This window comes from Solanum stenotomum, chromosome 4, assembly GCF_019186545.1.
Source record: "Solanum stenotomum isolate F172 chromosome 4, ASM1918654v1, whole genome shotgun sequence".
NCBI lineage: Eukaryota > Viridiplantae > Streptophyta > Magnoliopsida > Solanales > Solanaceae > Solanum > Solanum stenotomum.
In genome coordinates, this window is record NC_064285.1 from 37,373,083 (window position 1) to 37,445,171 (window position 72,089).

Below are 72,089 nucleotides of genomic sequence, written 5' to 3' on the forward strand. Positions count from 1 at the left end.
TCTCGATTTTAAGATTAGACAATAAATTTATCTTATGGTGCGCAAACATAAAATACTAAAACAATAATATAGAAGCAACTTAGACTAACAACCAATAATTAATTCATAAACCTCAAATATTCAACATTCGATTTGTAGCTACAGCCCCAGAACAAGGGCGCTTAGCCACTAATCTCTAAGAAAAGAAAAGAACCCTAAAAAGTATTGACGACTTTCTACTTGATGCCCTCTGATTCCTCCTCTAGATTGATGCCCCTAATAATTGTTTTTATGGACTATTTATAGATGTAGAAAATCATAAATAAAATAATTGAATCCAAAACAAATTGGGAAATCAAAACCAAGCGGAATAAGAATTCCTTTTCTTTTCTGCGTGAAACGGTGCGCTGCGCCGCCTCAATTGTTTGGGAATGCTTCACGTGAAGCCACGTGTCAGTTGATGCGCTCAATTCTAATTCTTCTTTCAATTGTGTTTCATATGTTTATGTATTATTATATTTCATTTAATCCATTAAATTGTTTGCTTAATCTCCTTCTTCAACCTTTCATCTTTAATTTGTTTTAGCTTCAAATATTTTTATTTTTTCACCAATTTAATTCTGTAAATAAAATACACTATTTAGCACAATCCAAAAATTATGCTCAAAAAGGGTAAATATAAATAATAAATGTAAGGCAAATAATAATTAAAATATATTTTTTTGGCCTCACATCAACACCCCACACTTAAACTTTTGCTCGTCCTCGAGCACACATTAAAGCTCATCTCAAATAAATCAAAATAGGTTTGTCATCACTTTGTTAATACAAACAATTAGGTCATATATCAATTTCAAAACATCAAGTACAATTCTCAATCAGTATGCAAGACATCCAAATAAACAACAAACCTCTAACCTCCTAACCTCAAAGAAAGACTTTGAACTCATCAAATTTAAGCTTGCTCACCTACTCTCATCAAAGAAAGCTAATAAAATCACTTATCTATCATGAAACAAGTGCTCTCACAAAAAGAAATAGTCCACACACTCAATTCACAAGATTGAATATAAATTAATGACTTAGTATCACAAAACAACTCTCACACTCAGAAATAAAATTCACATGTATGAACGAAGAACCATAGGCTTGCCCATTATGTACATCTCCACTAATTAAGCATGCTTGAATAGAATCAAATAGGACTTTAACGGGTTGTAATGTAGGCTAGAGGACGGGTAGGAAAACTATATAATAGTGACTTACACTTCCTTAAGCACTCTGCACTTTAAGACTTCATCACTCATTATTTTCTTCTCTTTATTTTCAGCCTTCTATTCAACAATTATTTCACAAGTAATTCTCATCATCTGAAGAATGTTTCAATCATTCTTTTTTCTCTTTTTTTAAAAAAAGTTTTCCTTCAAAATAGTCACCCTCAACTTAAGTATTTTACATGCGTTAAGGTGCACGATGTCCTTGGAAGGACCAGTGCCATCATCAAGGTAACTTCTTTTGTTCATCTTTTTTTTTCACATCACATTCTTTCAAAGACGGATTTTAAGCACTTTGTAGCTATCGTTGATTATTTTTTCACTCAACCATCCATTTTTCTCAGCATTGATAATTAGAATAAGTCTATGCTATAATGCTCAAGAAAGCAAGATCCAAAAATTAGGGATTCAACAAAATAGTCAAGGCAAAATATGGCTACCAACAAAAGGCTACATGCTCAAGAAAGCTAACTAGTGATATAATATCTGTAATAGCTAAAATTATCAGACAAATCAAAGAAAACCTATTATAATCTCCTAAACAAAACAACACTTTTTTTTCGCTTCAATAACATGTAGGGCAAGTTCTAGACTAAGATGCAAAACATGGAGTAAACAAATTCTCACCACACATGGCACAAGTATCAATCAAGATGGATCAATTCCACTTCTAAGAGAGATATGATCATAACAAACTACAAAATAAAATAAGTTATATACAAAGTCACAACCATAAGCTTAGATGTCAAAGTGTCTGCATTTTTTTTTATCAAGCATTCACAAGAAAGTACTACTCAAAAATTAGACCTAAATAGCAAGTATCACACTACTCAAAAGGGTATTTTCTTTTCTCTAAAAAAAACAAAAAAAACTTATTCCTAAAAAAATAAAAGACACTCGGTTCAAAAGGACTATCCTCGGGAAAAGAATCAAAAACAAAATGCGGGGAACCCATCTTAAAAAAAATAAAAGACTCAATAAAACAGTAACAATTAGGAATTCATTCCTCCACCCCACACTTAAAAAGATGTTATGTCCCCAAAGCATCAAATAATATTTAAAACAAGGGTTAGGAAAACTCTCTGAGACCTTTAGGCTTAGCTAGTAGCATGTTCTCTCAATTTTCATCAAGGGTCGTCACCCCACACTTAAATTCAAATGTTCTCCTTAGCTTCAAATTTCGGATACTCAGACTTCTCCAAAACCTGTTAAAACCACACAAAAAATGACACTAAAAATAAAATAAAATAAAAAATAAAAAGTTACACTATAAATTGGGTTGCCTCCCAATAAGCGTTTAATTTAACGCCGCGGCACGACACAAGTAAATTCACTACTTTTCTTTCCACTTTGAACTTATAAATTGTACCCCTAACTTTACATCTATTTTTCTACTCCTCTCAAGGGGTGGTGGTATAAGGATAAAAGAACCAAGTAATATATGTCGCATCTTGCACTTCTTGGCCCTTATTTGAGGAATATTCGTTTGTCTACATGGACTAGAAAACCTTAGGATGTAGGGGCCTTGTTCCTCATGTATATAGTTCTCCATTAGTTCAGATAACTCGAATGATATATCAGCATCTAAACATAATGTTGAAAAGTGATTTGAATGGGGTCCAATACATCCCTCTTCCAAACTTACACCAATTGCAACATGCTCAGTTTTAAACTCTTTCCCAAATGTGGCATCTGCAAGAGAAGTCTGATTGCATTGCATCACCTCCAATTTTAGATCCTCAATTTAACTTCTGAGTGCCTTTTCAATATCACAAAACTCACAATTGAATTGTTGAGCGTCAAACGCAACAACCTTTGCATTCAATTCATTGCTTAAGTTTTGAATATGCAAGAAAAACATATTAACATCTTGAAAGTGCTTCATTTTTCTATCTATAAGGCGTGACATCACATATATGATTCTCCTACGACGCTCTTCATATTCCTCTATTAATTTCCTGCAAGATTCCATACTATCAAAGGAACAAAGATTATTAGCATCATCATGAGAGGGTTTTGGAGTAGGGTAGCAACACACGGTGCAACCGACCCACAACCCCCTACAAAATTCACATGATAGAGATGGTGCACACAATTGTCCCTCGAGAATATAATTACATTGTTGCCAAAAGTGATCTCCCTTGCAATATGGACAAGGTCTTACCACTTGTGAATAATCCTCATTCCCATTCATCCCAGGAAAAGTATTAATTAGTAGAAAAAAATATGTATCAAAATAAATAAATAAAAAGAAAAAGTATAACCAAGAAGGATAGTTAATTTCTAAGTCTCCAGCAGCGGCGCCAAAAACTTGTTGCTCCCAATTGCACACACAAATGTACGTGGTCGCGCAAGTAATATAGTGGCTCTTAAAAGAACCAGATTATCGAACCCAAAGGACTTGTCAATTAACTATTTTTACTAAATTATACTGGTCTAATTATTTATTTAAGAGTGTCGAAAAAAAGAATGCAGGAATAAAATAATAAAATTACTTACAGTACTTTGGAAAATCCCAGGGTTGCATCATGCATTGAATCTCATGTATCATATTCTTGGCTTAGAACTAACTTTAGTTGTCAAGTTACTAATTTATAGGGTTAATTATATGAGTCGGGCTATACACCACTTGTCACCTACTCCAGTTAGCTATCTAACTACATCGTTGAGCGGGGATAAATAGACTAACTGACGAGCATTTATATTTCATCCTATTTCATAACCAAGCAAGTTGTTCGTCCGGACGTCACTCCTGAACACTAATCACCTCAATCAAATGGGTCGATCGAGCTCTCTATATTCTCTTGTCTATCTAACAACTCCTCTCTCGATTTTAAGATTAGACAATAAATTTATCTTATGGTGCGCAAGCATAAAATACTAAAACATGAATATAGAAGTAACTTATATTGACAACTAATAATTAATTCATAAACCTTAAATATTCAACATTCGATTCATAGCTACAACCCCATAACAAGGGCGTTTAGCCACTAATCTCTAAGAAAAGAAAAGAAGAAAAGAACCCTAAAAAATATTAACGACTTTCTACTTGATGCCCTCTGATTCCTCCTCTAGATTGATGCCCTTAATAATTATTTCTATAGACTATTTATAGATATAAAAAAACCCTAAATAAAATAATTGAATCCAAAACAAATTGGTAAATCAAAACCAAGAATAAGAATTACTTTTCTTTTCTATGTGAAACGCTGCAATGCGCCGCCTCAATTGTTTGGGAATGCTTCACGTGAAGCCACGTGGTAGTTGATGCGCTCAATTCTAATTCTTCATTCAAATGTCTTTCTTATGTTTATATATTATTATATTCCATTTAATCCATTAAGTTGTCTGCTTGATTTTCTTCTTCAATCTTTCATCTTTAATTTGTTTTAGCTTCAAACTTCTTCATTTTTCCACCAATTTAATCCTGCAAATAAAATATACTATTTAGCACAATTTATAAAATTCATGCTAAAAAAGGGCAAATATAAATAATAAATGTGAGGTAAATAATGATTAAAATATATATTTTTAGCCTCAAATCAGTGGTGTCGTTTTAACTTCATTTAGACCACCTATATAAAGACTTTAGACCCCTAAATTTATTGATCCTATTCATTATTTCAACTCACCAAAAAGAAACCCAATTCCCTCTCAAATATTCTCTCTAGAAAGTGAAGAAAAAGAAGAAGAAGGGTCAAGCTAGGTCAAATTTCTCCAATCTTCCTGTAACACCCCGTAAAATATAGTAAGACCTAGCTAAGGCTTGACTAAATCTAATAGGTTGAACTAGAGCCTCACATGTTAGTTTATAAATGAAAACTTGTCTAAATGATGAATAATGGCTTTTGAAGTTAGTTTGGTGATTTTAGAGGTCAAACGTCAAGAAACGATCATAACGCCTGGAAACTAGTAAGTTGAACTAGTGAGATGAACTAGTGTGTTGTAGGGTCTTGTAGTGGACTTTTGGAGTGTTGTATGAGGTTTAAAATGAAGATAAATGTCCCATATACTTAGATGGACATAAATAGGGGTTAAACGTGCTGGTACGACCCCCCAAGGACCACCCTAGGGGTCCTTGAGGAGGACCCCAACATTGGCCAAAAGTTGTCAAAAACGGCTTGACTTACGAAGGCAAGTGACGCCCTTTAAGTCAAACGACGCCTCGTAAGTCTACTCCGTCGGTCAGGAATGAGTCTATGGAGCCTTAGCTCCCATGACGAAGTCCCAGACCCAAACAACGAAAGCACATAGCGGCCCGTCACTCCACCTACGGTCCGTAGGTGAGGTCTCGTAGGTCTGCCCAGTTTTCAGCTTTTTGTTTTTAAGTTAGTGTTTAGGGGTTAGTTTAGTAATTAGTTTAAGGGTTAGGAGGGGAGATTAGTTATTTAATTTACCTCCTATAAATAGTTAATAGACCCTAAACTAATCACTTTTACTCATTCATTTAAAGACCCCAAAACTCTCTCCAATAAACCTAAGAAGAAGATGAAGAGGAAGAAGGAGAAGAAGAGAAGGAGGCTAGGTCTAATCTCACCATTGAAGCAAGCTTAGTAGGGCTTTGAATTAAGGTATGTTTAGCTTTTCATCTATGGGTTCTTCCACCCATAGAGTCCCCTAAGATTCCCACTAATTTGTGAAGAAGAACCTCAATCTAAGCTAAGGTTATTTACAATGTGTGGATGTAATGGGTATGATTCCAAAGTGTTGGATAATACTTGTTTATGGCTAATTTTGCATTTAATTGTGATATTATGATGAAATTATGTGGTTTCAATGGTTAACCCTAGTTTTCTTAATGAGTTGCATGATTTGTGGGTTGATGCCTTTAAAGGGCAATTTGAAGGTTCATGAGTGACCTTCCTGTATCAATGTCACGAGTAGAAATTGTTCAAAGTTAGGATCATATAATCATGAATTGAACTAGACTCTAGTGTATATGATTGATCTTGACTTGTAAAGCTAGAATTGAACTTTTATGATCAATTATGACAAGAATCACCTAGTAATGAGGGTTATGAATAGAAAACCTTGAAGTTTAGCTATAAAGAATAGATTAAGAGAGAGACCTTGAGAGTAAGGTTATGATCATGATAGTTAGGATGAAGCTAATATGATTAACTATTGATGTAAAGGCTTTAAGAGTAAAGTCTAAAAGAGAATAGAAGTCTAAAAGGTTGGATTATGGTGAAAGGCCTATACTCACCTAACCTACCTTATGAAAGCTTGAATGTGTGAAGTGATAGAATCACTTGAGCATGGTTTGATTGTCAAGGACATTCTTTCATGAGATATGAGTGTTAAGCAAGGCTTAACAAGTAAACCTTGGGGTGTATGCTTGGCTCCAAGTGGATATTGACAATGAGATGGAGTGTCACACAAGAAAGGGTCCGGGCTCCAAGTATAAAGAAGAACCACACATAGTTGATGTGAGGACTATCCAAGTTCAAGGAGGAACTCTTACGTAGTAGAGTGTGGGTTTTCCCATAGTTAGATCTCATGAGATGGGATCCTTCACGTAGTTGGTTCCTAGTAGCAATATCCATATCCATGAACTAAGACATGCTTGAGAAGCATCTCGTAGTGTTCAAAGCATTATGAACTAAGACATGCTTAAGAAGCATCTCGTAGTGTTCAAAGCATTATGAACTAAGACTTAATTAATGAAGTAACTCATAGTGTTCTAAAGTATAGATGGACTTAGACAGCTTAAGATAACATCTCATAGGGTCCATGTGAAGAAGGAACTTAGACATTCTTTAGAGACTATCTCATAGAGTTCAAAGTGTTATGGGCATAGACATACTTAATAAGTAGCTCATAGTATCCATGCTAGTAATGAACTTAGACATACTAAAAGGGGTATCTAATAAGGGTCAAGTTATAAATGAACTAAGATGTGTTTAAGAGAGTACCTGATAGTGTTCTAAAGATGAAGAGTTGAACTAGGTTCCAAATCAAGAAAGGTTAGTAAGAGGACCTAAAAGTAATACTTGGCAAGATTAGTATTATGGGATGTTATGATTGCATTGCACAAGTATGACTTAGGGTTACTAAATAGAGTAAGTTAAGATATGATTGTGCCATAGTTGCCTTCCCTGCTATAGCTGACTAAATGTGAGAGATTTCATTAGTTATGAGAAGATAAGTGAATAATGGAACCAAAGTAGGGTAAATATAACTAGGATGACTTCAAAGTTATGCTTAGGGTGAAGGGTATTATGGGATGCCTTTCATGCATTGCACAAGTGTGCTCTGAGGTTGCCTAGAAGTATGATGCCCTTATGTTAGTGAAACCTAAATACTTAGACTATGCATGTAGACTATGATTAAGATGACCTATAAGGGATACATGACTTGGGTAGTATTATGGGATGCTATTCTTGTCTTGCACTTGTACGCTTTTGAGGTTACTTGAGAATGGTGCTATCATGATATAGAAGACTGAGAGTTAATTATGTTTGTATGATACTTATGATAAGGAATTGGCTTATTATGATTATGAGGTATCTCATATGCTCATTTACCATGTTTATGTTGACTTATGTTTATATGAGGCTTCTTTGGAGATTATGCTATGACTATGATGACCATGTTTATGTCTATGATTATGGTTCTTATCTCTTATGATTATGTCTTATGTTGACTAACCATTTTGAGATGCTCTTATGATGTTGTGTTAGCTTTCATACTTAGTACGTTTTGTACTAACACATATTGCCTACATTATAATCAAATGTAGGGATTGGAGGCTAGAGTTGCTTAGAGATAGGTTTCTAGGAGGCTAAGGAAGATTGAAGACTTGGTGAGTCCTCATAGTTTCGAGGACGAACCTATTTCCTTTGTCATGTCATTTTATTTTAAGTTTTAAGACTTTGTATGGGCTGCGACCCAAAGATTTTATTTCAAAGTTGTAATAGATGGTTTGAGACATAGTCTAGAAAGCTTTCGTACTCTTTTATAAAGATTTTGAATTGTTGTTTTAAAATTTTTAAATTCCTCTGTATTTCGATCAACTTATGTTATGATTATGCTAAGGGCTTGTATGAGACCCCTTTGAGGTCAAGTACGCCGTGTCACGTTTAGGGGGTGCTCTCGGGGCGTGACACTTCTAAGCTTTGTGAGGGTTTTGTATCCAAGGTATGATAGATTATTCATCCATGGATTCTTCCATACATAGAGCCCCCTAGAATTCCCCCAATTTGATGAAGTTTTCCCCATTTCAAGTTAGGGTTTCTTCAATGTTGTGGGTTATGATGTATGTTGATCCAATTGAGTGGCTATTGATTGTTTATGATATAATTAGTAGTAAATCATGTTATTATGGTGAAATTAAATGTTTTCTATGCTTAAACCTAGTCTAATTGATGAAATTGAAGTAATGTGGGTTTATGCCTTAAGAAGGAAAATTGAGGATTTAGAGATAATCTTCTAGGGTTGATGATATGTGTAGTAATTGCTTGAGAGTAAAAGCATGTAGACATGAATTGAATTGGATTAAAGTATATATGATGGATCATGATTAGTATTGCTTGATATTTAGCATTTATGATGATATATGACTAGAATTGCTTAAGAATGAAGCATATAATTAAAATGTCTTGTGATCTAGGCCTATGTGAGGATTGTAAGAAGTAAAGCTTTGAGAGTAAGGTTTGTAGTGATGTATGTTGATTCCTAGGGATTTGAGAGTAAATCTAATGTGTTGAATAATGAATGTTAAAGCTTTGAGAGTGAAACTTGCATGAGGGTGGAAGACTATAGATAGAGTTGTTGAATTATGAATGTTTGGTTGTATGAAGTGATAGAATCACTTGAGTTATGATGATATCCATGTCTAATGTTAGAATTATAGATGTGATGATTGAAAGAGAGACTTGAACCTCAAGGAGGTAAAAGTATGATAATTATGTATGTTTTGTGAATTCTATGACAATGCCTTAAGAACACTTTGAGAGTAAAGTGTTTATGATTATGATGTATGAAACTTGGATTGGTTGTCAAGAACATCCTTACATGAGTCATTAGTTAATTAAGGCTTAATGACTAGCCTATGGGGTGTATGTTTGGCCCCGAATGGATATTGACAATGAGATGGAGGTTCACACTTAGTTGAATCCGGGCTTCCAAATAGAAAGGGGAACTCTCACATAGTAGAGTCTGGGTTTTCCCAAAGTAAGTCTCATGAGATGAAAGCCTTCACGTAGAGAAGTCGGGGTTTCTAGTAGCAATCTCTGTATCCAATGAACTAAGACAATACTTGAAGAAGTATCTCGTAATGTTCAAGATAATAATGAATAATAATGAACTAATACATACTTGAAGAAGTATCTCGTAGTGTTCACAAGTAATAATGAACTAAAACATGCTTAAAGAAGTATCTCGTAGTGTTCAAAGTAAAGAGGAACTAAGATGTGCTTAAAGAGGTATCTCATAGTGTTCCAAGGTTTTAAAAGAGGGACTAGTCCCTAACCAAGAAGTATAATTATAATGAAACAAGGATACTTCAAGAAAGCATTGTATGCATGAGAATTGCTTATATGATATATGTTTAGATTGGATTATTGTTATAGTTACCTTCCATGATATGTTTGACTAAAGGTAAATATTCCATTGTCTATGAGAATTAAGCTAAGGGTGAGATCAAAAGATGATAAGCATGTATGATGACCTAAAGTGGTACTTAGTATGGATGAGATGGTCTTATCCATGCATTGAACAAGTATGACTTGAAGCTACTTATGAAGTGTTTCTTTTATATGTTGATGATTTAGATGCATTGATTATGCCTATGACCATGTTATTACTCTTATGCTTATGGATCATGCCTTATGTTGACTAATGTTTATATTATGTCTATATTTGAGATTATGCTTATGATAATGTTGTTATGCTCTTATGGTGTTATGTTAGCTAGCATATTTAGTACACTTTGTACTAACGCATACTCTTGCCTACATTCTTATGAAATGTAGGGTCCGGCGATCTTGAGCTCCATCCTCGTGGCTAGGTTCTTTATAGAAGCAAGGAGTTGAAGATTTGATGAGTCCTCATAGCATCGAGGATTTGCCCACCTTTCCTTTATGCCTTTCTTTTATGTTTAGAACTATTGTATGGGCTGTGTCCCAAGAGTTATTCAAGTTGTTGTAGATGGTTTGAGACAAGTGCAATAGATTTTCGCTTTGCTTTTGTAAAAGACTTCGATTGTATGGAAAATGTTTTAAATTTCCGCACTTTTCTATTATCTTATGCTATGATATGCTAAGTGGCTTATATGAGGCCTCTCGGAGTCTTGTATTCCATGTTACATCTAGGGTGTACACCTGGGTCGTGACAGAGAGACAAGTCCTTACTCAAAGTAGCATGATTACGATGAATCAAGGTTACTTCAAGGAAGTATCGTAAGTATGTTTTTATATGGGATTTGCTTATATGAAGTATGCTTAGCTTGGATTGTTGCTAGAGTTGCCTTTCTTGATATGTTTGACTAAAGGTGAATGTTCTCATGTCTATGAGAAATAAGCTAAGGAGGAGATCAAAAGATGATGAACATGAATGGAGGCCTAAAGTGATTTACTTAGCATGGGTGAGATTTATGGGGTCTTATCCATGCCTTGCACAAGTATGCTTTGAGGTTATTTCTGAAGTGTTTCTCTTATATTATGATGATCTAGATGCATTAATTATGCCTATGACTATGTTGTTATCTCTTATGCTTGTAGCTTATGTCTTATGTTGGCTAATGCTTATGTTATGCTCTTGATGATGTTATGTTAGCTATCATATTTAGCACTTGATTGTACTAATGCATACTCTTGCCTACATTCTTATCAAATGTAGGGTCCGGCGATATTGAGTTCCATCCCTGTGGCTAGGTTCATAGTAGAGCAAGGAGTGAAGACTTGGTGAGTCCTCGTAGCATCGAGGATTTGATCACATTTCCTTTATGTCTTTCATTTTTATGTTAGAACTTTTGTATGGGTTGCGTCCCAAAGACATTTATGGTTTTAGATGGTTTAAGACAAGCGTTATAGACTTCCACCCATTTTATAAAAAGACTTTGATTGTATGGAAAATGTTTAAAGTTTCGGCACCATTTTCTATTATCTTATGTTATGAAAGCTAAGTGAGGTCCTTCGGGGTCTTGTACGCCAGGTTACGTCTAGGGGGGTACCCCTGGGTCGTGACAGTGGGGGTTAGCATTGATTTCCTAAAGAGGTTAAGGTGGATGCTAAAAAACTACTAAATGATCACGAATAAGGCAGATCATCATTATAGATACTAATCTTCTTCGCTCTCAAAGTATCATAACACAAAATCTCCCTTCGGACTCATTCATGCAACTTATACATCAATTCATTACTTTACAGTAATCTCTATTTCAATTAGATTTAGTAACGATGATAAGTCTACAAATCCTTTCTCAAGTGAAAATATAAAACCAAATCCACATTGCAAGCATCAAACTATTCAACCACTTCTATTAATCCCTTTCAGACATCAATCAAAGATCTGACCTACGGTTAAGTTGGTCACCTTAACCCATTAATTAGTTTCATGTTAAATAGTTTGAATACATGACTAAATAACAATAAAACAGAGCAAGACACCAAGCCTACTAAAACATATAATGACCCAACCCCAAAATCAAACCCCTAGCCTTTGGGGTTTTAGCCACACATAATAAAATGAAAAAAAGATTATACCCGAAGTAAATTCAGCCATTAATTTGCACATAATGAACAGGAATCTTCAAGACTCACTTTTAATTTAATCATCCAAGTGTTGATTATAAAGATATTCAAAACCCTAAAGACTAATAAGAATGGAGAAAAGGCTTCAACTTAATGTCTAAAAGTTTGAATGTGTGAAAGTTACATTTTCTCTCTCTAATTAACTATTTATAGCTTTCCCAAAAATAAATTTGGAACTATTTCATGACTTGTTCGGTTACATTAGTCGAACTTTTTTAACACATTGGGCGGATCATCACCAGGTCCTTCAACTCGCTTTTTTCTGGTCTCAAGCTTCAAGTATTTTAATCCTCAGTCGACAAACTCGATCAAGTCTACCTTTTCCATTCGGCGTATCACCGATGACCGTCTTTATCGCCTTTTCAATCTTCATTTTAACTCTGAAGTTATTCACATTGGGCGGTGAAACTCAACTCACTTTTTCTCATTTGGTGGAACGCCAAATTCTTCCTTCTCCGCCAACTTGACTTGACCCCACTTTATTGAGCACTGTAAACTTTGGTAGGGTGAGTTATTTCGGGGATTCACCTTTCCTTTTTGGCGAGCTTCAACTTGGGGTTTTTTTTAACTCAATTTCAATAATTTTTTGCCTCTTTTCGTGTGTTTAGTCCATGCCTTATCCATTGGCTTCCATTACTGCATAACATCAAAATTGGAGCAGATAAGGACAAAATTAGGCATTGAAGACACTAATTATTGAACTAAATAGGCCAACAATGAGTGTAAATCTATAATTCATCACCCTTTTCCTTTATTCTATTTCTATTTTTCGCTTATTCTTGTTACTATTACTTAAATTGCTACCTTCCACATCAGTTGATTTGGGTTAAGGCTTTCCTACTCAAGGGTTGTAGTAGGTGCTATCATGACCCGATTATTGAACTAAATAGGCCAGATAAGGATAAAGTTAGGCATTGAAGACACTAATTATTGAACTAAATAGGCCAACCATGAGTGTAAATCTATAATTCATCACCCTTTTCCTTTATTCTATTTCTATTTTTCGCCTATTCTTGTTACTATTACTTAAATTGTTACCTTCCACATTAGTTGATTTGTGTTAAGGCTTGCCTATTCAGGGGTTGTAGTAGGTGTCATCATGACCTGATTTTGGATTGTGACATTTATTTATTGTAAATTAGGATATTTAAGGATACAAATAATACCTATATAACAATAGTTTATCTTTCTTTTTTTCTATATAGAATTTTTACAAAACATAATAAAATAGATAAAAATATAAAGACACAATAAATTTTTTAAAACCAACAAGTACGTATGATCAGAATTCTAGATACTCCTACCTTGATAGTCTACCAATCCATTTTCCAACTTTCATTATTCTCTCATCTTCAAATACATAATTTGTTTCTCTCTCATCCACACAAATCATTGGATACAATTTTCATTCTAGAACTTCAAACAGTTCGAAGAAATTTCCTTGTATGAATGAGCACAGTAACGACAAAAAGTTCAGTACTCCTCTTGTATCATTATGTGATAAATTTTTTATTTCAAGAGCTAAAATTGATTGAAGGATTATTATTATTATTATTATTATTATTATTATTATTATTATTTTATACAACTTATCGATAGTTTTGAAACTTCTTGCAACAAAAAAATGAAATATCAGAGTTTATAATGGCGCTAATAGTCTTTAAATATGAGAATTGTTTCTTTAAAACTATGAAAAATATTCTATAATATTTTCTGTTATTCATTATGTTGATGCTGCAATGAAAAGTACTAGATTAGTATTGACACAAATTGGGTTGAACAAATGTTTATGTACATCAACTATAAACCACAAATTACACCATTTTATTATGTAAATATAAATTAGTGAGTATATAAAATTTGGTATTTCAAATAATTGTAGACAAAATAATTTTTTGTACTTATTGATATATTTGTGAATAACATTTGTGCTAAGAATAATAACTGTAGTGAATAATTGATCAAATGTTGATGTAATTCATCCTTTTGGGGTTGAACAATAGTTGCCACGCAACCTACAAACCACAATGTACACCATTTTATATAATTTATAAGTCGGTGAATGCATAGAGTTTCATATTTCTTATATTTGTAGAATAATTAAAATTTTGTAATTGGGGAGTGATAAATTAGTCAATAAATTTTGTGCTAAGAAATATTGCAGTACATAGTTGATCAAATATTGATGTACATAATTTTTATGTTATACTAAACACTAACTTTATACCACAACGTATATCATTTTACATACATATGTATTGAGAATTCTATAAATATTGATATTTCATATAGTGACTTAAAATTAATATTTTTTTATACAGGAAATGATATATCCATTACAGGATAGAGGACTATATTATGATTGCTCAGTATTAGTCCCTAATAGTCCATATGTGATAAAATGTAATAATTATGTGATAAGCTCTAGAGATTAGATAATAAAATCGTCATCTATAGTAAGAAATAAGCGTCATCATCCTAATGATCCATGAGAATCCAAGATCCGTCTTTATGTTGAACTATTCCCTTATTTTTTTCGATCCACCACACTAATGACACACTATATTCATTCTTCAACACATCGTCTACTTTATTCACAAGAGCAATATCTTGATTTATCTCCTTCTTGAACTCTCCGTTTGCCTCTTGACTTCTAGCAATTCCATCCAAATAAACCTCAAGAATATGGTCATTTTACTATATTACTATATTATAGAAGAGTCTAGGAATGACTACCAATGGTCCAATAAGATCACTACTAATGTCCAATATATTTATAAAATATATAAGTGGCCCCCACCACCTTCCATTTAAATACTACATATTATATATTATTAATTACTATACTATAAATCACAACTAATATCTAATATATTTATCAAACTATATAAGTGGGCCCCACCACCTTCCACTTAAATACTACATATTATATATTAATTACTATACTATAAATGACTTAAATACTCCATATTATCTATTACAATAATTAACAATTATTTGACACTTTAAATTCTATCAATGCCATATAAATTAGGATAAAAAACCTAACATATAATATTTAAATATATTTAAAAATAATATAAGTAATACTATACATTACAATAATTAACAGCTTAATTATTTAAAACTTATATAAAAAATTTAATTGACTCTCTAAATTCTATTGGTACCACATAAAATGGATTATATAATAAACATATATTGTTTGAAATTGACGAAAAAGAAACAATAAATTACAATAATTAATAAAAAAAAAAGTCCACTCCAAAAAATCTATCAATTAACAACATATATTGTTTGAAATTGACGAAAAAGAAACTATAAATTACAATAATTAACAAAATAAATCTCTCGACTCCAACAAATCTATCAATTAATGCCACATAAATTGGGACATGGCAAATAACATATATTATTAAAAAATTAGGTTCAAAATGTACTAAAAAATACAATAATTAACAACTTAATATATTAAAGAGACATATAAAAAAGGGTTAATATTTGAAATTCTGCATCTGCCACATAAATTAGAACAAAGAGAGTAATAAATATTATTTTCAAAATTATGTTAAAAAAAAGTACTACAAATCACAATAGCTAACAATTTAAAATATTTTTAAAATCATATAAAAATTTCAATAACTTCTCAAATTCCATAATATGACATAAATTAAAAAAAAAGTGTTATAAATCATAATAAATAGTACAATATTTAAACTACTTTAAAAGCATTATAAATTGTAATAAATAATACAACAATTTAAATTACTTAAAATTTAACGACTTAAATTTTTTTTTAAAATGTATTAAAATTTTGGTTAATTGTCAAAACTTTACATGTGCCACATAAATTGGGACATGGACAGTCACACATATTTTTTTAAAAAAATTACATTAAAAGTATTCTATCAATTAACAACATATATTGTTTGAAATTGACGAAAAAGAAACTATAAATTACAATAATTAACAAAATAAATCTCTCGACTCCAACAAATCTATCAATTAATGCCACATAAATTGGGACATGGCAAATAACATATATTATTAAAAAATTAGGTTCAAAATGTACTATAAAATACAATAATTAACAACTTAATATATTAAAGAGACATATAAAAAAGGGTTAATATTTGAAATTCTGCATCTGCCACATAAATTAGAACAAATAGAGTAATAAATATTATTTTCAAAATTATGTTAAAAAAAAGTACTACAAATCACAATAGCTAACAATTTAAAATATTTTTAAAATCATATAAAAATTTCAATAACTTCTCAAATTCCATAATATGACATAAATTAAAAAAAAAAGTGTTATAAATCATAATAAATAGTACAATATTTAAACTACTTTAAAAGCATTATAAATTGTAATAAATAATACAACAATTTAAATTACTTAAAATTTAACGACTTAAAAATATTTTTTTAAATGTATTAAAATTTTGGTTAATTGTCAAAACTTTACATGTGCCACATAAATTGGGACATGGACAGTCACACATATTTTTTTAAAAAAATTACATTAAAAGTATTCTATCAATTAACAACATATATTGTTTGAAATTGACGAAAAAGAAACTATAAATTACAATAATTAACAAAATAAATCTCTCGACTCCAACAAATCTATCAATTAATGCCACATAAATTGGGACATGGCAAATAACATATATTATTAAAAAATTAGGTTCAAAATGTACTATAAAATACAATAATTAATAACTTAATATATTAAAGAGACATGTAAAAAATGGTTAATATTTGAAATTCTGCGTGTGCCACATAAATTAGAAGAAACAGAGTAATAAATATTATTTTCAAAATTATGTTAAAAAAAGTACTATAAATCACAATAACTAAAAATTTAAAATATTTTTAAAATCATATAAAAATTTCAATAACTTCTCAAATTCCATAATATGACATAAATTAAAATAATAAAATAATATATATTGGGCCCCGTGCTGGCACGGGGTCCTATATCTAGTATGAGGAGAAATGTTTAAAAATGGGACTTATTGACACCCAATTTTGACTCTCCAAAATTTGATTAATCTTCAAGCTTCTTAAATTTCAAACAATTTAAAATAATTGTTTTCGAATATCAAATAATACTTTTAAAATTATTTTCAAGGCAATTTTGCCATTTTTCCTATAAAATATATAGATTTATATTTTGAAAAAACAAAGCTATCTCAAAAAATAGCTCTTGAGTTAAATATATATTTTCTTGTTCTTAAATTAGTTAAGTTAAATAATTAGTATTATAATGAGTTGTTTATTTTGAATGTTTGATAATTATTATAATGTGTCTTCTTCTTCGCCAAGCGAATCCAGACACGAATGAACCCAAGAGCAACCCGAACCTAGTGACTTTGCAGCTGCGTCGTCCTCTCTATCCGTTACCCTCTCTGTACAAGAAGATTCTCGAATCTCACAGCTTCTTCGTACTACTCAAGAATCAAACGATCCTCCATTCAATTCCGTTCGAATTAGTACGATTCCAAAATTTTCAGGTTCCCACATCGATTTGGGCCACTATTTTTCTCATAATCTCAGGCCTATATAAACCCTACTCATTGACTTTGTTAAAGGGGAATTTTAGCCTAAAAAACGAAAGAAAAGGCTTCTGGACCTGATTTTTTCGAAACCAGGAAGCTAGTTGATTTTTTCATTCTAGTCGTTTCGGAGTTTTCCTCTCAGGTGAGGTGGAGTCACTTTCTTTGCTTGTCGTCTTTTTCAGCTGGTAATATTTCTGTCTTAAATCTCTTTGCTAAAAAAGAAAAGAGACTGTGCAGCAGGGGTTTTCACTCAGGAAATGCTGTATTTGATGGGGATATAACATGAACATCCCGTAATTTAAGTATTGAGTTGATAAATTGTGGATAGTTAAGATGGGTTATTAACTCTTGTATGTGTGCTGCCGAGTTTGTGGAGAAGCTAGGTTCATAGATTTTTTTTTTAATTAATAATCCATATAAGCTGAAGATGGAGAATATGGTGTATGCGGAGGAGCTTGTGAGGGAGTTTCTAGTATTCAGAGGCTTTACAAACACTCTGCAGGCTTTTGTCAAAGAGTTGGGAACTGATATTGGCAAAGGATTTCAAGTTGATAAGATATTAGATTTAATTTTCTCCATTTATATCCCCAAATTCCAAGCTGAAAACCTCATTCAACTCCTTCGCTTTTTCAACAACTGCTTTTCTTCTCACGAGACACATCTTATTTCTGTCATATCTGAGTTAGATATCTCTATTATACACTATTATATCATTCATGCCATACAAGCTGGCAGAAAGGATAAAGTCATAGAGTTGTTTGACATACATGGCACTGAATTGCTGCAAAAAGACCAACATTGGGCATCCTGGTTTGGTCGGTACTATCTATCTCTTTTATTTATCTATTCAAATTAAATGATGAAGCTTTCTTGACGTCTAATCATTTCATGCAGCAATTCCATATATTAAAGCTCCTCAATCCGAACCCCAGTTTCGGGTATACTTTTCAAAGGAGTGGTCCAATGCATTGCATCTATCTCTTAGAAATTTTCTCACCAAGATGTTTAATGGCACTCATATCCTTAACTATATATTCTCACGTTTTATTATTTCTAGTTATGGATTAAATATTCTTGCTTTCAATCATGCAAATTAATTTCAAGCAGTTTCCCTACAAGTGAGATTATTTATGCTTCTTTGGTGTTTAGAGGAGACCATCTTTTACATTTAGTTTCTGGTGCTTTACTGCCAGGCATATGGGGAAAACAAAGATGCTAAGGCCTTTACCAATTTTGTTGAGGGAATCAGTTTATAGTAAAAGAAGATAAATGTCTGTATGTCTCCTATGAAGATCAATTATATGTTTGAAGGTATTTAATGAAAAAATGTGCCCATTAATTAGATTGTAGTAAAAGCAAATACACATTGCATTTCACCATATGATAATAAGCTAAATGTAAATAATGAAAAAAGAATGAGATGTTTGAAATGAATTACTTGATTATTCCCTCAAGCATGTTGTGGTTCAAATATTGTTTACACCTAAAGAGGAACAAACTGTAATCCCAAAAAGGAAAGGAAAGTATTTCCTATTTGTAGTTGCACAATTATAAGAATTCTTAACCTTTTCCATTTTTACAAAGAATGGGCTCTTCTAAATGTTTAACATTTTCTTAATTCTTAATACTCCCCCTCAAGTTGGGGCATACACATTATATGCTCTTGACTTGCCTCAAATATACTCAATTCTGGAGCAGTGGATTGACTTTGTAACTATATTTGCCAACTGGATCATTCAAGTTGATAAAACCTGTAGTAATGTACCCCAACTCTTTTGTCGGATGAAATGACAAAATGTTTCTATTTACTTCGTTCTCTCATGAAACACTAAGCTTAAAACATTGTGTATTGCAGCGTGATTGCCATAGATCAGTTGCATTAGTGCAAAATCCTTAAAAAAGTTGCTTTAGTCATATAAGGCTACATGTAGCCAACATCATTGCTTGATAATTTGCCTTTGCAATTGATCCAACTATTGCGTGTGTTTTGCTTTTCCAAGATGTCGATTTTCTCTAATTAAAACATAGTTTTCCTTTAGTAGATAATCTATCTTAAGAAGATCCTGCTTAGTTTGCATTGGAGTTTCCAATGTATTTGTTATGCTCTTATCCTCATATAATATGCCTTGTCCAAGTTAACTTTGATATACCTAAGATTGTGAATTGAAGCATTTCATGACTGCCATAAGGAGCTTGGAGAAATTGGCTAATAACACTGATAAAAAATGAGATGTCTCGTCATGATTGTAATATAATTGAGCTTGTCAACTAATCTTTGATTATGATTAGGGTCCTCTAGGGCTCCCACTGGCTAGGATTCCATAGGAGCATCAATAGGTTTGCAATTTAATGTGCTAGTGTTTTCCATTATGTTCAAATCATACCTCTTAAAATGAAAATCCTAGCGTTGAATAATGCCTATGCTTAGGAAGTATCTTCATTTAATCAGATTTTTGGTTTGAGATTGGTTTCAAAGTGACTAATTAGATACTATTTAGGTTGAGTGATACCTTCATCATTGCCTTTATGACAATGTCATGAGCGTAAACAATCAAGAGTATGCTACTCTAATTTTTCCATTATGAGAATGTTTATAGAACATAGAGTGGTCAACTTTACTTTGAAGCATGCCAAACTCTTGATCATTAGTGCTAAACAACCACAAATGACTAATCCTTAAATTTTTGTGGAATCCTTCGACGGACTTTTTTAGAAACCTTTGGTAAAGTGCTCGCCCATAACCCAACATATAAAGTACATTACATAGTCCAAGGATTGATGACTTGCCCACTCAGTGACTTTGGCACTCAACTTTCTCACAAAAAGGGCCCTTAACCAAAGTAAAAGATTACTTTGTTCTGAATGCAATTTGAACTATTGATTTACGTTATTGGAAATTACTATTAGGTTTATGATGAATCCATTGCTCAAGACTATACAAAGATTAATGTAATCGACACACAAACTCAAACTTCTTGTGAGCAAAAAACTTTGAGGTTGCTACATGTTGACATCCTCAACAAGGCCGCCGTGAAACTAATAAAGGAGCTAAAGAGACATGATTACGATGGAAATAAGTAGACAAATATATACAATCTTCATTATCGTAGAAATAATGTCACTATAATCAAGGCCGTTAATTTGAGTAGATCCGTTTCTACCCATCTAGCTTTGAAACCATCAACCTCCACTTTGATATAAATTTCAACAACATCTAACGACTGCTTCGTGCGGTGGTAAAAGAACTATTCCCAAGTACCATTATCTTTAAGACTATCATTACATTGATCATAGCCTGACACCAACTTGGATGAGCCATCATACCCTGCCATTGTCTTTGGTATTTTGATAGTATATAAATTGATAATAAAGGCATGGTATAAAGGCAACAAAGTGTAATAACACAGGAAATTATAAACAAGATAAATATTGTGAGTAGTCTAAATACTTTTTCTAAGAGCAATAAGAAGATCTATTTTATTTGATGAGTGCTCAACCCAAGTAGGGGGTGTTGTCGAAGTATGAGTCACTCGTCAAACATTGTTTGCATGTATCATGAATAGTAACACCAACTAGATTGGCTAGTGGAAGGTTTGGTCGAGGTCGTCTAGAGTAGACTTGAAGAGGAAGAGGGGATGAGCTGTAATGGGAAGAGTTGGTGCAGAAAGAACCATGGAGATGACATTTTGATTTAGCTAATTTGATTGACGATGATGTTACACATTGTATTGGAGTGAGGTGGATGAAATGGAGGCTTACATCCGGTGTCTATTGTGATAAGAATGTACCACCAAGACGTAAAGGTAAGGTTTATAAAGTGGTTAGACTAGCTATGTGGTATAGTGTTGGTCGGTCAAGAACTCAAACTTCCCAAAGATGGAAAGTAGAAGAAACGAAAATGTTGAGATAGATGTGTGGGCATACTAGGAGAGATATTCGCCACAAGGTGAGAGTGGCTGCTATGGTTGACAACATGAAAGAAGCAAGAGTAAGATGGTTCAGGCATGTAAAGAGATGCATAAATGCCCTAGTAAAGAGATGTGAGAGGTTGACCATGGTGGGTTTGTGAAGAGGTAGAGGTAGGCTGAAGAAGCATTGAAAGAGGTGATTAAACTAGAAATGACATACATGCAACTTACTGAGGACATGGCCCTAGATAAATGGATATGGAGGTCGAGGATCATGGTAGAAGGTTAGTAAAGAGTTGAACATTGTCTAGTTTTCCTTAAGTACTATTATTATTATTATTACTATCCTATTATTTTATTCTTTAGTTTTTCTTTATTTATTGTTTCCTTTGCTTTGTTATCATATTATTTGTTGTTACTACTATCTCTGATAAGATTTCAAATGAGGACATCTGGGTCAAGGTGGAGCGGCTTCGGTGGAGGACAAAATGTAGAAACGAGACTGAAATGGTTTAGGTATGTAAAAAGAAGATGTACAGATGTCCTAGTGTGGAGTTGTGAGACAATGCTTATGGATGGTTTTATGAGAGGTAGAGATAGACCAAAGACAGCTTGGGAGAGGTTATTAGACAATATATGATGCCGCTTCAGCTTACTAAGGACATTGCCTTAGGTAAGAGGTTGTGGAGGACACGAATTGGGGTAGAGGGCTAGTACGTAGTAGTGCGTTGTCTTGTTATCTGTCCATACTAGTAGTTGTAGTATTGCTCTTGTAGTTTTTAGTCCTTTGATTTCTGTTATTATTTGTTATCTTGTCCTTTGACTATCATATTATGTTGTTGTAGTTATTGTCCTGTTACTATCTACTATTTCTTGAACTTTTGTTGCTTTGTTTTTTGGACTGCTTTAGACTTTTTTTTTAAGTAGAGGGTCTATTGGGAACAATCTCTCTACCTGAGTAGAGGTAAGGTCTGCGTACCCTCTACCCTTTCCAAACCTCACTTTGTGGGATTATACTGGGTATGTTGTTGTTGCTACTTTCATCATGGCTTTTTCACTATAGTATTTGTGAGAAATATAGGAAAAGAATATTATTTAATTTTGTATCTACATTATTACATAGAGACCCTATTTATAAACACTACAATACAATCCTTTACTAAGTAGGATATTCATTACTATTCTTATTCCTATTCCTATTCCATTCCTATGCTTATTCCTATTCTAAATACGATTGTATATATCTATTCCAATTTTAACACTCCCCCTTAAGCTGGTGCATACAAGTCACATGTACCCAGCTTGTTACAAATGTAATTAATACAAGGACTGATGAGGAGCTTGGTGGTATATCTGCAGGTTGATCACCCGACTTCACAAAATTGACCGTCAATTTCAATGTGCTTCTTCTCATGAAATACTAGATTTGATGCATAATGTTAGTGAATCTCAATGTGCTTGGCCTTCTCATGAAATAAATACTAGATTAGATGTAGTTCCTCAAAAAAATTAAATTAGATTTGATGTATAATGTTGATAAAATACAGAGTGATAAGTTCGTTGAGAAAACTGTTTCGGACCATAAAGTGACTTACACAATCGACATATAAGTGCAGTAGACTCTCCCTGAGCAACAAAATCAGGTGCTTGCTCCATATAAATTTCTTCATTGAGATCACCATGGAGAAAAACGTTCTTAGCGTCCAACTGATTAGAATGTCACAATCTGTGAAATAAAATTATATGGGTGCAGACGGAATGATGGCACAACCCTTCTGAGAAAGAGAATTATATGAGTAGGGTCAGATTAATGGCATGACTCTTTTGAAAAGGAGAAATTATATGGGTAGAGTCGGAATGATGACACAACCCTATGTATATCAGATTTGAGGAGTCATTGGAAAGCTTTTCGAATGGAACTACCCAAACAAATATGAGGAGTCATCGAAAAGACACACGGTGCTATGCAACTCAAATATGAGAAAGCAGTTCAAAAAAATCCACGATACTACACAAATTAAATATGAAAAGTAGTCTGCAGAGATGCACGGTGCTATACAAATCAGATCTAAATAAAAGTAGTCACAGGATAGATGGCACAGTGCTACACAAATTAATTATGAAAAATGTAGTCATCGGAAGGATGGCACGGTGCTACACATATAAGATATGAGAAACTAGTCATCGAAATGATGGCACAGTGTTACACAAATAAGATATGAGAAAATAGTCACTAGAATGATGTCATAGTGCTATACAAATTAATTATGAAAAAAGCAGTCACCAGAAAGATGACATATTGCTACACAAATTAAATATGAAAAAAGTAGTCACCGAAAAGATTGCATGATGCTACACAAATTACATATGATAAAAGTAGTCACCGAAAAGATAACACGGTGCTACACATATTAGATATAAGAAAGTAGTCACGAAAAGATACATGGTGACCCAACTATTGCTAATATAATCATTAGCCATACGGGTGACATATATGGGTAATGGCTGCCCGTCGGCAATAGAAACTCTTTGATTCTCTACCAAGATCGTAGAGGCTCTGATACCATGTGTGAAATATAGGAGCAAAATATAATCATTAGCCATACGGGTGGCATATATGGGTGATGGCCGCCTGCTGACAATAGAAACTCTTTGATTCTCTACCAAGATCGTAGAGACTCTGATACCATGTGAGAAATATAGGAAAAAAATATTATTGAATTGTTGTATCTACATTTTTTTTTTTTGAGAATGGTAACTTTTTCTTCTATTTATCCACAGGTATACTACATCAAAGTAGCCCCCCTTCCAAAAGTATTACAAACTAGACTTACTCCATCTGTGCTTTTTGTCACAAATAGTCTAAAACATCAAAAAGTTCTTCTGCCTGTACTAAGACTTTCTGTTTACACCAAAAATAATAAAGAGCTATACAATTCATCTTGAAATTCTACAAATTGTTCTTCTTGCCCTCAAAACATCTTTGATTCTTTTCTTTCCACACTGTCCACCATATACAAGCTGGGACAATCCTCCATCTCTCCTCCTTAATTGTAGTATTGCCAATATTGATCCAACAATTTAGGAGTTGTACTATGTTTCTTGGTTTCACCCAAATGATCTTCCTAAGGCTGCTGAATATTCTCCATAATTGATGGTTGACTGTCTCTGCTTGTTCCTCACACAAATAGCATCTTGAGCATAGTTGGAACTTCCTCTTCTTTATATTTTCTTGTGTCAGCACTGCTTCCTTTGCTAGTAACCATGTGAAACAGTTTACCTTGTATGAGATTTTAGGTCTCCATATCATCTGCCATGGCCAGAGCTCCATCCTATCATTTGAATTTGAGTGATTAGGATCTTTGTAAGCTGACTTGACACTGAAAACCCCTTTGCTGCCAATCTTCCACACAACTGTCTTCTTCCCTAGTCAGATTACTAAATTGTGCCATTGTATCATGGAAGGCCACTTTGTTCCCCATCTCCCAATCATTTAGATTCCTCCTAAGATGTAAGTTCCACCCCTGTCCTGTCCACATTTCAGCCACAGTTGCATTTTGTTGAAGGCTTAGTGTATATAAGTCTGGGAATAATTGTTTCAGGGTTCTTTGGGCTATCCATCTGTCCTCCCAAAATGACACCTTCATTCCATTACCCACCTGGAATCTGATTCTAGAAAGAAACAGATGCCAAAGATTTCTTATTGATTTCTTATTGATCTCCAGATACCACATCCATATGGTGTAGTTACCATCTTTGTCATCCACCTATTCTCCATTTCATATTTTGCCCTGATCACCTCTCTCCATAGCATATTCTCTCTTGTCATAAACTTCCAAAGCCATTTTAACATTAGGCTTTTGTTTTGTTTCTTCATGTTCCTGATCCCCAGTCCCCCCTCTTTCTTATTTTTTATGACCTCTTCCCACTTGACTAGATGAAACTTCTTTTTATCTTCATTTTCCTGCCAAAAGAAATTTCTTCTCAAAGCATCTATCCTCTGTTTGACCTTGTTTGGTGCTGGGAACACAGACATCATATAGGCAGGTATTGCATCTAGCACACTATTAACCATGGTTAATCTACCTCCTCTAGACAGATATTGGCTCTTCCAGTTGGTTAGCTTCTTTTTGCATTTTTCTATCACTCCATTCCAGATCCCTATTGATTTGCTCTTTCCCCCAATGGCATACCTAGGTATATGGTTGGTAGTTCCCCTACCCTACCACCCAAAACCCCTGCCAGACTCTCCACCTCTCCACCTAAGCCACTTCATTATGGGATAAATGAAACTCTTCCCCCAATTGATATGTAATCCAGAGACTGCTTCAAAGATGATGAATATTACTCTTAGGATCAACATTTGCTCTGTCATTACTTCACAAAAAATAAGAGTATCATATGCATATTGCAGATGGGTAATCTCCTAGCCATTTTGTGCACTGCTGTCCACCCTAAAGCCCCTTACCCAGCCCTTCATCTTTGCTGTGTGAATTAGGTTACTCAAACCTTCCATGGCTAAGATGAATAGAAAGGGTGATAGGGGATCACCTTGTCTCAGTCCCCTTTGGGATGAAAAGAAACCACTAGGAGTTCTATTAACTAAGATAGAAAACTTGACTATGCTTATGCAGAATTTCACACATCTAATCTATTTGGCTCCAAAACCCATCCTTTGCATCATAAGTAGTAAGAAATTCCAGTTTAAATGATCATAGGTCTTCTGTACATCAAGCTTGCATAGAATTCCAGGGCACTTGCTTCTCTGTCTAGACTCAACACATTCATTTGCTATCAACACTGCATCCATTATTTGTCTACCTTTTATGAATGCCATTTGTTGGCTGTCTACAAGCCTGTGTAGCACCTTCTTTAACCTTTCTGCCAGCAGTTTAGCAATGATCTTGTAAACTCCACCTATTAGACTAATAGGTCTAAAATCTGTCAGTTCCTCAGCTCCCACTTTCTTAGGAATTAAAGCCACAAAGGTGGCATTAATACTCTTCTCAAACCTCTCTGCCTTATGAAACTGCTGCACTGTAGCCACCAGATCAAGTTTAATGATGTCCCAACATTGGCTGATGAAAGCCATGAAGTAACCATCTGGCCCTGGTGCTTTGTCCCCTGCACCTGCTTTTATGCTCTCTTGAATTTCCTGCTGCTCAAAAGGTGCCAAGAGTAATTTGTTTTCTTCTTCATGAATCATAGGACAATTTCTCATCTCCAGGTAGGGTCTCCATTCTTCTGGCTCAGAGTATAGTTCCTCATAATAAGTTACTATCTCCTTCTGTATCTCCTCGGGTTTAGTCAAATTTTCTCCTCTCACTTTCAGCTTTGAGATTGTATTCATTCTCCTGTGTGCATTTGCAGTTCTGTGGAAGAAATTAGTGTTTCTATCCCCCTGCTCTAGCCACACTGCCCTAGATCTTTGCCTCCAAGCTATTTCCTCCCTTTTAGCTATGTCTTCAAACTCACTGATTAATGCTGTTTTAGAGGTTATCTCTTCTGGCCTCCAGGTTCTGTTCTCCTGTATCTCCTCTAATTCAGCTAGCTGTTTCAAGACATTTTGTTTTTGTGTTCCCAAGTTCCCTTGTGCAGTTTTGCTCCATTCTTTCAGCTTTTCTTTTAGTGCTTTGAGCTTTGCAACCAAGACATAGTCAGGTTTCCCTATGAAACTGAAGGAGTTCCACCATCCTTTAATTTTGTCATTGAAACCCTCTATGTCCAACCACCAGTTCTCAAATTTAAAGTATGACTTTGCGTTTTCCCAAGCACCGCATTGTAACATTATGGGAGAATGATCTGATGACACTCTGTGAAGTATGTGCTGCCTTATATTTCTAAAATTTGCTTCCCATTCTTTCGAGAACAAAATTCTGTCAAGTCTGGCTGCTGTTGTATTCCTGTCTCCTTTCTTCCAGGTGTATTTTCCCCCAGATAATTCAGGATCAACTAACTCCATGTCTTCTATGAAATCTGAGAAATCTGTCATTCCTTTGTTGATTCTGTTGCAATTTTTCTTCTCCGATGGGTACCTCACAGTGTTGAAATCCTCACATAGGACCCAAGGTCCTGCAATCAACCCCCTGGCAGCACCAATTTCCCACCAAGTCTCTTCCCTTTCTACTCTATCATTTGGCGCATAGACACCTGTGAGGTGCCAGCTGAAATCTTGACGTATCCCTGTGAAGCTACAGGTGACAGAGTACATCCCTACACTGCTAATTTCTCCTTCCCACTCCCTTTTGTCCCACATAATAACGATGCCTCCCCTGGTTCCACTGGCTTCTAACTGTGCATAATTCACCCATTTATTCCCCTATACTTCACAATATTTTCAATTTTCCCTTCCACCTTTGTTTCTTGGAAACATACTACATCTGCCTTCCAGCTCTTCATAATATTTTTGATCACTTCCCTCTTTCTAGCACAGTTCATCCCCCTTATATTCCATGACACTATGTTTAGCTTCATTATTGTTCTATTGCCAGGTATCCCCCTCTACTTCTAGTGCCAAAGCTCATGAAGTTTGTATCCAGTTCCAGGCTTTTCAATTCGTTTGATCCTTTCTTTTTGTTTGTTGTGACTTCTCCCTTGCCCCCCTTGTTCCCTTGCTTGTTATGATCAATTTTCATAAAGAGCTCCTCTGCTTTCTCGTCACATCCTCTAAAATCTACCCCAAATTCAGTGCTCAATTTGAGTATGTGTTGCTTAATCCAAAGTGGATGACTTTTTGAATTAAAATTGTCTTCTAATGGCAGCTGAATCATCAGCGGTACAACATTCTCTGTGAGCTCCGTATTGCTTTCATTTGGCCCATTCAGTTGTGATACGACCATTATTTGTTTTCCCATGTTTGTAGCTTTCGCTATGGTGACTGCGTTCTCCCCGTCCTCCTGTATTGTCTCCTCTTGTTCGCGAGCCATGAAATTTCTCTCCTCCACCTCCAGGTTGTCCAGATTTTTGAATCTATACTGCGTCTTTGTTTGAGAAAGAGTTGCCATTATTTCAACACTTACTAAGTCTAGTCTTTGGGCTTCTTGACTGCTTTCTTTTTGTTTAAACCTTGTTGGGCCTAAAGCTTTTTATGGGCCCTGATTTTTTCTCTCGCTTATTTGGCCTGCTACTGCGTGAAGTTGCCCTTTCCCTTTCCAGCTGCGGTCACGTGACTCCCAATTCAAAAATTCTCCAGCTGTCGATGTGCCCACGTGCTGTGGTGTATAAATTGTTGGTTTCTCCATCGTACTAGATATTGAAACTTCTTTACCCAGCGGTTCTCTGTCTTCATTCTCTATAGAGACCCTATTTATAAACACTACAATACAATTCTTTATCAAGTAGGATACTATTTACTATTCCTATTCCTATGACTATTCCTATTCTAAATAGGATTGTATATATATCTATTCCAATTCTAACAATATTCCTTTCTTATACCATCTTTGAAATGGTTTATTTGTATTGAGGGCCTATCGGAACCAACCTCTCTACCTTCACAAGGTAGGGTTAAGGTTAGTGTACACACCACCCTCCCTAGACGACACTTGTGGGATTACATCAGGTATATTGTTATTGTTTGTGAAAAGTACGGAATGTCTCGAAAGATATACTTACTTATGTGTAACCCTTTGGGGTGGCCTAGTGGTTTGGACTGAGGACTTCCATGTTGGAGGTCTCAAGTTCGAAACCCCTTGCCAGCGAAAGCAAGGGGTTTGCCTTCTGGGTCGAGCTCGTTGTACCAGGGAAAGCAAGGGGTTTGCCTTCTGGGTCGAGCTCGTTGTACCAGGGTGAAGTTTCAACTTCGAGAGACAACTTAATGACTGGGAGCTAGCTAGACTCACTGAAATTTTGAAAGCTCTTGATCATTTCAAGGGGACAACAGATGAGGAAGACAAACTTAAATGCAGGAAGCACAGTCTAGGCCAGTTTACAGTGAATTCAGCATATGCTAGACTTAATCATCCTGATCAACAAGCTCATTTGCGGAGTTGGAAATCAGTATGGAAAGTGAAACTTCAATCTAAAGTAACCTATTTTGTGTGGTTAGTTGTCAGAGATGCTTGCCTAACATAAGAAATCTAAAGAGAAGGGGGATGCAATTGTGTTCAAGGTGCTATCTATGTGGAAAGGAGGCAGAAAGCTATTGTCACTTATTTATACATTGTGTGGTTTCTAGAGTCCTCTGGAACCCTTTTTTGAGTATGAAAGGCCTGTCATGGATCATGCCTAGGACTAGAGGGGAACTGCCTTCTTGTTGGAATTTTTCTGGTGGACTAATTGGACAAAAGAAATGGTAGAAGATTATTCCAAGTGGACCATTTGAAAGGAAAGAAACATTAGTTGTTCTGAAGGAACATCAGCTCCTTGCAAAAGATTAGTATGAACTGTCTTTTTTGTTTCGATTTTGGTGCAAGGAAGATTTTGTCCAGGATATTGATTCACTGGTAGATATCATAGCATCCCTGTAGTAGGTGGTAGAAGATATGCATGCTGTTGGTTTTTTTGTCTATGGCTTTAGCAGTCTTTGTGCTACACTTGTATACTACTGTTTCCGTTCTCAAAAAACTATATATGCACAAAATGAAGTGTAAAATACCTTGTGAAGACAAAGAAATATATAGGTGAAGAATGTTTTTATCATGCATTGTCACTGTATACTTTCTTGATAGAAACATCAAAGGGAGTATGAATTTCAGAAAAGACTTGAATTATAAAAAATAATTAAGGGCACCCCGGTGCACTAAATTCCTGCTATGCGCAGGGTTCGGGGAAGGGATGGACCACAAGGGTCTATTGTACACAGTCTTACCCTGTATTTCTACAAGAGTCTGTTTCCACAGCTCAAACCCGTGACTCTTTGCCACATAACAACAACTTTACCTGTTACAACAAGGCACCCCCTTCTAAGATAGAAAATAACCAAGTTCTATTTTTTCAGAAGAAATAACTAAGTGCACCGAGAACCATTATCAACAAAGGTGACATAAAAATGAAAACCTAAAGTAGAGCTGACACGACTTTGACCACATATATCTGAATGGACAAATTCAAATGGAGATGGAGCTCCATTGCTAGTTCTTTCTGAAAGAGGAATGATCGTGTTCCCATATTTAACAATGTCCTAATTCTTAATACTAAATAATTTGTTTGAGAGGCATTTATTGTTAAGTCAGGGATTGTGTAACTCCTTGTTTGGTCTATTTGGACTTGGTTGTTTAAAGAATTAGTTTCACTCGTCCTGATGCATGTCCTTGATTATAGATGGTATTACGTGCTTGCAGATGATTTCTTTTTAGTTGTCACCCATTAGTTTTCTTTACCATTGTGCCCCCATTGAGTTTCTCCTTAGCTATATCACGTATCCCTGCATTAATGAAGATCAGTTCTGAAAGGAATATGGTGAGTCGCCTCAAAGGAGACATCAAGCAACTTAATTTCAAACTTGCGCAACTTCAAGTATCGTTGGAGGAGAAAGAGACTCAGCTGCATCAGTTAAGGAGGTGACAGCTGTTACAATTTGTTCTTACTGAAAATCTTGAAGTCTACTAATTGCATTATTTGATCTCAGTAATTCTTTGTTAGCAACGGAAGTCATTGTTGGGACTGACAGCTCATCAAATCCTCTTGCTGGTTCTGGGGAACCCATAGTTTTCGTACCGGCGTCTCATGTTATTTGTGTCTCTGCAAGTGCACAAGCTGGTGAAAGAGAACCTAAACACAGTGAGGATATCAGGCCTGATGATACTCAAGTTTCAACTTCTAAAATTAGTAATCACAGTGGTCAGAGTGAGAGAAGTGATGCCTTCTTCTTCTTCTTCTTCTTATGATTCTGATCATGATTCTGATTCTGAGATGAGCTATTATGTAATCTTTCAACAGACACTGGAAATGATGCGCAGCGAGAAGAAGAATTCCCTGAAGTGAGAGTGGACTTCCAGGTAGACTCTTAATTAGCCTGAGTTTTCAGTTTTTCTTCTCCCTAATTACTTCAGCATCTCCTGTCTTAATTTTCTGTTCATGCTCATCATAAAGTCATAGACATAAAATCTATAATTGTTCTTCCTTTCGGGAACTGAGGTGGGGTTAATTGATTGTTCTGCAATAATATTTTACAGGAGACATTCTTAGGCCACACAAGTCCAATAAGTCGTTGCCGTTTTTCTGCTACTGGGGACAATGTTGCTAGTGCTTCTGTGGATGGGACAGTCAGGTATATTCTCCTAACTGACATGCATTCTCGTATAAATGTTTCTGAAAAATTGCTTTTTTTGATCTTAAAAAAAAAATGTTTCTGAAACATGAAGAAATTTTGTGTAGTACCAATCCACAGAGTTAAAGAAAGTTGGAGTTTGAAGTACCGTATCATTTTGATTTAATTTTGTAATAATGCATTTCCGTAAAATAATAAATAATTTCCTCCTCTGGCGGCATCTCCCTTTCATTCTTTCACAAAAGGGTACAATCCAAAGAGGGGGGATTAAACATCCTTACTCACAATTCATGCAAAGTCTATACAAAAAATTACTAGACAATTTCATCCTCCTCCATGTATACAATAATACACCATGAAGCAACAGAAGAGAAGAGACTTCCATTCTCAAAAATAGAGTTCTTCCTTGTTTACTCCTTAATGCAGCCATCTGGATGAAGTTCAAATTCTATGGCTCTTTGCCTTGTTCTGGTAAATCCTAAGGAGAAGTTATTGATCTGGAAAATGGTGGATTCCGCAATTACATTGCTCGGCTGAGCTTTTCTAATGGTATCCTGCATCTGCCATGCTGTATTACTCTTTCCTGCAGCATATCTATGACTATAAGAGAGTCACATTCTAGTATGATGCAAGTAAAACCATTCTCTGTATACCAGTTCAAGCCAAAGAGAACTGCTTTTACATCAGTCATGTTGCTACTGCCTCTTCCCAAACACAATAAAATGCTATGTTCATGAATCCTTGCCCCTACATATCCTCCTGCACCAGATATTCCTTCCATGTTCTTGTTACCATCTGTCTTGATTTTAAACCAAGTATCAGGGGGCCTTTGTCCATTTCACAATTGCACATTCAGTTATAGGATCAAGTTCCATAATTTCTTCACAAATTCTGTTCCGACTAGAATCCAATGTATTGCTGCTCCTAGTCATATTTTAGTAAGGAATTGAAAAGCTGATGAGTGATAAAGGATATTTTATTTGATGGAACAGAGGGAGAAGGATGATTCCATTTGGTAGGTAAGGTAAATGTTACCAAACCTTTTAGGCAAACAATTATGGAGGTTTGCACATGAAGACCAAGTCATGTGAAAAATGATGATTCAGGAAAAATATAGGGGTAGTTGATAAAGTGATCCTTGAGTGTATCACCACCTCATATGAAACTAGTGTGTGGAAGGGAATTGTGAAAGATTAAAGAGAAGTTCTTTAACTTCATTACTTTTGCAATCGTTAATAGTAGATGTCTTATTTTGGTTGGATATTTTGTGTGGTGGTACAACTCCTAAAATTCTATAACACTATAAAGCTGAATAAGATGTCAAGGAAGGAGATCAAGTATTGTGTGACTTCTCTTTCAGAAACCGGTTAAAAGTCCCACAACATATTTGAGGGGATTAATTGAACCGTTTCCTATCGAAGATCTACTGATGTAAACAGTATGGGGAAGTTGATAGATTGCTAAGGGAAGCTATGGGGAGTCTTAAGACTTTAAATTGTTTCGTCTCTTTCCTTTGGTGACTTCTTTGTTATACAAGACCTCCGTACAGGAAGAATAATTGGGAAAGGGCATGAGTCAGATGGACTTATCATCTTAGTTCTGACAAATCCACTACAGTTTGTTCAATCTCCGACTCCCCAGGTTTAATCTACAGATGATTGGGACACCCTAGTTTATCCAAACTTCAGAAGATAGTACCTAGCTTGTCCAAATTATCTTAGTTAGATTGTGAATCATGTCAATTGGGGAAGCACACCCGAGTCCTAATAGTCATGCAGAGTCTCTTTTTCATTTAGTTCATTTTGATACTTGGGGTCCTAGTATAGTTAGTTCAACATTGGGTTTTAAGTATTTTATTACTTTCATTAACCGTTACTCAAGGTGGTGCACTTGGATGTTCTTAATGAAAGATCGTTCTGAGTAATTTTTCATATTTCAAACTTTTTGTGCTAAAAAAAAATCAGTTTGGTGTTTCTATTCACACTTTTCGTAGTGATAATGCACATGCATATTTATTATCTTTTAAACAATTTATGTCTTCCCATGGAATTCTTCATCCGGCATCTTGTCCTTACAGTGCACCACAAAATGGGGTCGCAAAGAGAAAAATAGGCATATTGTTGAGACTGCACACACTCTTCTCATACAAGCAAATGTATTGCGTTTTTTGGGGGGATGCAGTGCTCACCTCTTGTTATTTGATTAACCTTATGCCTTCCTCTTCTATTCAAAATCAGGTACCTCATTTTGTTTTGTTTCTTTAGTCAACCTTATTCTCTCTTCCACCACATATCTTTGGGACACATGCTTTGTCCATACACTCACTTTAAGAAAATATAAATTCGCTCCCGATGCTCTTAAATGTGTTTTTCTCGATTATTCAAGCGTACAGAAGGGATATCTATGCTTCTCACCTAACCTCCAGTGATACATAAGTCTGTTCATGTTACTTTTTTTTGAATGTCAGACCTACTTTAATATCCTCTTCTATTAAACAATTAAGCATTTCAGAGGTTCTACCAATTCCGTCTTTTGGGGATCCCACCATAGTCTATCCTTCCACGTCATCTCCTAACTCTATCTTCCTCCTCTGCACCTCCACCACCATTGACCTATCATCGTCGTCCGCGCCCAGATGATTCATGCCTGCCATCGGTATCCTTGCTTGCAGAGGACTTGTCTAAACAATGTCCTTCTATTGGGACTGGAAAAGGTAATCGATCTCCTTGTAATGTCATAGGATTTAAACCCTGCATTATAATAAATTCCATCTTTCCCCATATCTATTGAAAAGTCCGGTCAGAGCAGCAGGAGAATTTCTCCCCTAGAGAGTGAAAAATTCAAAAATGGCTAAAACTAACAACCTCGAAAAACGTGCCTGAGAGCTTTTTTAAAACTCTTTGCTGAATACTTGCTGAATAAAGTGCCAATTCCTTCTCCGTCTTAATTGACAGGGATCTACCTAGAATAATGCAAGGTTATGATCAGTGTTATCAAAGGCGAAAAGCGCAAATAAGCTCTAAGGTCCGTGAGGGCTTTAAGCGCAAATAAAGCGTGGGCTTTAATGTAAAAAGGCGCAAAGGGAGAAAAGAACACAAATATATATATGTTTACTCCAAGACTAATAATTATTAACATGAATGACAAATATATGACCAAAGAAATTGAATTTTTTTTTATGATAAAGTGAATTATCAATTATTTAGTGTCACTTCTTCATACGAGGCTCATTGGCAAGGAAAGGTTTTCCTTAGAACCTTGATGACGTCACTGAAGCTCACATAAAGCGAGGCGAAGCGCTCAACACGTTTTGAGCCTCGCTTCAGGGCTTAAGTGCGCCTTTGATAACACTTATGATTAGCCGTGGGATGAAAAAGCTGGAGACTAGAATAAAAAACTATGCAAGGATACTTTTCATTGTACTTTTTGGCTAATTTAGAGAAAAATTAATAGAATTTTCAAGGTTGAACAAAATTCTATGAGGAAATTTAAGAGCTCCATTATTCTTCATTTGATCTTTTCTCTGGGATCAATCTTCATTCTGTCATTCTTTGGAGTAGAAGGATATGGTATAGACATAGATGTTTGGATTCTGCGGGGTTTGATGTATACCCACACTCTGTAGAGTGACACCATCTTGGTGTACTGTCATTGAAACTTTTTGACTTGCCAACAAATTATGCTATCCTGATCTTGTATTGATATTAATGTATTCTGATAAAGGATATGGACATATGACTCATCAGCACCAACATCAAGAAATGCAACCATCTATTGTGGGGAAGAGATCATGTCACTTGAGTGGGAGTGCAAATCTGACCGACTGGTATAGACACTATCAATATAATAGACATACATTATTAGGTTCCATGATTCTTGTTTCTTTTTCATGTTAATTGATATAGTTGCTAGCTTCAATACTGGATTGGTTCTAAAGCTTCTGGAACTAATGTTCATCTTGAGAAAAGCTTCTCATAGGCACAGCTGATGGAGGAATCAAAGCATGGAATGTCGATGCTAAACGTGTTGTTTGTGATCTTAGTTGCACAGAAGCATTCCCAAGGTTCCTCACAATCATGGGATTTACTCTCTTCTTTCTGAAAAAATGAAATACTTGGACACTGTCTTACTTGTTCTTTTATCCTTCCCATTTCATGTTTTCCCGGATACAGCGTGTTGGATTTAAAATGCAGCCCTGTGGAGCCAATTTTCGTATCTGCTGCTGCATCGAGATGGTAACTTGTACTTCTACCTTTCTCTTGTACTTTCTCCATGTACTTTTTTGATCTAAAGCTCTCTATCTATTATCTTGATGTCCTGATATGTATAAGTTATAACTTAATAACTTTGATGTCCTGCTATGAAGAAGTTATAGCTTAGATTTTTTTGTCACAATTCCTCTGCTTTAAGCAATTTTAGAGAAATAGTTGTGAACTGAAAATTCTTCTATTAATAACTAGTATGTGCAGGCCACAGTTCTCGGTATCTAGTTTTCTTTGTTTAGGTCCATCTAATTTCAATACTAATAAATAGTTCATCTTTAAGAACAAATGATGGGGTTCTTCAAATCTCACACTTATCCCTACATGGGTATACAAGTCCCTAACAAGATTAAAAGAATTTCTTGGCCATGCAATCATGGCTTCAATGTCCATGTTATAGGAGGCAATCATGAATTGTAGTTGTAGAAAGCAGAGGAGAAAGAGAATGTCAATGCACACGAATCATATAAATTGACCAGATTTGAAGGTTTGTCTCACGTCTGGGGCCTAGATTCTTGGTGTTGCCGGCACCTGATGCCATTGCTGGCCTAGATTCTCAACTACATATCTGGGGATGCCACTGGGTAATTGTGGAGAAGACTGAGAAAAAGTTAGCCACCTGGAAGACACAATACCTATCTCTGGGAGGAAGAATAACAATGATCAATTCTGTCTTAGATGCTCTCCCTACTTATGTTAATAAATTAGATAAACTAAGGAGAGATTTACTTTGGTTGGGAAACAAGGAAGGAAGGGCACTCACTTGGTCAAATGAGAAATTGCTCAACTAAGCAAGAAATCGGGAGGTCTTGGCATTAAGAATCTAGGTCTGCAAAATAGGTGTTTACTGTCAAAATGGCTATGGAGGTTTGGTAAAGAGGGGCAGGCTCTGTGGAAGGATGTTATCGTTAGCAAGTATGGACAAACTGATTCATGGACCTCCAACATTGTGACCAGCACCTATGGGGTCTCAGTTTGGATGTCTATCAGAAATTTGTGGCCAAAACTAGCTAGGAACATATGCTACAAGGTGGGTGAGGGGACTAGGATCCTTTTTTTGGAAAGACAAGTTGGATAGGACAGAACTCCCTCATGGAGGACTTTGCAGATTTGTACTCTTTTTGTAACAACCCTGGAGCATCTATTGCTGAGATGTAGTCTCAGCAAGGGTGGAATATAACCTTTAGGAGGCTCTTAAATGACTGGGAAGTGGATAGAGTGGCCGACTTATTGCAAAGGTTGGTTGGAAGATTTTCTGGGACTCAACACTAATCCTGATGCAATCATATGGAAACATGATAGTGATGAGGAATTTTCTGTTGGAAGTACAAAAGAGACCTGGCAACACATCCGGGGGGGGCATTTTTGGACCTTGGAAACAAATCTGGAAGTCCAGCACTCCAACCAAGATAGTGTTTCACATGGTCGGAGTGCAGAAAAGCATGCCTGACTCGGGTGAGATTGAAAAAAATAGGATTCCAGATTGTTTCTAGGTGCTTCTTCTACCATGAAAAGGAGGAAACAAACAACCATTTGTTCCTTCACTATAGAGTGACGGCCCAGATATGGTATATGTTTCAAAGCCTTATCCAAGATCCTTGGGTGGTGCCTGAGCATCCTTGTAGACCTACTAAGCTGTTGGATGAGAAGAGGGGGAAGTAAAACACAGAAAAAATGGTGGAATCTAGTTCCATCTTGAATATGGTGGTCAATTTGGAAGGAAAGAAACAATAGATGTTTTAAGAATATTACTAATACTCTATATTTTTGGTGTAAAGAAGAGGGTATATATGAAGTAGATCAGTTAGTAGATTTCCTAGGCTCTTTGTAATCATGACTACTTTGCCTTGGAATTCTTTGTTTGGTTGCCAGCATACCATCATTGCTGATGAATACAACTTTACCATTCTAAATAAAAAAAGAATTCTTGAAAATTCCAACCTTCCTATCCACGACAGGCTTTTTTTGTAAGACTAATGTATGAAATCCACAAGGGAACATTGGAGAGTCAAGCGGAACTCGAAAATCATTCTCCACCCTATGCAAAAATTATATCAAAGAGCGAATGAAAACATTAAGACTGACCACTTAGAAACTGGTTGTATCTCTTGTAGATGAAATTGGAGTATATATAGTTTTATCAATGGAAACTCTTCAAATTCTTTAACTTAAAATTAAAAAAGAGAAGCTGTTTAGAAATGCTTGGACTTCCACCTAGTAACTCACTGCAAGTTATTTCATTCACTTGAATGACTTTTTATCTTCCATTACATCTTTAAAGCACATTTGAATACTTTAAAATTGATTATCTAATTAGTTATTGGAACATGTTTTTACATTTGTACATAAAAAAAAAAGAGTAGAAATAGTATTTAGTGAAGGATAAAATGGTAATCCAATTTTGAGGTTAGGAGCTTCCCACTTATAATAATAATAATAATAATATATATATATATATATATATATATATATATATATGATATGATATGATGATTATGCTATTTGATTCTTCAAGTTCATTAGTATTGTGGTTTTCCTTACTTTGGTTATCTATACTAACTGTCAGTACCGCTCTTTCTTTATTTTTTTTCGACCAAAGTTTCTTACTCTTTCAACTCATTACGACCTGTTCTGTGAAATGATATTCTTGAGCCGAGGGTCTATTGAAAACAACCTCTCTACCTCAGAAAAGTAGGGGTAAGCTGTAAGGTGTGTGTACACCTCACCCTCCCTAGACCCCACTTGTGGGACTGTACTTTCTTTAATTTTATTTTCATCATAGTAAGTTGCAACTCATTCCGACCTGTTTTGTAAAATGATTTTCTTCAGCCGAGGGTCTATCAAAAACAACCTCTCTATGCCACAAAGGTAGTGGTAAGGTGTGTATGCATCCCACCCTTCTCAGAACCCACTTGTGAGAGTATACTTTCTTTAATTTCTTTTTACATCATAGCTTCTACTCTTGCAACTCATTCAAACCTGTCTTGTAAAATGATTTTCTTGAGTCGAGGGTCTATCGAAAACAACCTCTCCACCCCACTAAGGTAGGGGTAAGGTGTGTGCACACCCCACCCTCCCTAGACCCCACTTGTGGGACTGTACTAGGAATGTTGTTGTTAAATGAGAGTTTTGATATGCTTAATTACGATGTATATAGTTCTTGTTTGCCTCAAAAGGGATCCTAAATTGCAGTTTTGTAGGCCTGGTTCGAGTGACATTGGTAAATTGGGCTATGCTTCTTTAACTGTCTGGAACATGAGGACGTGGAAAGCTATGGTATGTGATTATATTGGGTCCCGGTTGTATCCAAGTGCTGAATTTACAACACAATTTCTTTTCCTTTCTTCATAAGGATTCTCAAACCTAACTCTCTTCAAACTTTATTGAAGACAGTCCTTCCTCTTGGTGAAGATCCACCTCCAATTACTTCAGTATGCTTCAATCACAATGGAAAACTTTTAGCAGCTGCAGCTACTGATGGAATGATACACATGTTTGGTATCCTTGTCTGAACTTGTGAACATAGTCTGTAGCTGTCCTCTCTTATACCTTGCATTAGAAACTTTTATATTTATTTCCATATTCTGGGTCTATTTCTCTCTCTCTCTCTCTCTCTCTATATATATATATATATATATATACTAGTTTTGACGCACGTGCAACATCAAACCATGTACAACACAATTTTTAAAAATATTGTGAATATTATTAAATAAAGAAATTAAGTAAACAATTATAAAATGAATGATAAAGTATAAGTTCCTATGAATTTTGGATTAAACTTTCTTATGATTAGTATTGAAAGTTCCCCATAGTGCATTACTTTGTTATTATTGTATTGTTGGAGTTCTTATTTTTAATATAATATATATAAATATTAATATAAATATAAGAGATATACTAAATTGGATGTTTTTATTTGGAGTATTGTATTAATTTAACATTCATGTTAGGGAGTGTAATGAGCATGTGCATATTATTCCTAATCATAAAAGTCATAACCCTTCAGAAGGCCACAAAAATCATCAGAAAAGTCATATAACACTTTGGAAAAGTCGTAACCATTCAATGTGAAATGGTGTCTTCTTTTAATATAATATAATATAATATATATAAATAAATATAATATAAAATATAGAAGATATAATAAATTTGATGTTTTAAGATGAAGAATGAAAAACTTCAAACAATTGTAATTTAAAAATTTGAGGAAACCCCTCTTTTTATAGCCAACAAAGGGTAGTGTATGAAAAAATGCTTATTGTGCCTTATTAAAAAAGTGTCACAACCCTTCAAAAAGGTCACAACTCATCGGAAAAGTCATAACTCTTTGAACATGTCACAACCCTTTGGAAAAGTCACAACTCTTCGGAAAAGTCACAACCCTATAAAAAAGTAACAACCCTTCGAAAAGGTCACAACTCATCGGAAAAGTTATAACTCTTTGGAAATGTCACTACTCTTCAATGTTTAAAGGTGTATGCTTTTAATATAATATAATATAATATAAAATAAATAAATAAATAAAATACAATATAAATTATGTAAGATATACTAAATTTGGTGTTTTAAGTTGGGGGTAGATAAAGAGATAGATATGGAATTGTCTAATTTTAGTTTCATATGAAATTTAAAAAAATAAAAAAGACTTTTAATTTAACGACATGTAGAATATATAAAAATATCTTTTAACTTTGTGGTCTTAAAGATGCGCCCTCCACCCCCAACAAAAAAAAACATTCTATATTAAACTAAATAAAAATAGAAGTACAACAAATATATTGGAAACGGAGGAGTACTTATTAAATCTAGTTTGGACTCTTCAAACAAGTTTTTGATCAAATCGTTTTTCTCCAAAAGTTTAAGACTTTTCACAACTTGAACACCATGTTGTGCTTTGCGCAACATAAAATCATTGAATTTCTTGTCAAGTAGAAGTTGTTGCAAAAGTATATGTATGGCTATGAAAATGAGTATATATTAATTATTTAGATAGTCTTCTCGTTTGAAGTTGAGTTGTTTTATTCTCCTTGCTGCATCAATTTTTGTGGATCTATCTAATTTAGCCACAAAAAAATATTGTAATTGCATAATTGAACAACTCTCACAATCTCCCTTGTTTCAAGAAGAAGAATAGAAAACTTACAAAATTCATAGTTTTAAAAGTGTGAGAAAACCTCTCTATTTATAGAAAACAAAAGATAATATGGAAAAATGCTTATCGTGCCTTATAAAATAAGTCAAAACCTTTTAGAAAAATCACAACTTTTTGGAAATTCATAACTCATCTAATAAGTCACAACCCTTTGGAACAGTCACTCCCATCAACGTGAAAAATTGTCTGCTTTTAATATAATATAGAATTGAACAAATAAATAAATATAATATAAAATACAGAATATATACTAAAATGAGTGTTTTATGTTGGGGGTATTATCGTAACTTAACATTTAAGTTAGGGAGTTCATGCTTTTAATGGTACTAGTTTTGACACACGTGCGTTGCACGTGAATATCAAACCATTTACCACCACACTATTTAAAAAGATAATGCGAATATTATTAAATAAAAAATTAGTCACTCTTAAAATCTCTTAGTTACACCTCTTTTAAATATACTTTCTCTTCCCTTCCCCATAGTTTAAACATTTGAGGAAGCCCCTCGTTTTATAGCCAACAAAGGGTAGTGTATTAGAAACTTCGTATTGTGCCTTATAAAAAAGAAGTCAAAACCCTTTAGAAATGTCACAACCCTTCAAAAAGGTCACAACTCATCGGAAAAGTCATAACTCTTCGGTAAAGTCGCCCCCCTCAGAAAAGTCACAACTCTTTGGAAAAATTGCAACCCTTTAGAAAAGTCACAACCCTTCAAAAAGGTCACAATTCATCAAAAAGTTATAATTCTTCGAAAATGTCACAACCCTTCAATGTGAAAACGTGATTGTCGTTAATATAATATAATATATTACACATAAATAAATATAATACAATATAAAATATAGAAGATCTTCTACATTTGGTGTTTTAAGTTTGGGGTATTATAATAATTTAACATTTAAGTTAAGTAGTTCATTCTTTTAAGGTAGTATAGATAGATAAAAAAAGATAGATATAGATTGGTCTAATTTTATTTTGATATGAAATTTTAAAAAATAAAGAAGACTTTTCTTTTAAAGATCATATGTAGAATATATAAAAATGTCTTTCAACTTTGTGGTCTTAAAGATGCCCCCACCCCCAAGAAAAAATAACATTCTACATTAAACAGAAGAAAAATAAAAGTACAATAAATAAATTGGAAACAAAAGAGTACTTATTAAATGTACTTTGGACTCTTCAAACAAGTATTTGATCAAATATTTTTTCTCCAACAGTTGAAGACTTTTCAGATTCTGAACACCAAGTTATTGTTTGTGCAACGAAAAATCGTTGAACTTATTGTCAAGTAGAAGTTGCTACAAAAGTATATTTTATGGCAATGAAAATGAGTACATATTAATTATCAAGATACTCTTCTCGTTTGAAGTTGAGTTATTTCAAAATTCTTCTTGTTGCTTTAATTTTTGTTGATCTATCTAATTTACCAACAAAAAATATTATAATAGCATAATTGAACAACTCTCACAACCTTCCTTGTTTTAAGAAGAAGAATAGAAAACTTACAAAATTCGTAGTTTGAGAAACCCCCTCTATTATAGACAACAAAGGATAATATGAAAAATTATTTATCCTGTCTTTTCAGATGAGTCACAACCCTACAGAAAAATCACAACTTTTCAGAAATGTCATAACTCATCAAAAAGTCACAACTCTATAAAAAAAGTTACAACCCTTCGCAAAAGTAACTACCTATCAATGTTAAAAGGTGTATGCTTTTAATATAGTATATAGTGTAAATAAATATAATATTAAATATAGAATATATACTAAATTGAGTGTTTTAAGTTGGGGTATTATAGTAATTTAACATTCAAGTTAGGGAGTTCATGTTTTTAAAGTAGTATAGATAGATAGATAGATATAGATTTGAGAGTGAATATGTGCAGTTAGGAGATGCTCTCATAACTTTGCTGGCTTGCATAGTCAACAGAATCTTAACAGGTGATAGATATGTCTGCTGGCTTGCAAATTACTGGATGGCCAGCACATGATTCTGCAATTAGTTCTGTTCTGTTTGGTTCTGATGAGACGAGCATTTTCACTTTGGGTGTAGATGGAAAGGCAAGTTATTTAGCAATCATCGAATTCACTTTATTTTTCTTTCATTGAGTGCTTCTCCATATATTCAAGGTTTTCACCTTGCTGAAAGCTTTACTTTGTTAGCTGCATTCTGAAGAATCTAACTCAGTAGCATGTAAGACAGATATTTGAGTGGAGTTTGCAGAATCAAGGCAAAGTACTTTGGTCAAGTGATTGCAGCAGGTATGTGGATTGTTTTAATCCTTTAGTTTTGATATTTCATTCTTGTGTGAATATTCCAGTTAACTAGAAATATTCTTTTAGCCCTAGTCTCATGCTTGTGCATCTCACATGGTATTTAGCCAGAAGAAATCATTTATCATTATTAAAAAAGTATAAATATGATATTTGTTATGATACAAATTCATGAGTCATGATAGGCACCAAAAGAGCGACCGCTTGATAGGCAAACCGCAAACATTTGATAGCAACAAACTCATATTCAAAATGATAGTATAAGCTATATAGATAAATCTCCAAGTATCTCAGATAATAGTGGAAGAGAAGTATACGTTATAATGCCAAGGAGTTCCTATCCGTCCCAACAGTAAGTCGAGGAGAAGCTACATACTTTGAAGTATGCTGTTTGGGTCGTAGCCCGAAAGTAAAGAAACATAATATAAATAGCTTGAAGTACCACCACAACGTATGTGGTTCTTTCACCTCATCTGAAGCTAAGAAACCGTATAAATATCTTTGTATGCTCTCACCCTCAACATACCAGGTAATTTAAAGCAATTATGTATATTCTAAACAATGACTTCAGGAAAGCAAAACATTCTAGAGGTTAAAAGTCTCACTTGCCTTTAAATGCCTTTTCTTCACTTGAAATGCTTAAATCCACTAAGACGACCTCCGAAGGCCCCAATTTATGCAAGATATTGAATAACGCATTCAAATTAGGTGCAATATTTCCATAATTTGGATAAGTCAGACAATGGAAGGTCAACCAAAAACTCAACCTCCAACCAAACTAGTCAAAATGCAAAACAAATTATAGAATCAGCATACCCATAAGCTCACATTTCATTTATGTAATCAACTTTCAATCTTGACTTGTATTGCTAGGTCGCATCCCCCCTTTTTTTTCATTTGTAGAACTAGGTTTAAAATCCTTTAGGCATTCAAATCTCATGTCAAAATCCACAAAAAAGGAAGTATGATTATCTTAATGCCTTAGGTCAAAATCACTCCATTGGTTGAGCCCCGCCCCTCATGTGTTCTTCCTTCTCCTAAATGGCAAAAACTAAGTGTTGTTTGTATTTATACTTGAACTGTCCTTCAGCGGCACCCAAGGGTATGCCTTAGTGGTTAATGAAGTGGTTGAGAATCCTGAGGTCTCGAGTTCAAAACCCAGTGGAGACAAAAAATACCAGGTGATTTTTCTCATTTGTCCTAGCCTTGGTGGACCGAGTTACTTGATACCTGTTGCTGGAGGGAGGTGGCATGTATCCCGTGGAATTAGTCAAGGTGCGCAAAAGCTTGCTCGGACACCATAGTCATAAAAAAAGAAACTGTCCTTAGTGCTATCACACTCCTCCACATTGATCATGATAATTAACTGAACTACCCTTAAATATGATTGCGGTCAGCTTGCACGATAGCGCAAACTTTTGAATTTTCCAATGTGTGGTTGTGGTCAACTTGTGCTGTTGCGCTGATCAAACTCTTCCCATATTGTGTGATTGGGCCTGGTGCAGAATGATTGTGGCTGCACCAAATATAACTTTAGGGATTCAAATCTATGTAAAAATCCACAAAAACAAGTATAATCATCTTAGGTTGTTAATTAATCATTATCTTAGTGCCTTGGGTCGAAATCACTCTGTTGGTTGAGCCCCCACAAGTTCTTCATAATGGCACAATCTAACCAATGTTCATATGTATACTTGAACTGTTCTTCGGAGCTATCACACTCCTCACCAATCATGATAATTAATTGAACCGTCTTTAAGGGCTATTTTGGTTAGCTTGCACGATAGCACTAGCTTTTGAATTTTCCAATGTGCGATGGCAATCAACTTACGATGACCAAACTCTTCCCACATTGTGTGATTGGTCCTGGTGCAGAATGATCGTGGCTACACCAAATAAAACTTTTGATTTTTAGGTTCTACCATGTCCAAAACCACCCAAACTCTTGAGTCACATTTCAAATCAACGCCGCAAGTAATAATTAGTAATACGATCTTATACATATGCTTAAACTACATATGGAATGCAAATATAAAACATGAAAGGGTTGGGTTATATTTTCGCCCACTTAAACTCTTGTTCGGGTATATTTGAGCTATCAAATAGGTGCATGTATTTGCTCTGCATGTCTGCCCTAGTCTCTTAGTTACTTCATCGTGCGGATGATTCCTCCATGAACACTTTCACCAAAGGAAGTTTAATTGATTCTCAACTTGCAAACCAACCTGTCTAAAATGGGCACGAGGGCTTTCTTATAGGATAAATCGGGTCCAATTGAGGCTTTATTTGATTGCACTTAATGAAGGTCTTAATCTTTAACATTCAAATCCTACTCATTAAGTTTGTTTGTTTTTTGTGGTCTGAATCTTTATCATTTATGTCTTAATCATTAAGTGCGTTTGCTTTTCTTATTTTACAATTACTTAATGAGTTTGAAACCTCATTTGTTTCCATTAAGAGTAAGACGTCTGAATTTGAATAACATATTATGATGTGCATTAAGATCTAGATGTCTAGATCTGAATACATATCTAAATATTAAGATGTCTCTAGTTCTGAACACTGAATGATTAAGACGGTTTTCAATATCTGAATGTGCATATGAAATTAATTTATATCAATAAAATATTATAAAAAAATTATTGTCAAAAAAATATTACTTCTTTGATAAAAAAATATTTTAAATGCTTATATTTGATTGAAAAAAATCAAATTATATGATATGCAAATAAAAATTATATATCAATACAAAAATTATTATAACATGGTTGTTTTAAAGAATTCAACATAAGCATTTCATAAAAAAATTATCCAATTAATCAAATAATAAAGAAGGTTTCACATTATCAACGCCTAACATATACTATAGCTAATTAGAAAAATGAAAGAATTTCTATTTTTTTCTTGATGACCTTAATCCAATTCTCTAACTTGTGCACCTCTAGTGTCGTCCATACCCTTTTGTATCTATCAATTTCACAAAATATATTAACAGTATGGTTCTTCACGTCAATGCCATCTAATTTTTCCTTTCATTCTTCTAAGTTAGTTGTGCTATTTTTTTAATCAATAACTCTAAGACAATATTCGTCTTCTCGTGAATTTCCAATTGAGACAAATTTTTCTTTTCATCCCAAAACTCTTTTATCAGGCGAAATTGAAGATCGGGATGGAGAATTATTAAGACCTCCATCATTTTGGTCACCAACTAGATCTTCAACTCCATTAGGAGTATCTATATTTATAGTAGGAGATTCAAAAGAGATACTAGGACAGGAATAGGTACAACTTGGACTCCAACCATGACCTCTTGTTGCAGTAGAACCTTTGAAAAGTTTTGTACACAAATCTTGGAAGGGTAGAGGTGAAGCGTTCTTGATAAACATCAATACACCCCCAAAAAATTGTTAATATAAAAAAATACTTGTAAAGATTATGATAATTTACCAGTTCAAAGAGGAAAAAGTTGGTATTTGATTGAGAAAAAAAAGGAAGAAAGTTTGTAGCGCGAGAGAACAAAGTCGCGCAAGGAAACCTAGGTTAACAAAGGAAGAATCTGCTAGAGAAGTTGGCTACTTTGGACAACATTGCTATAACAGCAGAAGAGTCAATGGAGAAGGCATCCTTAATCATGAACTTTGAGCAGCTAATCAAGAATGAAGAGATCTTGTGGAGATAAAGATCTAGATTCTTGTGGTTGAAAGAAGGGGATAAGATACCAAATTCTTCCACAAGATGTCTAATTCACACAAGAGATATAACAACATTGACCAACTTCTTGTTCAAGGGAATCTGATCAGAGATCAAGAAAGGATTCAAGGGGAAATAATGGAATTTTACCAAAACCTGTACTCAGAGAATGTCCAGTGGAGACCTACCAGCAACTTCACAAATTGCCCAAGGCTGACAGTGGAGGAAATGGAAGATTTAGAAAGGTGATTTGGAGGGAGGTACTGAAATGTCTAAAGTAGTGTGCAATTGATAAAGCACCTGGTCCAGATGGGTTTACAATGGGGTTCTACATCAAGTGTTGGGAAGTGGTAAAAAATGATATATGAAGACCTTCCAGAATTTCTACGAGCAAGGAAGGTTTGAAAGACGTTTCAATGCTATCTTCATAGCTCTTATTCCAAAGAAGAAGGTGCTAAAGAATTAATAGAGTTCAGGCCCATCTAGGTAGTATTTACAAGCTTTTCTCGAAAGTGCTTACTGAAAGATTGAAAAGAGTGATGGCTAAGCTTGTGGACTCACAATAACTGACATTCATCAAAGGAAGATAGATTATGGATGATGCCCTCATAGCAAATGAAGTAATAGACTCCAGGGTGAACTTGAAGAAACCAGGAATCCTATGCAAATTAGACATTGAGAAAGCATATGATCATGTCAATTAGGGATTTCTTATGGATTTGCTAGAGAAGATGGAATTTAGATACAAATGGAATAAGTGGATAAAATTTTGTATATCAACAGTGAACTTCTTTGTACTTATTAATGGTTCACCAGCAGGTTACTTTAATTCACAGAGGGGCCTACGACAAGGTGATCCTCTATCACTCTTTTAGTTCCTCTTAGTCATGGAGGGACTGAACAACATGATTAAGAAAACAAATAGGGAAGGTTGGTTAAGAGAATTTGAGGTTGCTAGAGTTGGAAGCGATAGCTTGAAGGTAACTCATCAGTATGCAGATGACACACTTATATTATATGATGCTGAAGAAGAGCATCTCAAAATACTGAGACTGATCTTGGTAATATGTGAAGGAATGTCAGGTTTACATATTAACCGGAGGAAAAGCTTCTTATATCCTGTTAATGAAGTGCCAAACATGGAAATCTTAAAGTCAATCTTAGGGTGTGAAGTGAGTGCTCCACCAACTATCTACCTTGGATTGCTTTTGGGGGCCAAGTCTATGTCTATGGAAATCTGGAATGGGGTGATTGAGAAATGTGAGAAGAAGTTAGCAAGGTGGAAGTCCCAATATCTCTCCTTGGGTGGAAGATTGACCTTGATAAGCTCTGTGCTTGATGCACTTCCAACATATATGATGTCATTGTTTCCTATCCCACTAGGAATCATCAATAGGTTGGATAGCATCAGGAGGAAATTTCTATGGCTAGGGAACAAAGACAGGAAGGGTTACCACCTAGTAAAATGGAAGACAGTGATCAATGAGAAAAGATTTGGGGGATTGGGGATCAAAAATCTGAAGAATCAGAGTAAAGCTTTAAAAATGAGACGCTATGGAAATATTCAAATGAAAATCAAAGTCTATGGGTCAGAGTCATTAAAGCTAAATATGAGGAGAATGATAATTGGATGACAAAGGAGGTCACTACTCCTTATGGTGTTAGCTTATGGAAATATATCATAATTTTGTGGAATAAATTCAAAGTTAATACCATAGTCAAAGTGGCAGATGGAGTTAAAACTGTCTTTTGGAAGGATGATTGGCATGAAGCAGGCAACATGGAGACATTATTCATTATTCCTAGATATTTATGACTTAGTTTTACATCAACACAGCACAATAGCAGAATTGTGGACACCTCAAGGGTGGAATTTTGTGTTCAGGAGACACCTCAATGATTGGGAAATACCAAGTACCAAGAGTAATAGAATTCTTCAGCACCATCGACCAATTCAGTGGTTTGAAGGCTGGAGAAGACATCCTACAGTGGCAGGGAAATAGTAACGGGACTTTTAAAGTAAATGCAGCCTATAGGAAGATAAACAACCAAACCAATAGATACTTCGATGGAAAGCCAAAATCCCACACAAAATATCTTGCTTTGTCTGGTTATTGGCTAAGGAAGTAGTGCTGACTCAAGATAACTTGATGAAAAAGGGGATCCCTTTATGTTCCAGATGTTTTTCTATCGGGAAACTGCAGAAACAGTGGTCCATCTATTTATACATGCAAGGTCACAGGTCAACTATGGAGATTATTCCTATGTCTCAAAAACGTATCTTGGTCCATGCCAAGGAAAATCATAGAAGCATTACAAAGTTGAGAAGAAGTAGGAGTACACGCTAAGAACAGAAACAACTGGAGAATTGTACCTGCAGCTACATGGTGGACAATATGGAAGGAGAGGAACCTTAGAGTTTTTCAGACTATGGAGTTGAACAAGTCAAAATGAATTGTATTTTGACTTTATGTTTATGGTGCAACCAGATATACTCTAATGATACTACTCTATCATTGATGTCTTGGACTCATTATAAGGATAGGACAATAAATTTTGAGTTCTTTTGTAAATATGGTTTCAGTACAACCCATGTAATGTGTTACAGAATTAGAAACAATTACCTATGTCAAAAAAAAAATAACTAGGAAACTTTCATAATAGGAAACTCTAAAATAGGAAACTTTAAAATAGGAAACTTTTAAGGGATAAGGCACAAGTACCCCCGACACTCTGACCGAAATCTCAGACACACCGAAACTTAACTAGGGTCCTATTACCCTCCTAAACTAATTTAAAATGGAATAAATACATCATAAATGTTGACGTGGCATAGAGAGTGTGCATACTTTCTTGAAGGCAAGTGATGAGTGCACAAGTTAGACACATGTCATTGTTTAATTGGTAATTTTATAATTACACATATTTATTGATATTAAAATTTTATATATATTTAATTATTTTAATTTCGTTCTCACTTTAAACTTTTTTTAAAATTTTTATTTTTTTATTTTTTCATTTTTAATTAATTTTTAAAAAATTATGTGTATTTTCTTAAAAAAATAATCAAAAGTGTCCTTTAATTTTAACATTTATGTTTTATTTGATTTTCTTCACTTATTTTGATATCCGTTCGAAATTAACTCATTTTAAATACAAGATATTTGGAATTAAATTTGAAATCAAATCAAAACGAAAGACAAAGAAAATAAAAAGAGTAAATAAAATCAATAGAAAATGAAAGATAAAAAACAATGAATGAAGGTAAAAGTTTCGATACAAGGTAAAAAATGTGTATTTAACTAAACTTAAATAAAAGATAAAGAAAGTAAAATTATTTCTTTAAAATAAAAATTAAAAAATTTAAAATAATATTTACACATGTGGCAAGCACGTGTGTACACGCACAACCAACTTGGGTGGTTGAAAGTGCCACATCAACACAAAAGGTGCACATAAATACGAAATGAGTTAGAGGGGGTAATAAGACCCTAGTTAACTTTAGGTGTGTTTCTGGGACTTCGGTCGTAGTCTAGGAGGTACTTGTGCCTTATCCCAACTTTTAAACTAGGAAACAATATAAATATAATACCAAAAATTCTTTCCTAAGGAAATAAGCAAAAGTTCCCAAAAAGGATTTCCAACTTTGACCAAAATATGTTGTCCTTCCCAAGTCACTTGCACGTGAACAAGAATCTTGCAACTCCTTATCCTTGGTGACTGTCTTCTTAGGGCTTCTATAGCATCATCCTTGTCCATGGAGCTATCATGCTGCGAATATTGCAAAACAGTAGGAGTTTATTGACGATGTTTCTAGGAGTCCCTTCCGTTTTGAGCAAGTAAGCAAACATCTTTTTTTAGTTTTTCCCAAGCTTTTTTTGCTGTCTCACAAGCAATGATTTAAGGAAAATTTGAATCAGCAATTGAATTCTGAATTACAGTTTTGGCTTTAAATTTTTTTGTTTTTTCATCTGAATGAGATTCAATTTGGGGAAGGATAGGATTTGCAGGAGTGGTTGTAAGGTATATCTTTCATTACAACTTCCCACATATCAGACTTCAAGATGTGATTTTATTTTCATTGACGAAACATGATAGTTTTCGCTAGTGGAATTTTGGGGCATTTTAAGAGAGAGATTGCTGCTTGCCATGTTTGAAAATAGGTTAAAAATTGATATTGGTTAAATATAACATACGCGATGGAAATAAACACCGGTTGAAAGTAGCCTTGATGAGTTAAAAATGGGTTGAAAGTAGCTTTTTAAGAAGAATTCACGGATCTTAGAAGATTAATGAGGCTCTTCATACCATTGTTCCTTTTTCTAAAAGTTTGTGAAGCGAAAAGGTTGAAAGTATTGATTAAAAATATCTCTCAACTTTTATTAAGCACAATAGGGTTTTAAATAGCCAATGTGAAAACATAATCTGCATAACAATAAATCAAAAAGGCTAAATAATCTCAACAACAAAAACAATCTCATAGAAATTCAAAATTCAAGTTTATCCTAAACCTAAACAGCTTATTATGCTAAAAATTACTGCAATAGTGAAAAACAAATTTCAATAGGTTTCAATGGCATGCTATGAAACTCATATCCCTGTCATTTTGGCATGGTGCTAGGTGATTAATGAAGGTTTTGATGAGTAACAATCAATTGTGTAAATTTATTAGGCAATGAAGAAGAATGATGTATTTACGTTGACATGAGTTTCCTTCAAACTGTTCATATATCCAGCTCTGGGGGATGATTCAGCCATAAACTTCCTGTTTCCTAGAGAAACTGGATAAATCAAAGTTGTTAGGACCTTCGAACTGTATACTGACCGGGGGAAAAGAAATAAAATCTACATGATTTTTTAGCTCATGAGATGGGTTGCACTGTGCTTGAATATTATTTGTCAGAATAGGAACATGATTTATATAATATCCTACTTTTTCTTTGTAATGTAGTAATTATAAATAGGGCTCTATGTAATGATATAGAGTACACAATTCAATAATATTTTCTTCTTTATTTTCACATGGTATTAGGCAGGACTAATTCCAATTTTCATTTCCTGATGTTGGGCCCTTATATTAAATAACCCATGCACCAGTTGTCCATCCCTAGGTGTGGGTGTGTGAAGAGTCCCACATCGCTCCTTTAAGGGATGAGTGGTCTCTTTAATTTGGCTTGGGTAATACTCACCTCTTGAGTTAGCATTTGGAATTGAATAAGGCCCAAGATCCATTTCTTTACAATACTTTCTATCAAGCAGCATATTTTTTTTTTTCCTTTTCCCATTAAATTTGTTCTCTAAGTTAAAAGTTATTCTCTTTTCCTGTCTTGTTGTAGAATAAGATGCTTTACATCTATTATTCCTGTATTGTAGATTCTGTAACCTTAGGAGTTCGTCACACTATAAACATGAAATGGCTCTCGATGCTTATGGAAGAAAACTTCTGGTGACATCCAACTCCCTGAGGGCGCCTATATATCAGGTAAACTAGTTTCATGCAGAATGATGTGTTTAGGTTCCCTTGCCTCAGTCTCAGGGCCTAACTATACGTTCATAAGCTCTAGGTTTGCCTCTTAACTGAAAATGGAACAATCATTTGTGGGAGTCACAGAAAGTTGTCCCATCAGTAAACCGATTGGATCTCTCTTTTATTAGTTGTTATGCGTATTGACAACTTCTGTTGGGACTAGCAGTGCTCATATGATGTCACAAGTCCTGGGGGGAGTCTGATAAGATGTAGTTTCATTGGTCCTTGCTATGCTGTTTGTTTCCAGTTACTGTTATTTCTTGCCTTGCTGGTTTACTGAAGTCTAATTTATTGACAATAAATGATTGTTAATTGTATCAGGTGCGAGGTCATGCATATGGGATGAGAACTCTTCCTCATAGTGCATCTATAACAACAGTAGACTGGCATCCGACATCACCCATCTTCTTGACTGGATCTGCAGATCACTCTGTTCGGGTTACATCTATGGCGTGACAACTTCTGATTTGTCTGGTGTGTTTATTTGGATAGTCTGATTTAAAGGAGATGAGTTGAAACTGTAAAATTTATTCGTTCATCCAGTGTGTACGTGAACCTTAAAGCTATCTGTCCATTTTTAAGTTTGATTACAACCATTAGTCAAAAGGATCATCAGAAGCACAGAGTAGAATATAAAGGTAGCTCGTTGTAAATGAGGCTTACTGAAATATTAACTGAAAAAAGGACAAAGAGGTCTTGCTTCACGGACTCTTTGGGAACCACAAAAATCTCTTCAGGCGTCACAATTGAATTTTGTGTTGATTGTACGATAGTTGAACAATTGGTTTAGTTTATGCAATCAGCATCTGAACATCAGCTTTGAACTATCTGATACATTGAGAAGGGATAGCTTTGAATAATTGATAATGGCCTAGATTATTTAGCTTCATATACTTGGTGTTCTAATATCATCATACCCAGTGTTTTGATTGGTCCCTCCAACATTAGAGGTTCTTTTACATTTACATGTGGCCAATGTCTCGTAACATTCCAATCCTTTTTTTAAGTTTTATGTCACAATAATTATTTTGAGACTTTGTATAAGTTATTTTCTTCATTTAGGACTTATTGACTGATTTGGTTTCAGACCCGAGAGATTCGGGTCAGTTTCAGATCACTTGAAACCTAAATGGATTGTAGATTTCTCTCTCAACTGGTGCATCGTGATTGCAGTCACCACCTTCCATCAACAGTATTGACAGAGGAGAATGAAAGGCATCACTTTGATATATGATCTTTTATTGACTTCGGGAAGTCAATTTTTCCTGCTGACATTGCCACACAATTTCACGGCAGAGAAACTGCGGTAAGATGAGGCATTGTGATTGCATTGACTTGACTGCGATAGTCATAAGTCCCTAACCAATTTACCAGTCATGGTCTAGGGTGAGATGAGGCATTGTGATCGCATTGACTTGACTGTGATAGTCATAAGTCCCCAGCCAATTTATCAGTCATGGTCTAGTTATGGGATGGCAAAGACCATGTTCCAATACCAACATTGTTCTATCATATGAGTTTGCATTGTTTTAGGTGTAATCACCATGAAACTTTGACCTGACGATCCTAAGACAATTCTTGAGTTATTTACATGATTCCCATGTATTTTTAAGATCAAAACAGGAGATATCAAATGTCCTAAAGTGGTTTTAGCCCTAAATTCCCAAATCATCATTTAAGGGATTTAACCTAGTAAACTAAGTCAAGATTGGATTTTTGCTATATATTTGGACTCCCTCGTTTGTGAGCAATCCATTCGTGTAAATCATTTTGAGTTTCCATTAACTTGTAATTGACTTTGACAAAAGCCTAAACTTTAGAGATGGGTCCAATGTATAGCTAACCTTGAGAATGATCGATTTGAATAGATTTGGAATGTTTGACAGATAATGAGAGAAGAAACAAAGTAGTTTTGGATAGTTAACTTACATGAGTATTAGGTATGTTGAGATTTTGGACCTGAAAATGTGGTTTTCTCAGGATACATGCCCGAACAAGTTAATTGAATAATATGCATATGGAGGTGATTATGTATGCATTATTCTAATGTATGCCTATGTTGTGAGTTCATATATACTTTTATAAGCTTTAATTATGTAATGACCAGTTTTGTCGTTATTGAACCTTCTGCGATACAAGCATACGATTTTTTTTCTTCCAAAATATGAGTCCTGTTTTGAAATAGTTAGAGCCATGACGTAGCAGTCAGAAGGTCGTTGTAGTAGATGCGTTGCAGCAAAAGGGTAACCACTACAACGAAGAATGAAAGACAGAATCTCAAGTTAAGTTAGTTTTAGGAGTTTAACTCCTAATCTAAGGATAACTTCCTCCTAAAACCGCCCCCATGATAAATTCTACAAAGAAAGAGCTTAAGAAAAGTGTAGAGGAGACTTTTACTTAAGTATAACTTGATTATTGAATCGTGTATGTATTATTGAATTGGCAGAGACAACATGATTAGGTCTCCGGTCATTGTGTTCAGATCTAAGTCCATTAAGTGCATTTGTTTTATTTTTTAAAAAATATCTCTTAATAGGTCTATATACATTTGAGCAAAACAGATTTGTAAAAGAGTCTTAACACCATTCAAACTTAAAATACATCTCTTATTTCTCTCTCCCAAACTTTCGCTCGTTCTTTTTTCTTTTCTCATCTCTTTCATATATCAATGAAGCAACATGAAATGTTTCTTTTGAATTGATAGCATCAAAATCTGGATTGGGCAAGAGATATAAAGGAATGAAGAAAATAAGTGCAACTATTGTCATAAGAAGTGAAAAAGTGCTCAATATTTTGTGAATCCAATCCAAGAAAAAATTCATGTTTATATTCAAGTTCTTAAAATTGAGAACACTGAATTTTTTTCATTTTGTGAATTGTGATGAAAATGCTCAACTAAGGAAGAACGAGCCTTAATAAAAGCAATCAAACCACCCATCTCCTCAGAAATCCGTAATCGGACGAGACTGTTGGTTAACCTTTGAACATCTCTAGCCAATGGTATCCCCTCCACACTAATAGCGGCAAGACTTCTGATGAGTCCACAATTTGGACTCATTTAGGGCTTCATTTTAATAGAATTAGTGTCCTCAAATGCATATTTTGTTTCAATAACTGATGTAAATCCTTAAGTTTCAGGTATTTGGAGTTTGAGGCAAAGCATGGACACTACTTGGCAAAAAGGAACAAAACGACTGAAAAGAAGGCCTGAGGATCGCCTAATGCATTCGGCGAGTTACCGAATGGCCTTCACCTCACCCAAAGTTCCAGTGTGCTGAGCCCAAAAGGAAAAGATCAAGTCGGTGATGAAAAGGAGCAGTCGACGTGTCGCCGAACAGTTCTGCGAGGTAGTACTATATCGCCCAATGATCCAGAACGCGAAGATGCTGAAAGGTGATGAAGCAGACCAAAGGGCGGATCGCCGAGTGCATCGGCGATCCCGACTAACTGCGCCGAGTGTTCCTTCGCAGCACAATATTTGACAACTATAAATACTAATTTGAAATTTTATCTTAGTATGCAATTTCAGATACAACAATTTTATTTCCCAAGTTTTCAAGTAGAGAATATTTTTGCTTAGCTTTTGGAGACTTGAAGACTTCCAATTCCAAGAAATTGGAAGTGGGTGTTGAAGATTCTTCATCTTAGACTCGATTTAAGTGAATATAAATCATACCTAGTTGATGTTACTTTGATTTGGTATCATTTTCTTTCTTTTTTTCTATGTCTAGCTAAAACCCCAATTCTTGGGGTGTGATTTTGTGAATATGGGTTAAATTTCCTGTTGGGTATTGCTTATTGTTAGTCTATTTGCTGTTTACATGTGATTTCATTTAGTAGTTGTGTTTGAACTTAATGGGATTGTAGTTGCAAATACAATTTCATCTTAGTGTTTTTGGCTTGCTCGAGAGAGAGGTTTTAAAACTAAGACTACTAAATCGATAGCCGGTGGTTATTGGGTCGTCATGGGTTTAGCTCGAGAGAGTGAATCCTAGGCCTTTTCCCACACATTCAGCTCGAGAGAGTGAATGGGCTTAGGCGGAGGCTGTGCTTAAAAGCGACAACTCGGTGTTCGAGAGAAACCGAGTTGATTTGGGGTAAGTTGCTCGAGAGAGAATTTACCCCCACTAATGTCTAGCCTAGTTACAAATGTTCAGGAATTGATTATCAATAGCAATTACCTGATTGTATACTTTATCCCATATTCCTATCACATCCCAAGAATTTCGTCTCCTATATTCACAGCTTTGTGTTTTCACTGTTTTTGTTCATTAATTGAATACAAACCCCCCATTGATAATTGGTATTCATGTCAACCCCTTAATTTATCATGTGTTTACTTGATAATATTTTTAGCTATGGTTGACTCTAGCATATTCACACTTAACTCTTAATTCTCAGAAACCGCTCTCTTGGGACTCTACCCCAACCCATTCGGTTGGGTTATATTACTATTGTACGATCGTAGACACTTGAATCGGAAGTTGTGTCTTGATTACGCAAACATCAAAAAATGGCACCACTACCGGGGAGTGGTGTTACTTGAGAATTTCGAGTTGAGTCGAATTACGTTTTTGTTAGTCGTAGTTTACTTACTTAATTTTTAGTTTTGTTTTGTTTTTTTGTGTGAATATTTCACGAACTATGAGTGTGAACGGCAGCAATGGCAGCCAAGTAGGCCATCAAGACGACATTGGAAATCTTAACGATGTAAATAAGCCTCATGTTAATGACCCCCATCTCATGGGAGGTATTGGTGCCATTCGCTTACCTCCGGCAAAGGGAATGCTATATTTCATATCACGAGTACTATGTTGCAACTCTTGCAACTAAAGGGGTTTTTCAATGGATTGGCTCATGAAGACCCTCATGAGCACATTTAAAATTTCGTGGATGTGTGCAGACCATTCTCTTTCAAAAATATATCCCAAGAGTCGGTTCGTTTACAGTTGTTCCCATTATCTTTGATGGGAGAAGCATTCAAGTGGATAGCTGAATTGCCACGCGACTCAATCACTTCATGGGAGGAGTTGGTCACCGCATTTAATGTGTGATTTTTCCCTCCCTCGAAGATGATGGCTCTTCGGGACAGTATCCAAAGCTTTAAGCTTTTGGAGGGCGAGCCAATTCATGAGACTTGGCTGCGATTCAAGAAGTTGGTGCTTTAATGCCCAATTCATGGCTTTTCTGATAACGTATTGCTGTAATATTTCTACCGGAGCCTAGACTCGGTAAACAAGGGCGTTGCTGACCAACTTTCTCCATGAGGTTTGACGCAACAACCTTACATGATAGCAACTCAGCTATTGGATGGCATGACCACGATAAATCGAGCTTGGTACACCCGTGAAGATCAAGTCTCCCATCTTACATTCAAATTTACCAAGGAGCAGATGGAAAAAGATTAAGAGAGGGACCAAAACATGGCCACGATCATGACACAACTTGACATTTTGTCCAAAAATGTCATAGGAGCTGGTGCTCGGGGTGTCAATGTTGTTGGTATCGGGTGTGCAAATCCGAAAGAGGCAAAGTTTGATGCTTTGTACAATGAAGAGGTGAACTTCCTAGCCAACCAAGGCGGTGGTTATTGTTCAAACTACCCAAGGTAGGGTGGTAACCAAAGTTGGGCTAGAGATGAAGGTTGGAAAGAGCGTGAATGGAGAGACCATAATCCTAATTGGAAGGATGGGGAGAAGGATATGTATGTGCCTCCTCATGAGCGCCAAAAGCCAAAGGATTTGGAGGGTAGTAGGTCTGAGGATATGCTTTCTCGTATCCTCAACAAAGTTGAGGGGTCAGACAAGATCTTGAAAGAGATGAAAGAAGACGTGTCGACCCTTAGCCAAACCGTTACCTCCCATTCAGTATCAATCAAGCAGTTGGAGACCCAAATGGGTCAGATGTCATCTAACCGAAATCTGAGACAAAAAGGGGGTTTGCCTAGTGACACTATGGTCAACCCCAAGAATGAAGTTTGAAGGTGGACTTGCTTCGTGCCGCGACATTAACTAAGGCACTGTTTGGGAGGCAACCCAAAACCCTTTATTACTTTTATTTGTGTTTTGGTAAAATAATGGTGTGTTGTTTGTACAGATTGAAGTGTGGAAAGTGTTCGAAAAAGTGCAGGGTGGCGAGTAACAGGTCCAGTCGGCGAGTCGCCGAAGAGGTCGGCGAGCCCGACCTAATCTGCCGTTTGACTCAAGACATCTTCAAATTGGAGTTTGTAAAACTCGACGAGCCTAGGAAATTATTGGCGAATCGCCGTCCATGTAGGCGATCTCGACGAAGACAACCGTTGGGACCCCCACACTAATTGGAGGTTCTGTAAAATTGGGCGAGGTAAATGAACTCTTGGCGAATCGCCCAGAGGAATGGCGAGCTCGACTAACATCGCTGAAAGGGCGAAAACTGGACAGGTTTTGTGCAGGCCAAAGGTTTAAAAGTTTCAAACTCATTCACTTTCCCTCACTTTTTATCTTCCCAAACTCACACCTACACGATAGTTCCTATATTTTCGCATTTTTAGAGTATTTTTAGTGTTGATTTGTGCTCAGAGTTGGATTACATTACCGCCTAGCGTTTCAATCTTCTCTTTATCGACACCAAAGGTTGGTTTTCTATGCCCCGAGTTTATTTTATCAAAAATTACACTCATTTGCAATAACCTGATCTTGTTGAAGTGTTCTGATCCTGCCTGATAGGATTAGATTGTTTACATGCATGATTTAATTTGATAATCTTGCTCGAGAAGTTGTGACTGTTGAATTCCCGTAATTGTATGCCTTAAACTGGATTAAAATTCGAGGGGTTGTGTTTGGGTGTTATGGGTCCTACCTTAATTTGACTAGTGCATGATTTAATTTTGTTTTTGGCTGTTGCGGGGTTAAATTCGAGAAGTTGGGTTGAAAATAGGCACGTTTGGCCGTTTGGCAAGCTGGGTCGAGCTTGCCAAACTACTCGGCGGTTCACCTAATGTCCCCATCTCACCTTTGATTTCATGCTTTATTTCATGATTGATTCTGTAACTTTCGGCGAGAAGCTTGATGTCGCCAAAAGCACTCGATAACTCGCCGAAAGGCTTCTCATTCGCCCTTTGTCTGCACCCCTGAGCCTCTGTGCACTGGAACTTTCGGTGAGCCTGTCCTTGTTTGCCGAAAGCTATCGGCGACACGCCGAGTGGTTCCCTCATTGCCTACTTGCTACCGTTCTTAGAGCTAATTCCTTCAGCGAGCTCGATCTAGCTTGCCCAAGAAATTCGGCGATTCGCCCTCCGATTTGGCAAATTTGTCTGAAATTGTTCTGCTGTGCTTTGGTTTAAGTTTTTCTAACTTCTCTTTGAGATTTTGCAGACATGACTAAATCAAAAGCTGTTGAAAGAACAACACTAGCCCAAGAGAAGTCCAAAGGGATTGCGATAAATGAGGATGCAGCTACGTCAAAAGGCAAAGTTATGAAACTACCCACAACTACTGGTAAAGGCAAGGGCAAGAGGCCCACTTATGCCCGGAAGACCATTACCCTGGACCCTAATATTCCTTCTGGGCCCGATGATTCTGCAGAGCGGTGCATGTCTTTTTGGCGGACTCATACTCAACAGAACTTGGTGAATCTGGTACTGTTGTTCCTCCTGAGGTGACCTAGGCCACTGATGCCCAGACAGACGGAGCGACTATGTAGACAGGACCCCCTCTTTACCTCCTTCTCTATTTGGCTTTATTTCACTGTTGGATAATTTTTACTTGCATTTAAGGATAATTTTTTTTAATTTGCGGTGGGGGTAAGTCCCACCTTTGTGTGTTGTGCTGATTATGACTCTTGTTTTGTTTATCTATTTGGGCTTTGTGCTAAATTTGTGTTGTACTATTTTTTTGTGGGAGGTTTGAGCATGTGGCTCCTTGCTTCTAATTGAAGATGATTTTTGACCCTTTCGAAATTTTTTTGCCACCTCTTGTATGTGTTGAATATGGCTGTTCTCTCACAAATTTGAGTATCGGTCTCGATCAATACCGATGACTTGAATAGTGCTCATAATCGAACAAACATGAATGTTCAGCTATGATGAGGCCAAATTAATTTGCACAGACAATATGTGAACTCTTTGCATCTCGATGTGACTTGCCAATTATTGAATTGAGTCTCTTGTGATGGACATTGCACACTAGCGAAAGTGTGGAGTCTTGTTTGACTTTGGTGCCAATGCCTTGTGTGCTGAGCTTACTGTGAACCATGCATGATAACACCTAGAATTTGCCCCGTTGGTCCGGTCAACTAAGTACGACTATCTCTTGATATGATCTTAGGCAACTTCGAAGAGTGTGAGCCAATTTGACATATACTTCTTTTGTGGCCTACCTTGTGAGTGTGTGAACCTCCTTTGAATACCCCTTGAACCTTACATTTCTTTGGAAGAAACTTGATGAAAACATGACCTCCCTTAATCCACTACCTATAATCCTCTTGATTTGTGGATTGATTGAATAGCCAACTTAGGCCAAAAGCCTAAGTTGGGGGTGTGGTGAAAAGAGAAAGCAAGTTAAGAAGTGCAAGAAAAGTCTCCTTTAACCTATGATTTTGAGAAAAATGGAACCCCTCCATGTATAAAAAAAAGAGAAGGGAAAGAAAAGAAAGAAAAAGAAAAAGAAAAAGAATGAAAAAGTTGTGGAATAAAGCACAAAAGAAATTGGGTTCCCGAACAATCCATGGAAAGTGAATAATGGGATGACTTCTGAGCACTAAAGAAAATGATGAAAGAAGAGGAAAGGAAGTGTTGTGAGCACCATATTTAATGAGGATGAAAGTCACTGAGCCTTAATGACCATACCTTTGTACTCAGCCTCATTACAAGCCTTGAAAAGACCTTTTTGATTTTGAGTGAGCTGAAACAATTATCTATTTGAAAATACGGGCAAACCTATGGGTGAAAGCATGCGTTGTGTTCTTCTTTGTGAGTGTGAGCGTTGCATTTGATTCCAAAACTTTAAATTGTTAAACCATTGTGTGTGAATATGGAATCATCCTTTGTGTGAGGGCATTTGATTTCCTTTGTTGAGCTTGAACTTGCATTTGAAGCAAGTATAGTGAGTTTGAGATTATTTGATAATGGTGTGTCACAACTTGAAACTTTAAGTGCACATTTGATCTTCACATGAGTAAATTGAGTCTTGTGTGTGCATTCATGATTGAGTCTTGTGTAGCACTGCTCGAGACATCCTTTTTGAACTGCCGAACTTGAGGACAAGCAAAAGTTTAAGTTAAGGGTGTTGATGAGTCCACAATTTGGACTCATTAAGGGCTTCATTTTAATAGAATTAGTGTCCTCAAATGCATATTTTGTCTCAATAACTGATGTAAATCCTTAAGTTTCAGGTATTTGGAGTTTGAGGCAAAGCATTGACACTACTTGGTAAAAAGGAACAAAACGGCTAAAAAGACGAAGAAAAGAAGGCCTGAGGATTGCCTAATGCATTCGGTGAGTCGCCGAATGGCCTTCACCTTGCCCAAAGTTCCAGTGTGCTGAGCCCTGGAGGAAAATATCAAGTTGGAGATGAAAAGGAGCAGTCGGCGTGTCGCCGAACAATTCCTCGAGGCAGTACTATATCGCCCAATGATCCAGAATGCGAAGATGCTGAAGGCAAGAGCTGAAAGGCGATGAAGTAGACTAAAGGGCGGATCACCGAGTGCATCGGTGATCCCGACTAACTTTGCCGAGTGATCCTTCGTAGCACATTTTTTGACAACTATAAATACTAGTTTGAATTTTTATTTTAGTATGCAATTTCAGATACAACAATTTTATTTCCCAAGTTTTCAAGTAGATAATATTTTTGCTTAGCTTTTGGAGAGTTGAAGACTTTCAATTCCAAGAAATTGGAAGTGGGTGTTGAAGATTCTTCATCTTAGACTCAATTTAATTGAATATAAATCATACCCAGTTGATGCTACTTTGATTTGGTATCATTTTCTTCTTTTTTTCTATGTCTAGCTAAAACCCCAATTCTTGGGGTGTGATTTTGTGAATATGGGTTAAATTTCCTGTTGGGTATTGCTTATTGTTAGTCTATTTGATTTTTAAATGTGATTTAGTTTAGTAGTTATGTTTGAACTTAATGAGATTGTAGTTGCAAATATGGTTTCATCTTAGTGTTTTTGGCTTGCTCGAGAGAGAAGTTTTAAAACTAAGACTACTAAATCGATAGCTGGTGGTTATTGGGTCGTCATGGGTTCAGCTCGAGAGAGTGAATCCTAGGCCTTTTCCCACACATTTAGCTCGAGATAGTGAAAGGGCTAAGGCAGAGGCTGTGCTTAAAAGCGGCAACTCAGTGTTCGAGAGAAACCGAGTTGATTCGGGGTAAGTTGCTCGAGAGAGAATTTACCCCACTAATGTCTAGCCTAGTTACAAATGTTCAACAATTGATTATCAATAGCAATTACCTGATTGTGTAGTTTATCCCATATTCCTATCACATCCCAAGAACCACGTCTCCTATATTCGCATCTTTGTGTTTTCACTGTTTTTGTTCATTAATTGAATACAAACCCCCATTGATAATTGACATTCGTGTCAACCCCTTAATTTATCATGTTTTTACTCGATAATGTTTTTAGCTATGGTTGACTCTAGCATATTCACACTTAACTCTTAATTATCAGAAACCGCTCCCTTGGGACTCGACCCCAACCAATTCGATTAGGTTATATTACTATTGTACGATCGTAGACACTTGAATCAGAATTTGTGTATTGATTACACAAACATCAACTTCCATAATTGAAGTCTTCCTACTCAAGGAATCGACCACCACATTGGCCTTTCTCGGTTATATCATAATCCTTTAGCAGCTGAAGCCATCTATGCTGTCTTAAATTTAGATCTCGCTGATCGAAGATACTGAAGACTCTGATGATCGGTGGAAACCTCACAATGAACCATATACATATAATGCTTCGATAGCTTCAGCACAAACACTGCGGTTGCCAACTCCAAAATATGGGTAGGGTAATTTATCTCATGAGTCTTCAACTGTCGAGAGGCATATGCGATTAACTACACCCTTCTGCATTAGAACACCACCTAACCGACTCTAGAAGCGTAGCAATAAATGGTGAAGTCAACACCCTTTTCGGGTAGAGTCAAAACAGGAGCCGAAGTCAACAAGGTCTTGAGCTTTTGAAAGCTCTCCTCACACTCATCAGACAACTGGAAACTCACACTCTGCCGAGTAAATCTAGTAAAATGAGATGCAATGGTAGAGAAGCTTTGAACAAGTAATTGGTAATAGCCGGCAAGTCCCATAAAACTTTGGATCTCAGTAACCAACGTAGGTTTTGTCCAGCTCCTCACTGCCTCAATCTTGGCTGGATCCACCCGAGTACCCACCTTGGACACCCCGTCAACTGGATCTCAGTAAACTCGCACTTTGAGAACTTGAAATAAAGCTTCTCTTCTCTTAATCTCTATAGTAGAATCCTCAACTATCATGATCCCCCTCAATCTTGGAGTACACCAAGATGTCATCAATGTACACTATCACAAAGGAATCCATATAAGGTTGGAACACCCCGTTTATCAACTCCATGAACGTTGTAGGGGTGTTAGTCAACCGTAAGACATCACAAGAAACTCATAGTGCCATAACGGGTCCTGAATGCTGTCATAAGGATATTTGAATCCCTAATCTACAGCTGATGATAATCGGACCTCAAATAAATCTTAGAGAATAGAGATACACCCTGAAGCAGATAAAACAAATCATCAATACGAGGAAGAGGATACTTGTTCTTCATTGTCACTTTGTTCAACTGTCGATGATCAATACACCTCCTCTTAGATCCATCCTTCTTCCTGACAAACAATACAAGAGCATCCCATGGAGAAACACTAGTGCGAATAAACCCCTTACTAAATAAATTACGTAACTGGCCCTTCAAGTCCTTCAACTCAGTTAGAGCCATACAATAAGGAGGAATAGAGATGGGCTTGGTGCCTGGCTTCAAGTCAATAGCTAAAATCAATCACACTTAGAAGATCAGTAGGAAACACATCTATGAACTTTCGAACCACGGGCATAAAATACATGGGAAATGGCTCAACACTATTATTCTGACTCAAAGCCAAGTAGGACAAACACCCTCTATCAACCAATCTCTGAGCTCTAATAAAGGAGATAACTTTGCAAGGGTAGGGAACACTAGCACCCGCCAACTCAATTCTCGGGACACCCGGTGTCACCAAGGTAAAAGTCTTAGCAGAACAATTCAGAATCACATGATGCGAAGAGAGCCAATCCATACAAAAAATAAATTGAATCCTACTATTCCCAAAATGATCAAGTTTACCTAAGTATCGTACCCGACCAAAGAAACAACACATGATTGATAAACTCGATCCATCACTAAGGATTCACCAACTGGTGTAGAAACATGAATAGGTACATAAATGTAATAAGAGAACATATCAAACCCAATAGCAAAATAGGTAGACATATATGAGAAAGTAGACCCAAGATCAAACAATACAAACGCATGTCGATGGCAAACTGGGATGATACCTGTGATCACACCATCAGACATCTCGGCCTCAGGCCTCCCTGGAAAAGCATAGTACTGGCTATCTCAGTAGCCTGCAGTCTGAGTAGAACCTCTACCTCCACCCTGCACAGTTGGAATACCTCTACCTGTAGTCTTGTCACCTTTATCGAAATGAACTGTACCTCGGCCCCTGGACAGAGGTGCTAAATCTCTAGATGGAGTAGCTAAATAAGAAAACTGAGGTCTTAGCTGAGGCTGTAGAGGACACTATCGCATCATATGACCTGGATCACCATAAGTATCACAAGATCTTAGCACATATAACTACTAATGCGAACCAGACGAATTACCATGGACACCTCAACCAGAACCATAAGGTCCTTAGGCTGACTGACCACTCTCAGCTACTTGCATAGAAGTATGGACCGGTCCACGATGGTGAAAGGAGCTACTAGCTCTATGTGAACCTCTGCCTCTAGAGGAGGCATTGGAAAACTGACCAGAAGAACATGCTCTCTTGGGCTCCCTGAACTCCTCTAAAACCATCAACTCCACTTCCTTGGTGGTGCTCATAATGACTGGAAGGAAGCCCCCTCTCTAGTTTCCCTAAAAACATAAGGCCTGATGGAGAAATTCAACCCTCTCATAAACGTTCGAATTCTCTGTCTTATCTGAAATAATAGTCATAACATACCTAGAAATCTCATAGAAATAGGCCTCATACTTGGTCACATAGAAACTACCCTGAGTCAAGCTCTCAAACCTCATACGACTCTCCTCTCTCACGCTCCAATGAATGAAGCGGTCTTGGAAAGCACTAGAGAACACATCCCACTCTACTGGAGGAGATCCAACTTGTCTAGACCTCTCAAAATTCCTCCATCACTTTCTGGCGCACCCACAAAGCTAAAGTGCAAGAAAGCGAATTCCATGAGCATCCACCATACCTACAACCTCAATCATCTCATGGCACAAAGTGAAGAACTCATGAGCATCCTCGCTCTTACCACTCTGAAACTGGGGTGGTTTCATCTTCTAAAACCTCTCATAGCACTGCTGCTTAGCTGTCCTCAAAATAACCTCAAGAGCAATCCAAAAACCCACAACCTGTGCTAGAACAACGGGTGGGTGACTCACCTAATCCTGAATACCCAGAGTCTGCTGCTGACCTGGAGTCTGTGTTCCTAAAGTAGTCTAAGAACCATGTGGTGTACTGTAGCACCAGTATGAGAAAAGTTCTCTAACAAACCAAGCATCCTCAACATAGTCTCCTGAAAGAAAGGAGCTCCAAACTCGGGAGGAACTTGATCCTCAGCAACATCAACCCATGTCTTAGGAGAAGTCTCTCAAGCTCGACCTCTGACTGATGCCGCTCCACAGGGACGACCTCTAGCTGGTGCTACTCTATGAGCACGAGCTCTAGCTCAGACCCTACCCTATCCCTAGCCGGGGTATCAACAAGAGCCTCGGGGACAGCCTCCCTTCTACCACTGAAAATGGAAGCTTAGGTCTTCGACATCTACCAAAATAACATGTGGAAACTCGACACTAGCGAAGGTAACCACACACGATAAGAAATAATGAGTAAAAGGAATTTTCCTAACAATCTTTGTAGCTTCTTGAAGATAAGTACATAGGTCTGTGTACCAATCTTGTAGGCTCTACTTAGACATGGATTGTACACATGTGTTACCTATGTGCTTAGGGTTTATACCTTTAGTCACGACCGTAAAACGGACGTGATGACACTTGTCTTTTCCACCAAGACAATTCATCCTCAAACCAATGAAAACGAAAGAAATACCAAAATGTAAAGCAAGAACAAGACAAAGGCAGAAAACTTATTTATTCTAAACAATATCCTAAAACTTGGTTGTCACGTGTACAAGCCATTAAATAATGTGCATATTTTGAAATTAATATAAGTCTCGGTCTTTGTTTTCGACTAGAACAAAGTATAAGGAAAAAGAAGATAGTGGGTCCGCTGAAGTGACAAGAAGTTACCTCTTCAAACCCTTCACGAGCCTCAGAAAAAGAGAAGAAGAGTGATCACGCTATATTGGGCTCAGTACCTACACAAGTGTAAAAGTAAGGGGTGAGTACCAACAACACGGTACCCAACAAGCAAACTATTAAACAAAGCAACTAGTTAGAAATCGAATACCCCTTACACTTCAACCAAACCTCCTCAAACTACAACCTGCACATAAATCAATCCAACCTAACAGTTCTACAATACACAACTCTTAAGGCCCAATATCCACAGTTCAACAATCACAATCAACAATCAAAGGAATCAAGTAAGTCAATCTCAAAGTCAAGTAGTTCAGTCACATGCAATAAGTACATCAATCTCAAGTATCAAGCAAGTCACACATAACCATCAAATGCATCAAGTCACAATAACCAATCTCTTGACGAAACCATTTCCCATTAGCTTTATATCAACTCACAACCCAGAAGCATTTCTCATCGGCTTTATATTAAATAACTAGCCGGAACCATTTCCATCGGCTTTACATCACTAGCCAGAATCATTTTCCATCGACTTTATAAACATGTGCTAGAAATGACCTCGGCATCACAACACTCGCCGACAAAGACCTCGACATCACAAATAATCACATGTCTCATCACGTTGTTCACAATCAATTCATATAAGCAATATCATAACACACAAAAGAGACAATAATTCACATAATTCAAGTCCACATTCATGCTTTCAAGCATTTCATTAATAAAACAACAAAGGTCACAATAAGGCAATTCAAATCATTATGTTCATCACATAGCCTCTTTCAATTCAACCCTTTTTCATTCATTTATATATAAAAATTGGACAATTCAAACCCTTCACCGCATCCCCATTACTCCCAACACACAAGCAACAAAGGAAGTACATGAATTCTACTAGAATTTTAGATTTAGGAAACCACTTGCCATAAAGCAATCAACCAATCAATCCAAATATTGAATTTTCCCCTTCAAAATCACTTACGAAGCCACACAATCTATAATAATCAAGTATTTACTCATCAGAAACAACAATTCCCACATCAATTATGTAAAGATATAGGTAAATCAACTCAAAACCCAAATTTCAAAAATGGAGGTTTGAATTTGGAAAACAATACTTGACAATGATATCTAAGGCTTTAGAAGCTCATTAGAGAAAACTATTTCGAAAAAGGGATCAATGCAACTTCAAAAATTACAATTCAACTAAGTTCTTGGGTTCTTGAAGATAACCCCATATTTGTCATTTCAAAAGCTTGATTTGAAAATATAAATCCATAAATAATAATGGATAATTGAAGATTTAGAGTTAAGAATCGTTAGCCAAAAGATTTTCCTCAAAAATCTGGTCCAAATCGCCACCCCAAAGCTCTCAAAACTCAAAAATGCTGTAATGAGGCTTATACCTTGAATTTTGCAGGTCAAAACGCTCTTTGATATCACAAAAGTGACCAGAGGTTCACTTCAGCGAACCCATCTAAAAACACGGGTGTCACTTAAGTGAATGCTCTTCACAAATGCGAAGGTCAATAGGGGTTAACCCTTCAAAAAAGAGAAGAAGACCTTGGTAAAGGGAGCCTGCAAAAGTGAGCCACGCAAAAGCGAGCTACTCCTCGCCAAAGAAGAGTGCACCAGAACACAAACATCATAAAATCAGCCAACACTTTAAACATTGAAAGAACCCTCAACATTCGTTCGAAACCTTGTACACACAAACCACATATGCAAATCGATTAAACTCAACGTTTCAGACTCAATGGAACCATCAAAACACGAATTTGAGTTATTCGTGACTTGACATCCATGAAAATAATAAGAAACTAACTCAACTCTAAAAAGGCTAAAATAAGCTCCGAACCTCTCTAAAATCAACCAAGACCTCACCTAGACCTAAAATCATCCCCTAAATCCAAGGGGACTCTTGGAATTCTGATATGAGCATCTGAACCCTGAAGTTGACCAAATTCAACCCAAAGGCTAAAATTCCACAATTTCACAACGTAGGACCTAAAATCCTCAAATGACTCAGAATTTGAAACCGAAAACTCTCACTTATGAGATTTTACTTCTCGGGTCTGATGGGATCAATGAAATTCCATTTCAACACTGAAAACTCCAAAAGACACAAAAAACTACTTTCTAACAACTTAGCCTTTCAAACTCAAAACTTATCGAAATCTTAACTTTCAACTCAAAGTTCAAAACCAACTTTTCAAACTCAAATATAGAAGCCTCGGGGTCAATCACGGGGAGAGAAAAATTATAAATTCACTAAACTTTCCAAAAATGACCGACCGGGTCAATACAAAAGGTTAGATGTTCCCACTCTTCACTGAGATGTATATCTACTTCTCCACCACCCATACCCCTAAGTTCATTGATACCCCATCTAATATACAAGACACCACCATGGTTGATGGTAGGTGGCATCAGGAAGACCTTTCTAGAAACCATATTTATCCATCTTCAGGCCTCAGTTGTGAAAAATGTGCTCTTGATCCCCGTTCGAATGTTTAACTATGTGATTTGTCCTTGTTTTTTCCTCCCTCACTAGGTTGTTGACTAATTATGGGTTGTTTCCATCGACATCCTTCACCTTGAACTGTGTCTCTAGGATAATAGGCAACCTTAGAGCTTCGTTTATGGCCACCACTCCTACCCTAATGTGGTCACATAGACATAAATGATAAAGTTTGGGCTTTCCTAGTTGACTGTTGGATCATGGAATAGAACTCCTGCACCCAACACTCATTGCAAGAACAAGGATCCTCCATCAATGGATCCCATCCCATAACTGCAACTGGTCATAGTACTCTGACACCTTTTTGAACACTTCCTCCATGATAATGACATATTATGGATGGGAACCTTTACTTTCTGTTGTAGGTAGCACCTCTCACAGTTTTCACCCACGACCTTCTAATAATAAGAAAGCTTTGCTACTTACGAACATTTGAAATGAGTACCTATGAAAGTGGAGGAGAACGTTAGATAATGTATTCAAGCACTTGTGAGAGAAAGTTAGCGTAAACAAAATGAAGTCAGAGAAAGGTCATCAAAAATTGAATCCTCATTTCCGCCATAATTAGTTACTACAGTAAGGCCTTTGCTACAGATGGTGCCTTATAGCTGTAGCGAGGTCGTTAGAGTGTGGTACTCATTGTAGAGAGCCCACACCAGTAAAGGACCTTCGCTGAAGCATGCGTTATCTTCCACACCATGACTCTGAACCTAACAATGACGTTTGAATTTTGGAGCATAGTTTTGCCAAAATGTTGTACACATTAGACACTATACATGCATATGATAACACTCAAATTACAATTAAAATAAATTAAAAGGATAAGCAATTGTCGTCAATTAAAATACCTAACTAAGAGTCGAGGTCGCATCCCACAGAGAACAATTTGTCGGCTATCGAAAAGACAAAGAATGAATAGTTACAAGTATGAACCTAAACACACAATATACAAGGTAATCAAATGAAAAGGGATTTTTGTAACCAAATAATGGTTTTGGGAAAAGACATTATCAAGTAAGGGATATATGGGAATTGGGAAATTCAGAATTGAATCCACACTCAATGATCCATTGCAATTAAACACATGCTAATTCAATCAGAGATAGACTAGATCATCATCAATAAACACTAATATTCTTTCAGTCTCAAATTATTACGTCATAAAATCTCCGTTTGGTCTTAATCATGTAAAAAACAAAGTAATCCAAGACCTTAATCACCCCTATTTCTAGCAACTTTAGCATTCAACCAAGTGAAACTAAATTATCTCCTTTCGGTCTTAAATTTAAGAATCAAAGTCAAATATGATTAGTAACCTAATTCTCAACTTCACGAATTCTCTTTCAAGCAATCCATAAAGATCACAATCTATATTAAAGCGTACACTCTCAAATCATAAATTAAAGCATGAGAACTAGATTAAACCCATTTCACGATATTAAGCATGACATTAAAGAGTCATAAAATCAATGAAGTAATAAATCAAATACCCAAATAACTTTGTCTATTTCTAGCAAAAAGCCCCAATTTCATATACACAATTACACCGACAATTATAACACTGCAAAGCAAGGATAGAATAAGCGAACAATAGATTTTACTATTAAACACACAATATTTAAACCCGAATGTGAAGTGTGAGGAAACTTGCCTTTAATGTCTCAACAAAAAACTAAGAACAATATGAAGTTTTTCTCTACTCTAAGCTAAGAAGATTAACTAATCTCTAGGATTGTTTCATGGATGTAATTGAATGATCTAGATAAAGACTATTGGTGGGTGTAAAAAAGGGTTTTATGGGATTAATTTGGGGAAATTACCATTCTGGCGTGATGACTAAAACGTGACCCTCCGCATTCGCAGGAGGTTGTCTGCATTTCTGGACTTGAGTTGACGAGGACCCCATGTTCGCGGTCCCTATTGCGCGTTCACAGTCCTTCGTTGTCCAGGACTCTATGTTTGTGGTTCTGTTTTGACCAATCTTCCATGTTCGCGACCCTTTGGGTGCGTTAATGAAGAATCTCTTCCCTGCCAGATTTTATATTTTTCAGCCCTTGACCTCTTTTGCCTCAAGTGCACTTGGTTCCTTCAAATGTAATCTAAATTAGCTCTCCATTTCATTTTCATGCAAATATGAAGAAAACCATAGTAAAATCACCAATTCTAAACTAAAACAAGCCAAATTAACTAAGAAAAAAGCCTCAAATGAGTGGAAATCAACCACTCATAAACACTCCTAACTTAAAAACTTTGTTTGTCCTCAAGTAAAGAAAATAAAAAACTTAAGAGGATCTTATTTCAACAGACACCACAAATCAATTTTACCATGTTTAATTAAGCACAAAGATAACGACTTCTGTTGGTACTTATGATTAGTTCACATGCACAATTTTTACAAAATGACTCCCTTTATT

The 72,089-nt window shown here is 35.8% G+C and overlaps 1 protein-coding gene across 8 annotated transcripts; it reads left to right on the forward strand.

The window, feature by feature from the left end:
- The first annotated feature begins 17,335 nt into the window (after nucleotides 1-17,335).
- LOC125862461 (uncharacterized) lies at nucleotides 17,336-53,156 on the forward strand. 8 transcript variants are annotated; one of them, XM_049542535.1, is made up of 15 exons: nucleotides 17,336-18,392; nucleotides 18,472-18,593; nucleotides 30,843-30,985; nucleotides 31,057-31,271; nucleotides 31,365-31,423; nucleotides 31,601-31,695; nucleotides 35,419-35,521; nucleotides 35,664-35,758; nucleotides 35,868-35,930; nucleotides 39,158-39,233; nucleotides 39,347-39,455; nucleotides 43,065-43,177; nucleotides 43,320-43,378; nucleotides 52,454-52,562; nucleotides 52,929-53,156. In XM_049542535.1, the coding sequence occupies exons 1-15, from the start codon at nucleotides 18,005-18,007 to the stop codon at nucleotides 53,061-53,063; spliced, it is 1,884 nt and encodes a 627-aa protein (XP_049398492.1). In that variant the 5' UTR covers nucleotides 17,336-18,004; the 3' UTR covers nucleotides 53,064-53,156. The 8 variants fall into 8 exon arrangements, with proteins under 8 accessions (XP_049398492.1, XP_049398487.1, XP_049398491.1 ...); XM_049542530.1 differs by having other exon boundaries at nucleotides 17,337-18,392; nucleotides 31,054-31,280; XM_049542534.1 differs by having other exon boundaries at nucleotides 17,337-18,392; nucleotides 31,054-31,271.
- The last annotated feature ends 18,933 nt before the right edge of the window (nucleotides 53,157-72,089 follow it).

Coding starts and splice junctions, on each gene's coding strand:
- LOC125862461 (XM_049542530.1), top strand. CDS start 18,005: ATGGAGAATATGGTGTATGCGGAGGAGCTTGTGAGGGAGTTTCTAGTA. Junction 31,424..31,600: donor AAGTGAGAGTGGACTTCCAG/GTAGACTCTTAA, acceptor AATATTTTACAG/GAGACATTCTTAGGCCACAC. Junction 35,522..35,663: donor AGTGCAAATCTGACCGACTG/GTATAGACACTA, acceptor TCTTGAGAAAAG/CTTCTCATAGGCACAGCTGA.